Here is a 60,948-nt window from a genome sequence, read left to right on the forward strand (position 1 = left end):
TTAATTTGTCAATTTTTGTTTTTGTTGCAATTGTTTTTGGAATCTTCACCATTAAATCTTTGCCGGGGCCTGTATCCACAATGGTATTTCCTAGGTTTTCTTCTAAGGTTTTTATAGTTTTAGATTTTACATCTAAGTCTTTAATCCAAAAGTGTCTTTCACCTTTTTTGTATATGGTGAAATGAAAGGGTCCAGTTTAAATCTTTTGCATATGGCTAGCCAGTTATCCCAGCAGCGTTTATTGAATATGGAGTCCTTTCTCCATTGCTTGTTATCGTTGACTTTGTCAAAGATCAGATGGTTGTAGGTATGTAGTTTTATTTCTGGGTTCTTTAACCTGTTCCATTGGTCAGTATGTCTGTTTTTTTATCAGTACCATGCTGTTTTGGTTAATGTGGCCATGTAGTGTAGTTTGAAGTTGGGTAACGTAATGCCTCTGGCTTTGTTCTTTTTGCTTAGTATTGCTTTGGTTGTTTGCGCTCTCTTTTGGTTCCATATGAATTTTAGAATAGTTTTTTCCAATTCCGTGAAAAATGTTATTGATAGTTTGGTAGGAATAGCTTTGAATCTGTAAATTGCTTTGGGGAGTATGGCCATTTTAACAATACTGAGTCTTCTTATCCATGAACATTGACTGTTTTTCCCTTAGTTTGTGTCATTTCTGATTTCTTTGAGCAGTGCTCTGCAATTCTCATTGTAGAAATCTTTCACCTCCCTGGTTAACTTTATTCCTAGGTATTTTATTCTTTTGGTGCTATTGCAAATGAGATTGTGTTCTTAATTTGGTTCTCAGCTTGGATATTATTGATGTATAGAAATGCTACTGATTTTTGTACATTCCAAGTCCCTTTCTGGCTTTTTTTGTTAGCTCCAGTTGTCATTCTATTTCTCTCCAGCTCTGCCTATAGTTTGGTAGAGTGGACAGAGAGGAAAGAGTTCTAGCCAAATAAATCAGCTCTGCCACTTTGATTAATGTCCGAGCAAATTACTTAATTTCTTGCTATGCTAGTATTCTCATTTCTACAGATCACAAAAATACTGCTAGTAAATCTTCAACTTTATTCGTTAATTTCATTGTTCATAGTAATATTGGCATTGCTATTTTGAAACCATGTTATGAATATTATAAAATATGGCAAGTCAGTTATTAGAAATCAAGATATTCTAGATACAAGAAAACAGTTATAAAACCAAATAAGTTCAGGAAAAACTCTAGATTGTCAAATGAGAATTGAAAATATTATTAATTTATACTACTAAAAAATACATTTCCTACATCTGTCCACTGAGAAAAACTAGAACAATGACATCACAGTAGTAATAAGCATTCCCGGTTCCTTGATTTTGGTTTCTAAATACTATTTCCTACTAAAAGGACTCAGAGCTCCTTTAAGAAATATGTGATTTGGCTTGGCGTGGTGGCTCATGCCTGTAATCCCAGCACTTTGGGAGGCCAAGGTGGGTGGATCACTTGAGGTAAGGGGTTTGAGACCAGTCTGGACAACATGGTGAAACCCCATCTCTACTAAAAATACAAAAATTAGCTGGGCGTGGTGGCACACACTTGTAATCCCAGCTATTTGGGAGGCCGAGGCAGGAGAATTGCTTGAACCCAGGAGGCGGAGGCTGCAGTGAGCTGATATCATGCCATTGCACTCCAGCTTGGGGGACAGAATGAGACCATCTCAAAAAAAAGGTGGGGGGAATAATATGTGAATATGTGATTTTGGTCTGAGGCAGCAGTTGTACAAAGTGAGCTGGGACATTTTCGAGGTCAGAAAGCTAACAAGTATTTAAAGATTAATGTGATAATGATAAAAGAAGACAGACTTAAGGGTCTCCCACAGGCCAAATTTGGGACAACCTGAACATCAAAAAAGAATAATTACTATAACCAAGTGAAGCACAGTGAATATGTAAAACTTTATGAGTCTATGTGAGATTCAAAAAGAGAAAAAAAAGAGTAATGAATTTCATTTGACACCCTTGGGATGACTATTATACCACTCCTTAATTTGAAAATTGGTTATTAAAGAGAGAGAATTAACCATTTATCCTGCTCTTGATGAGAGTAATTGCTTCTTTACACACACACACACAGACACACACGCCAGCTGATAAATGTAGAAAGAATGATAGCATTAGACAAAATATCATTTTTGAAACCCTAATAAAATAATTGGTTTACATAAGAGTCATCAATTATTACAAAACTATTAGCTAAAAGGTTTATAGAAAAGTGGATATTTGCTAGCCAGTTGCAAAGGGAGGACCATATCTTTCCGATGGAGAGATTTGGCTGTTACTACCTTAATCCACTGATCAAACACAGCATCACTGAAAACGGGACAACTAGATGTTATGTGCTTCCTGGTGGGATATAACATAGAGTAACTTTCAGGAAATCTTTCCAGGATGTTCAATCTGACTCCAATCAAGCCTTTAGATCCAAATTCTAATATACAGAGAATACAAGAGTTGCAGGAAAATGTTTAACAACTTTACATGGGAACAATTCTACAAGAGAGCTGGCCTGAATTCTTTAAAGAGCTAATGTCATAAGGAAAAAAATTGAAGGAAGTATTCTGATATTATAAGAGATATAAGACATACAATAATTAAATAAATGTATAATTCCTGGTTAGATCTTGGTTTGATAAATTTTGGGGTCTTTTAGGGAAATTTAAATATGGAATGGATATTAGGGAATTACATTTAAGTGTGATAATAGTATTGTGGTTTTGTGGGGGTATATCTTTAATTTTTAAAAATGGATGCTAAGTTATTTATGAATGATGTGTCATGATGTCAATAACTTATTTTAAATAGCTCAACAAAAAGCTATCTAGATAGATAAAATAAATATGGCCAATTGTTAAAAATTGCAACTATGGGTTTTCATTTTACTATTTCTTCTACTTCTCCGTACATTTGAGATTTTTAATAATGTAAAAATTTTGAGTTTAAAAATATTTTTAAATTTATATTCTATATGTGACATATATTTTAATCTGTATGTGCCCAAAACATCTATCACAAATAGTAGGGGTTTAAAAATGTTAGTTCCCTTCCTTACACTGAAATAAGAAGAAAAAAACAAACCTTATCTTTGGCTCAGCTTAAATTCTTTTTTTAGAATGAAGTGAAGTTTAAACAAACATACACATAAGTAAACAAGCAAACAAACTTCTCACCCCATTCTCCCTTCCACCCCATTCCTCTAATTGATTTACTTGGCATGCCTTTGTTGTACCAACAGAGAGAGCCTTCAGCTTTTAATTCACTCTGGATAGTGCCAAAGACATTTTGCACTTATTCAAATCATAAGGTCTAAGAGAGAGAAAGTGGGAGAGAAAGCATACAATGAGAAGACAGATGGAGTGGGGAAGAGATATGAGACAGATGGGCCTCTCTCAGAACAAGCAATATTGCCATAATAATAAAACTAAAAACAATTCAAGGAGAATGGTTTAAATACTAAGAGCTGGACTGCCCCAACTTGCTAGAAATATGGCCAGAGGGGACCTAAACTCACCCTAACCTTCCTGAAGTCAGAATTCAGATTCTTTCATTCTAGTGAAAGATCACCTTGGCTTATTTGCATATAGGCAGGCCAAGGTTATCCAAGTTTCAATTCACGTCTAAAACAAGGAATACATAAGTAGTCACTCTTTCAACAGATATTTATCAAGCTTCTACTATATGCCAGGCACTTTTCACGGAGCTTGAGATATATTAGAGAACAAAACACACTAAAATTCCTGCCCTTATGGACAGATAATAAAGAAAGAAATAAATAAGCTAAATGGAGCATGGTTTGCAATTTAAAATAGGACGGTCAAGACGGACTTCGCTGAGACAGCCATTTAAGCAAACACTTAAAGAGAGCAATGGAGTCAGCTGTGCTACTGGTTGCAGGAAGAGCTTTACAGGCAGAAAGAATGGAAAGTGCAGAGACCCTATGGCAGCTATGTGCCTGCTAAGTCCCAGGAATGGAGCACAGGCTGGGAGGACTAAGAGTGAGATTGAGGAAAATGGTAAGACATAAGGTCAGGAGTAATGATGACCAGGTCATGAAGGGCCTTGAATACACTGAAGAATTTGGATTTTACCCTAAAATTAAATAGGATCCAAGGAGCATGAGTAGAGAGGAATGACATGCTCTGGCTTATATTTTTAAAAGAGGGCTCTGACAACTGTGTTGTGAATAGACTGAAGGGGAGCAAGGTAGACGCAGGGAGACTAGTTAAGTAGCTACTGCAGTAATCAGGTGAATGGTGATGGTTGCTTGGATCAAGGTGAAAATGGTGGAATATAAAAATAAATGTAACTGGATCAGATGCTTGCAGTGAGAAGAAGCAAACAAAAAATTTTAGCTCCTTATTTCTCAATGTCATATATGAAGATGTTTACTTTTTCATCTAAAGGTAAGCTTTATCCAACATGTACATGACCTTGTGAATTACTATGGAGTGAATTATCTTGTATGGCTTTCTGTGGAGTTCAGGAAACAAGATAATGGGAAGTATCTTTAGGGCTGATGGGAGCGTGAGTGGAATGAGTACTTACAACAAGGACCCAAGAGTGCAGAAGAAATTCCAGGGCCTGGCTATATTGCCTGGCTATATTGCATATCAATACAAATTTTGTTGAAAACCATTTAGACCGTCTGGCCTTGCTGGCATGCCAGAATTTTTTTTTTTTTTTTTTTTTACCAGAACCAGGTCCACTTTCAGGGCTCCATGGGGGCTCTTCAATGATAGTTACTTTAAAAATGCTAGACATCCTTCTTGTTAAAGGCAAAGACATAAAGTGAAATTGTAATTCTAAAGTTACTTTCAAGTGATAAAGTCAAAGGTTTGACTCAAGAATAGAACTTAGCGAATAGGGGGAAGCAATGACTCATGTCCAGGCTGTGTGGTCATCCCACCTCTGAATGATCTTGGCAGCATCCTAGAACTACAAGAAAAGCAATTAGAAGAAACTGGGATTGCAGGTTAGGACAGTAGAGCCTACAACTCTCCTCCATACTGGTTGTACTAATTTACATTCCTGCCAACAGTGTACAAAGGTTCCTTTTTCTCCACATCCTCTCCAGCATTTGTTATTGTCTGACTTTTGGATAGAAGCCATTGTAACTGGGGTGAGATAATATCTCATTGTAGTTTTGACTTGCATTTCTCTGAAGATCAATGATGTGGAGCACTTTTTCATATGCCTCTTTGCCATATGTATGTCTTCTTTTGAGAAATGTTCAAATCTTTTGCCCATTTCTTGATCAGATTACTAGATTTTTACCTATAGTTATGAATCCACTGTCAGATAGATAGCTTGCAAATATTTTTTCTCATTCTGTGGGTTGTCCCTTCACTTCATTGACAGTATCCTTTGTTGTGCAGAAGCTTTTTAACTTGATGTGATCCCATATGTCCATTTTTGCTTTGGTTGCCTGTGCCTGTGGGGTATTACTCAAGAAATTTTTTGCTCAAACCAATGTCCTGGAGAGTTTCCCCAATGTTTTCTTGTGGTAGTTTCATAGTTTGAGGTCTTAGATTTAAGTCTTTAATCCATTTTGATTTTACTTTTGTATATGGTGAGACATAGGGGTCTATTTTTATTCTTCTGCATATGGATATCCAGTTTTCCTAGCTCCATTTATTGAAGATACTGTCCTTTCCCCAATATAAGTTCTTGGTAACTTTGTTGAAAATGAGTTCACTGTAGGTGTGTGAATTTATTCCTGTGTTCTCTATACTGTTCCATCAATCTGTGTGTCCACTTTTATGGCAAAAACCATGCTGTTTTGGTTACCACAGCTCTGTAGTTATTATCTGTGGTATTATCTGAAGTCAGGTAATGTGATTTCTCAAGTTTTGTTCTTTTGGCTTAGGATAACTTTGACTATTCTGGGTCTTTTTTGATTCCATATAAATTTTATGATTAGTTGTCCTGTTTCCATGAAGAATGCCATTGGTATGTTGATAGGGATTGCATTAAATCTGTAGGTTGCTTTGGGTAGTATGGGCATTTTAAAAATATTGATTCTTCTAATCCATGAACATAGAATATGTTTTCATTTTTTTTGGTGTCCTCCTCAATTTATTTCATTAGGTTTTTAAAGTTTTCATTGCAGACATCTTTCATTTCTTTGGTTAAGTTTATTCCTAGGTATCTTAATTTTAGCTACTGTACATGGGATTACTTTCTTGATTTCTTTTTCTGATTCCTTTCTTTTTTTGCTGTTGGCATATAGACATGCTACTGATTTCTGTGTGTTGATTTTACATCCTGCAACTTTCCTGAATTTTCTTATCAGTTCTAATAATTTTTAGATGGAATCTTCAGGTTTTTCCAAATATAAGAGCATATCATCTGCAAACCAGGATAATGTGACTTCTTCCTTTCCAGTTTCGATGCACTTTCTTTCTTTCCCTTGTCTAATTTCTTTAGTTAGGACTTTCAGTACTACGTTGAATAACAGTGATGAAAGTGAACATCCTTGTCTTTTTTTAGATCTTAGAGGAAAGGCTGTCGGTTTTTCCCATTCAGTGCAATACTAGCTGTGGGTCTGTTGTATATGGCTTTTATTATGTTCAAGTATGTTCCCTCTCTACCCAGGTTTTTGAGGAAGGGATGTTGAACTTTATGAAATGCTTTTTTAGCATCAATTAAAATGATCATATGTTTTTTGTTCCTCATTCTGTTGATATGATATATCAATCTGATGATTGATTTGCATATCTTGAACCATCCTGCCATCCCTGGGATAAATACCACTTTGTCATGATGAATTTGGTTTGCTAGTATTTTTTTGAGGATTTTTACATCAATATTCATCAGTGATATTAGCCCGTAGTTTTCTTTTTTTAATGTATCTTTGTCTGGTTTTGGTATCAGGGTAGTACTGGCCTCATATAATGAGTTTGGAAGTATTCTCTCTTCCTTTATTTTTTGAAATAGTTTTAGTAGGACTGTATTAGTTCTTTAAATGTTTGGCAGAATTCAGCCATGAAGCTGTCAGATCATGGACTTGACTTTACTGGGAGACTTTTTATTAGGGATTCAATCTTGTTATTTGTTATTGATGTGTTCAGGTTTTGTATTTCTTCATGGTTCAGTCTTGGTAGGTTTTATGTGCCTAGGAATTTATCCATTTCTTCTAGATTTTCCAATTCATATAGTGGCTCTTAGTAGCCTCTAATGAGCCTTTGAATTTCTGCAGTATCAGTTGTAATGTCTCCTTTTTCATCTCTGGTTTTATTTATTTGAGCTTTCTCTCTTTTTTTTCTTAGTTAATCTGGCTAAAGCTTTGTCAAATTTGTTCATCTTTTCAAAAAAAAAAAACCACTTTTTGTTTCCATTAATATTTTTTATTTTTTCTTTTCAAATTCATTTATTTCTGCTCTGATCTTTATAATTTTTTTCTTCTACTAATTTGGGGTTCAGTTTTCTCTTGCTTTTCTAGTTCTTTAAGATGCATCATTATGCTATTTATTTAAAGTTTTTCTTCTTTTTGAAGTAGGCACATAGGTATAAATTTCCCTCTTAGTACTGCTTTCACTGTGCCCATAGATTTTAGTATGTTGTGTTTCCATTATCTTTTATTTCAAGAAAGGTTTCAATTTCCTTCTTAATTTCTTCCTCGAGCCACTGGTAATTCAGGAGCACATTGTTTAATTTCCATGTGTTTGTATGGTTTCCAAAATTCCTTTCATTGTTGACATACTAGTTTTATTCCATTCTGGTCAGGGAACATGCTTGGTGTTATTTCAATTTTTTCGAATCTTTTAAGACTTGTTCTGTGACCTAACATATGGTCTATCCTAGAGAATAATCCATGTGCTGAAGAGAAAAATGTATATTCTGTAGCTATTGGGTGAAATGTTCTGTAAATATCTATTAGATCCTGTAAATATCTATTTGTTCTATAGTGCAGATTATGTCCAATATTTGTTGATTTTCTGTCTGGGAGATCTGTCCAGTGCTGAAAGCGAGATGTTGAAGTCTCCAGCTATTATTGTATTGAGGTCTATTTCTCTTTTTAGCTCTAATAATATTTGTTTTATATATCTGAATCTTCCAGTGTTGGGTGTATCTATATTTACAATCATTATATCCTCTTGCTGAATTGACCCCTGTATCATTACATAATGACCTTCTTTGTCTGTTCTTACCATTTTTGTCTTGAACTCTACTTTGTCTGATATAAGTATAGCTATTCCTGCTCTTTTTTGGGTTTTCCATTGGCATGGAATATCTTTTGCCATCCTTTTATTTTTAGTCTACATGTACCTTTAAAGATGAAGTGTGTTTCTTGTAGGAAACAGATGATTGGATCTTGTTTTTTCAACCATTCAGCCACTCTGTGTCTTTTGATTGGAGAGTTTGGTCAATTTACAATCACTGTTGTTGATAAGTAGGGACTCACTCCTGCCGTTTGGTTACTTGTTTTCTGGTTGCTTTGTAGTCTTGTTATCCTTCTTTCCTTCTTTCCTGTATTCTTTTAATGAAGGTAATTTTCTCTGGTGGTATGCTTTAACTTCTTGCTGTTTATTTTTTGTGTATCTGTTTTATGTTTTTTGATTTGACGTTACCGTGAGACTTGCAAGTAGTACTTTATAACTCATTATTTTAAACTGATGACAACTTAACACTGACTGCATAAATAAACAAACATGCAAAAATAAAACTGATTAAAAACTGCACTTTCACTTCATCCCCCTGCTTTTTAACTTTTTGCTGTTTCTCCTTATGCCTTATTGTACTATGTCTTGAAAATTTGTTGTAGTTATTTTTTATTGGTTCATAATTTAGTCTTTCTACTTAAGTCGAGATGTTTATACATTGCAATTACAGTGTTATAGTAATCTGTGCTTTTCTGTGTGCTGTTACCAGTGAGGTTTGTACCTTTAGATGATTTCTTCTTGCTCATTAACATCCTTTTCTTTCAGATTGAAGAACTCCCTTTAGCATTTCTGTAGGACAGGTTTGGTGGTGATGAAATCTCTCAGCTTTTGTTTATCTGGGAAGGTCTTTATTTCTCTTTCATGCTGAAAGGATATTTTTGCCAGATATACTATTTTAGACTAAAAGATATTTCCCCTTCAGCACTCTAAATATGTCATACCACTCTCTCCTGGCCTGTAATGTTTCCCCTGAAAAGTCTGCCAGATGTATTGGAGCTCCATTTTATGTTATTTGTTATTTTTTCTCTTGCTGCTTTTAGGATCCTTTTATTTATCCTTGACCTTTGGGAGTTTGAAGATTGAATGCTTTGAGGTAGTCTTATTTGGGTTAAATCTGCTTGGTGTTCTATTTCCTTCTTGTACTTCAGTGTTGATATTTTTCTCTAGGTTTGGGAATTCTCTGATATTATCCCTTTAAATAAATGTTTTACCCCTGTATCTATCTCTATCTCTATCTTTATCTCTGTCTCTATTATCTACCTTTATCTCCTCTTTAAGGTCAAAAACTCTTAGATTTGTGCTTTCGAGGCTGTCATCTAGATCCGTAGGCATGCTTCATTGTTTTTTATTCTTTTTTCTTTTGTCTCCTCTGACTGCATATTTTTAAACATCCTGTCTTCAAGCTCACTAATTCCGATTAATTCTACTATGAAGATAATCTGATGCATTATTCAGCATGTCAATTGCATTTTTCAACTCTAGAATTTCTGCTTGATTCTTTTTAATTATTTCAATCTCTTTGTTAAATTTATCTGATAGAATTCTGAATTCCTTCTCTGTGTTATCCTGAATTTCTTTGAGTTTCTTCTTTGAGTTTCTCAAAACAGCTATTTTGAATTCTGTGTCTGAAAGGTCATATATCTCTGTTTCTCCATGATTGGTCCCTGGTGCCTTACTAAGTTCATTTGGTGAGGTCATGTTTTTCTGGATGGTGTTAATGCTTATAGATATTCTTTGGTGTCTGGGCATTGAAGAGTTTGGCATTGATTTTAATCTTCACAGTCTGGGCATGTTTGTGTCTGTTCTTGGGAAGGCTTTCCAGGTATTCAAAGGGACTTGGGCCCCAAGCCCAATAATAGTGTGGTTTTTGCAGACTCATGGAAGTACCACCTTGGTGGTCTTGGATGAGATCCTGAAAAATTCTCTGAATTACTAGGCAAAGACTCTTGTTCTTTTTCCTTACTTACTCCCAAATATACAGAGTCTCTATCGCTCAGGGCTGAACCACCTGGAACTGGGGGTGTGGTGATGCAAGCACTTCTCTTGCCACCACCACTGGGACCGTGCTGGGTCAGACCTGAAGCCGGCCTAGTACTAGGTCTTGCCGAAGGCCCTTCCTTTCAGTGTGGTGAGTTCCCCCAGGCCCCAGGTGTGTCCAGAGATGCAGCCTGGGAACAAGGGATTGGAGTCAAAAACCTTTGCAATTTACCTGATGTTCTATTCTACTGTGGCTAAGCTGACACTCAGACCACCATACGAAGTCATTTTCACTCTTCTTTCCTCTTACCACAGACAGAGAAGCCTTTCCCTGTGGCCACCACCAGCAGTAATCTAAGGTGAGTTCTGCCAGGCCACCACTGATGTTTGCTTAAAGCCCAAGGACTCTTATGTCAGCTTTTGGTGAATGCTGCCAGGCCTGGGACTCACCCTTCAGGGCAGTGGGCTCCCCTCTGGCCCAGGGCAGGTCCAGAAATGCTGTTCAAGAGCCTAGGCCTGGACTTGGGGACCTCAAGATCCTTCTTACTGCTCTATCTTACTGTGGCCAAGCTGGTACATAGGGTGCAAGACAAAGTCTTCTTTACTTTTACCTCTGCTTTTCTCAAACAGGAGTCTTTCACTATAGCCACTGTAGCTAGGAATGTGCTGGGTCTCCCCTGAAGCCAGCATGTTTCAGAGCCCAAGGTCCAAGGTGTACTTCATGGTTATTACTGGTGGTTATTCAGGGCCCAAGGCTCTTTAGTCAGCAAATGATGAATTCTGCCAATACTTGGTCCTTCCCTTCAAGGCAGCGGGTTCCCTTTTGGCCCAAGGTGTGTCTAGAAATATCATCCAGGAGCTAAGGCCTGAAATGGGAGCCTTGTGACTCTGCCCGGTGTCCTGTCTTACTGTGGCTGAGCTGGTATCCAAGATAAAAGACAAAGTCCTCTTTATTCTTCATGCTCCTCTCCTTAAGCAGAAGGAAGACATTCCGTCTTCCTTCTGTGACGTCTTCCTTCTACGACTATGACTTTCTCCCTTGCTATGAGCTGCGCTGCCTGGGGTTGGGGGAGGGATGGCTTAGCCATCAGCTGGTATCTCCCTAGGTCATGTACCACCCTAGTTCACTGGCTCTAAGCCCAGCCTACCACTAGGAGTTGCCCAGGAATTGTAGTCCTTGTGTCCTAGACTACCTTTAAAGTTTACCTAGGACCCCAGAGCACTTTGGCTTGCAGTGGTGAGGCTTGCCAAGAAACTCAAGTTTTGCTTGAAAGGATGGGTGACCCACATCTGGCTAGGGCTGGTCCAAATGCTCCCTCTATGTGCTGGAGCTGGCTGAGCCCAGCACGGCTTTATTTTCCACTGTGACAGAACAGCACTGTGTTCCATGTAAAGTCCCCCAGTCACTGCACTCTTCCACCCCAAAGTGCACAGATTCTCTCTCCTTGCAGCATGGTCACTGCCAGGGGATGGGGAAGGGATGGTGTTGGTGACTCAAGACTGCCTCTCCTGCCCTCCTCAGTGCCCCTTTCCACAATATGAAGTTAAAACCAGGTGCTGTGATTGCTCACCTGATTGTTTGTTCTTGAGATGGTGCTTTGCTGTGTGCAGAGAGTTGCTAAAATTTGGTGTTCCAGTTGGGGAGCTAAGGGGGTGTACAATGTAGGCTTCTATTCTACCATCTTGCTCTGCCTGCTCAAGAATTGCATTTAATTTACAAAACAATTTGTAGAGGATTGATATCTTAATATTAAATTTAACCAATAAATAATTATTTAGGTCTTTAATATCTTTTAGCAATGTTTTATAGTTTCAGTGTACAGAACTTGCCCATTACTTTTTAGATTTATCTCCAAGTATTTTGTATTTGTTGATGCTTTTACAAATTGTTTTGTTTCTAAATTTCCATTTCTGATTACCTATTGCTAACATATAATCAATTATATTTTTCAGATACCTACAACTGTGTTAAATTCAGTAGTTCTAGTAATTTTTTTTGTAGAATCCTTATAATTTTATGGACTGTCATTTCCTCTGTGAATAAAGACAGTTTTACTGCTTTCTTTTTTATTATTTTATTTTTTAAGTTCTGGGGCACATGTGCAGGATGTGCAGGTTTGTTATATAGGTAAATGTATGCTATGGTGGTTTGCTGCACCTGTCAACCCATCACCTAGGTACTAAGCCCAGCACGCATTAGCTTTTTTTCCTAATGTTCTCTCTACCACCCTCCCCTGACAGTCCCCTGTGTGTTTTACTCGCCTCCCTGTGTCCATGTGTTCTCATTGTTCAGTTCCCACTTATAAGTGAGAGTTTTACTTCTTTATTACCACTCTAGATGCCTTGTATTTATTTTCATTGCCTGATTGCTTTGATTAGAACCTCCAGTACATTGTTGAAAAAAAAGGTGAGAGAAGATATCTATGTCATGGTCCTAAAAGTTAGAGGGAAAGTGAGCAGGCTTTCCCATTAAGTATGGTGTTAGTAGGTTTTTCATAGATGCTCTTTAACTGGTTGAGAACGTTCACTTCTGTTTCAATTTTGCTGGGAGTTTTCTTTTTCTAATCAGGATTGAATGTTCAATTCATGTTCAGGAATGTTCAAGAATACTTTTCTATGTTTATTGAGATGATTATATAGTTTTTCGTTTTTAGTTTGCTAATATAGTGAGTCACATTTCTTGATTTTAAAATGTTAAACCATTTGAAATTCTACATTCATAAGCTAAATCTCATTTGGTCATGATATATTGTTCCTTTTATACATTATTGAATTTTAGTTGGTAAACTATTGAATTTTTGCATCTATATTCATGATAAATATTAATCTGTAGTTTTCTTCTTTTATAATGTCTTACTTTGATTTTGGTATCAAGGTAATGCTGAACTCATAAAATGAGTTGTGAATTGTTCCCTGTCATGTTATCTTCTGGGTATTTGTGTAGAATTGGTATTATTTCTTCCTTAAATTTTTGATAGAATTTACTTAACCCATCTAGAGTTTTTTCTGTGAGAAGATCTTTAACTATGAATTCAATTTTTTATAATAAACACAGGGCAATTCTGATTACCTACTTTTCTTGAATGAGCTTTGGTAGTGTGTCTTTTAAAAAATGTGTCCATTTTACCCATGTTGTCAAATTTCTTAGCATAAAGTTGTTCATCATATTCCCTTCTTACTTTCTAGGTATCTTTCAATAATTTTAATATGAGTTTAGTAGCTTAGTAGTAATGTACCCTGTTTTATTCTTAGTAATAGTAATTTGTGTCCCTGACTTAATCTTGTCATTCTCTCTCTGCTTGTCTCTCTCTCTCTGTTTGTCTCTCTCTCGTCAACCTGACAAGGTTTATTGATTTTATAGATCTTTTCAAATAATTAGTGTTTTTTTATGGATTTTCTTCATTACTTTTCTGCTTTCTATTTCATTGATTACCATATTGGTACTTATTATTTTCTTTTTTCTAATTTATTTGGGTTTAATTTGTTCTGCTTTTTCTAGGCTTAAGGGAGAAGATTTGAGACCCTTCTTCTTTCCTATTATAGGTGTGAAATTCTATAATATTTATTCTAACTTCTGATTTAGTGGCAGTTGTGTATTTTGTAAGGCTGCATTTTTATTTTCACTCAGTTAAAAATAGTTTCTAATTTCCCTTTGATTTCTTGTTGAGTCCTGCTTCTTATCCAATTTGATAATCTCTACATTTTATTTGCAGGGTTTAGCCCATTTACATTTGTGGAATTTTCAATATGTTTAGACTTAAGTCTATCATCTTGCTATTTGTCTTCTGTTTGTCCTGTTATTTATTCTTCTTTTTCTGGCTTCTTTTGGAGTAACTAAATATTTTTCATCATTTCATTTAATCTCCTTTGTGGCTTGTTAGCTATAACACTGATTATTTTAGTGATTGCTTTAGGGCTTACAATATATGTTTTTAACTTGTTATAGTCTATGTTCCAGTTATGTTATATCATTTACATATAAAAATCTTATAATAGGCTGGGCATGGTGGCTCATGCCAGTAATCCCAGTACTTTGGGAGGCCAAGGCAGACAGATCTCTTGAGTTCAGGAGTTCGAGTCCACTTGAGTGACATTGCAAAACGCTGTCTCTACAAAAAATACAAAAATTAGCCAGGCATGATGATGCACACTTGTAGACCCAGCTACCCAGGAGGCTGAGGCAGGAGGATCACTTGAGCCTAGGAGGCAGAAGTTGCAGTGAGCCAAGATTGTGCCACTGCACTCCACCCTGGGTGACAGAGTGAGATTCTGTTTCAAAAACAAACAAACCAACAAAAAATAAAAAAAACCCTTACAATATATTTTCATTTCTGCCTTCCAGACTTAAATTGCAGTCATATTTTATTTCTACACATTATGAACCCCACAACATATTATTATTATTTTGCTTATATAGTCAATTATCTTTTAAAAAGATTTAAATAGTAAGAAAGTATCTTGGCTATGTGTGGTGGCACACACGTATAATCCCAGCACTTTGGGAGACCAAGGCAAGTGGATCACTTGAGCCTAGGTGTTCAAGATGAGCCTGGGAAACATGGCAAAACCTCGTCTCTACAAAAAATTAAAAAAATTGCCTGGGCATGGTGGCACAAGCCTGTAGTCCCAGCTACGTGGGAGGCTGAGGTGGGAGAATGATATGAGCCCTGAAAGTCTAGGCTGTGTGAGCTGTGATCATGCCATTGCTCTCCAGCCTGGGCGACAGAGTGAGACCCTGTCTCAGAAAAAAAAAAAAAAAAGAAAGAAAGAAAAGAAAAGAAAGTATTTTTGATAATTACCTATATTGTTTCCATATCTGGTGTTCTTTATTCATTTGTGTGGTCTAAACTCCAATTATACATTTATTCGGCCACTTGAAAATGTCTTACAAATTACTTATGCTATATTCATTTAAAAAAATTTTTTTTTCTTTGTGTTTAATGTGAACAGTTTCTATTGATAGGGTAGGTTTTCTTATCTCGTCTTTTGTAAAGTCTAATTTGCTCTTAATTCTATTCAGTATAGTTTTCATCTGACATATTTATAGTTTTCATCTCTAGAAGTTCAATTTGGGTCTTTTTATATCTCCTATGTAGTAAAATTTTAGAACATCTAGTATACAGTTATAATAACTGTTCTTCTCTTTTAATTCTAATATTTATGTCAGTTTTAAATAGGTTTTGATTGGTTAATTTTTCCCTATTACAGGTCATATTTTCTTGCTTCTTTGCATGCTTCATATTTTCTGATTCTATGCCAGATGTAATTTCTACCTTATTGGATACTGGATATTTTTGACCTGTATTACAGTCAAGTTACTTGGAAACAGTTTGATCTTCTGGAAACTTGCTTTTTAAGATGTGTTAGTGAGACCAAAGTAGTATTTAGTTCAGGGACCATTGTTCTCCACTACTGAAGCAAGACCTTCTGGGCATTCTGCCCAATGCCTCATTAGTTGTCAGGCTTGTGAGAATAGTCACTATTCCTGATCCTGTAACAGTACCAGCCTTGTGCCCTCCAACTCTTGTTTTGTTTTTTGAGGCAAGGTCTCAGTCTGTCACCCAGGCTGAAGTGCAGTGACATAATCGTAGTTCACTGCAGCCTTGAATTCTTAGGATCAAGAGATTCTTCCACTTCAGCCTGCCAAGTAGCTGGAGCTACAGGTGTATGCCACCATGCATAGCTCAATCCTCTTATTTGGTTCTTTTCCAAGTATTGGGTAGTTTCCTTATGAACAGCATGCACCAATCAGTACTCCACTGAATTCACTGAATTCTCCAGAGGTACTTCCAGAGGTACTTTTTTTTTTTTTTTTTTTTTTAAGACTGAGTCTTGCTCTGCTGCCCAGGCTGGAGTGCAATGGCGCGATCTCGGCTCACTGCAAACTCTGCCCCCGCGGGTTCAAGCATTTCTCCTGCGTCAGCCTCCCAAGTAGCTGGGATTACAGGCGCCCACCACCACTCCCGACTAATACTTTGTATTTTTAGTAGAGATGGGGTTTCACCTTGTTGGCCAGGCTGGTCTCAAACTCCTGACCTCAGGTGATCCACCTGCCTTGGCCTCCCAAAGTGCTGGGATTACAGGCGGAGCCACTGTGCCCCGCCTCCAGAGGGACTTTTTACAGATTTCCAGAGAACTTTTTTGTGCAGCTCTCTCCTCTATGGTCCTCTGTTCTGAAACCTCTAGCCACTAAGGTCTCCCCCGATCCTTAGCTCTGTCTTCTCAACTTAAAGAGGAAGTTTCCTGGGCTCCAACTGGATTTTTGCTTCTTGCACTGTGGCCTTGAAATTCTCTCAAGGCAATCAGTAAGTTCAGCAATCATAGGTCTCACCTTTGTTTCCCTTCTCTCAAGAATCACTGTCTTTCGTTGCGTGAGCCTAGTGTCTTATTATTTTATATATTTTGTCTTTTTGTTTGTTTGAATGTTTCAGTTGGAAAATAACTGTCCGGATTACTTCATTTTGGCCAGAAGCAGCAATCACTGGTGAAGTTTTAAAGTGGAAGAATTCTGTGTTGCCGGCTGAAAGGAGATTCAAAGCTTACAGATTCTATGCTACTGGTAGCAGAGCTGAAATTTTGTTTAGAAATCACAGAGCTTGCTTTGAACATTTTTGCCTTTGGCCTGGAAGGTGCTTGAAGTAACACCAGTGGCTAGGGGTACCTTATAGTTTCTTTATTTGATATTACAACTATAAATTATAGCAGTTAAACTCAGCTGGTACAAGTCACTTATTTATTTATTTATCTATTTATTTATTTATTTGAGATGGAGTCTCATTCTGTCACCCAGGCTTGAGTGCACTGGCGTGATCTCGGATCCCTGCAACCACCGCCTCCCGGGTTCAAGCGATTCTCCTGCCTCAGCCTCCCAAGTAGCAGGCGCCAGCCACCATGCTTGGCTACTTTTTTTGTATTTTTAGAAGAGATGGGGTTTCACCATGTTGGCCATGCTGGACTCGAACTCCTGACCTCAAGTGATCCACCTGCCCTGGCCTCCCAAAATGCAGGGATTACAGGCATAAGCCACCACTCCTGGCCCAAGTCACCTCTTTTAAAATGCAAAATCCCTTGGGAATTACTGACTAGTAACCTTCTAACAAGTTAAGAGCTACTGATTATTGGAAATTTCCTGGTATATGTCAGCCACTTTAGTGAACATTTTATATCCATTCATTCATTGAATCTTCACATTAATCCACTCAGGTACCTTTGTAGCTTAAATAGACTGGAAGAAGTTGAGGAACTTGTCCAAGGTCTGAGAGCTCTTGAGTGCATTAGAACCTAGACTTAGAAGATGCCAACCTCTCGCTTTTCAAAGTGTAGTCCACAGACCAGCAACAATAGCACAACCTCAGGCTCTATTCTAGACCTATTGAATCCAGACTTGCAGTTTAATAAGGATTCCGCTTGATTTACCTGAACAGTCAAATTTCAGAAGTCCTGCTCTGATCCGTGCTCAACCTGTTCTCCATGTCAACTGGTTGAGAGAAAAACATTAAAGGAAGTTGAGCTTTAAGACAAGGTAGGCAGGATAATGTGAAGGCTTGGAGTACCCTTCTCATGGTTCAGGCAGGCAAGGTTGGGGTGCCATGGTGTATGTATTGCATAATCAGAGGTCATAATGAAAAACATCTTACACACTGAGTACTTCCTAAATGCCAGATACTGTTCTAAAGAGCTTTGCAATATTAACTGACTTAACCTTCACAACAAATCTATAAAGGTTTGTGCTCATTTTATAGATGAAGAAACTGGAATTCAGAAAGCTTAAGTACCTTGCTCAACCCAATTTATTAGTGGCAGAGCTACAGTGTGACCTCAAGGCAGTGTAGTTCTAGAGTCTAAGCTTCTAGATCACATACATCATACATCATCAGAAAGCATGGAGAACTTGGGCAGAAAGTGGAAAACGCAGAAGACATGGAAGAAGAGGAGAGGTACAAAAGATGACTTCTATCTTGCTTGCTCTTTTTTTTTTTTTTTTTTTGCCAAAAATAAAGCTATGCATAGTAATATAACATGAAAGTGTGCTAGGAACTTTAAAATATCTACAAAAGTCTATTTCTTTGCATATCTGAAATCCAATGTGTCATGGCTCTGCAGGTGAGCATAATTAAATAGCAATGAAGATTTCTCATCTACTGAAAGAAAAGATGAAGAGATAGAGAGTAATAGTTTTGGCTATACAATTTTCTGCTAATCCTGAGCAGAGAGAAAACAACATACTCAGAGGGTATTTCTGTGTACTGTAAAGCAAAGAGAGATAAAAATATGGGAGCCGCTGGCCCTCATTAAAAGGATAAAGGGTTGCGGATTGGTATTTCCTTTTAGGCTTTATAGAATTTTTGTTTGTTTGTTTGTTTGTTTTTTTGAGACAGAGTCTTGCTCTATCGCCCAGGCTGGAGTGCAGTGGTGCGATCTCGGTTCACTGTAAGCTCCACCTCCCGGGTTCTTGTCATTCTCCTGCCTCAGCCTCCCAAGTAGCTGAGACTACAGGTGCACGCCACCACGCCCGGCTAATTTTTTGTATTTTTAGTAGAGACGGCGTTTCACCGTGTTAGCCAGGTTGGTCTCAATCTCCTGACCTCGTGATCTGCCCGCCTCAGCCTCCCAAAGTGCTGGGATTACAGGCGTGAGCCACTGCGCCCAGCCTGAAGTTGTAAATTTAAGAGGACACTGCTGCTTGCTGACGTTGGTGAGGATTTTTGCTTTATGTAGAGTGGATTAATTGTGCTCATGCTTATTTGTAGCTTTACTGAGATATTTTAGATATAATCTGTAGTTCCTCCTCCTAGAAGGAAGCAATACAAAAGCACGAGTCAGCTGGCTTCTGGGGCACAATTCAGAGCCTCTGTGTTTTTTTGTGCATTGCCTCAGTTAATTAGCTTTCTAATTATGATTTTATTCTAAATTGTTATTTTAAATCAATGCCCAGAGATTGTGTTGAGGTAACATATTACTTGAGAAATAATAGGGATTTGGTTCTCTGCCTTTAGCTCTGAAAGTTACACTGTTAAGAAAAACATTGTTTATGTGCTTTCTTTTCCCGCACCAACCCTGCCTTCTTTTGACGTTTCAAGCCACCAACAAGACTTGTGCATTAATCAGGAAAGGTGTTCATTCAGCTCTGTTCTCAGAAATCACCCATCTCACTTTACTTTCCACCTTATTTTATTCTGCTCCATTTTCACCTAGTCTTTTACTTGGTTTTTGCCTCTCTTGTTTTTATCTGAATTTCTACTCTTTGGACTTGCACTTCTTTAGCATTTTTTGTCCAAGGACCTTTGGAGTCCTGTAGCAATTCAGTATTGACCCAGTGGCTCCTCCTGATCTTGCCATGGATTGCATAACTTGATCACTCGATTTCAGCCCCTTGAGAGCCAAACCTTGGAACTAACCTGCTGGGCAAGTGCCTTGGCTGGGTATATTTGGAACCCCTCGATATCTATCCCTTGATCCTACCAAGCCTGGAAAAACATGCAATTGGAACAGGGTTGACTTCTACTATCATCTCCTTTTGGGTTTATCCTTTCTTTGCCCCTTACCTTCCCACATGTATCCAGAAATTTTGTTGATGTTGTCCACCTTTATTTCTTTCAGAAAAGCTCTGATCTATATCCCATTCTCACAGTAGCTTACTTTTTACTGGATGTCAGGTGTCTGATCTGTTAAACCTGAGCATGGATTTCTTTAAAAGATGGTAGTAGATTATACTTCTCCCACTCGAGGTAACATGTGCATCTTAATAAGCCACTTGACTGAGATCTTCTGACCCATATACTGAAGGTGCCTTAATACCTTGCTGGAACAAGGTGTGATGTGAGTAAATATAATACAAAGCAAATCAAAAAATAACAACAGCAATAACTCTTCTCACATTAGGAAAATCTGATATTGTGGTATATGCTACGACTATTTGTTGGTTGTCTTCTAGAGACTTTTTTCCTGGGCACAAAGTTGCCAAGACGATATTTCTCAGCCTTCCTTGCAGTTACATGTGGTCATATGATTAAGTTTGGAACAGTAGACTATTAGAGTATATGATGTGCTCAAATACCGTGTCACTTGCAAATTCAGATAAGATTCTGGCTTTGGACTTTGCCTCTATCCCTCACATCCCATGGTCAGCATTTTGGTACGACAACACCCTAGTTTTGGCTACGCAGGTGAAGACACCACTCAGGAGAAGGCAGAAGCCCAACATGAAAAAAACCTGGGTCCCTGAATGATTTTTGTAGAGCAGAGTTGTTCCCACCAGCCTATATTGGCTAAACTGTTACTTGAGTGAGAAATAAATTTCTCTCATTCAAGTGACTATCTTTTGGGTTCTTTTTGTCACAGCAGCTTAGCATTTGCCCAAACCTATTGGGGGAAAATGTCTGAATCATTGCCTTGGGGAATTAGGGTTTGGAGACCTGGGTTCTATATGTCTGACATTGGAAAAGTTCTATCTCAGTCTTCCCTAGGAAGATAAATTGATTTGTGGTTGGGGCCCTTTCTATCTTTAAAACTTTGTTGGTTGCAGAGTTTTCATCTGTATCACAATCATCCTGAGGGCTTTTTAAAACACAGATTTTTGGGCAACACTCTCTGGGTTTCTGATTCAGGAATTCTGGGGAGGGCCTGAGAATATGCATTTCTAACAAACTCCCAAGTGGTGCTGATGCTGCTGCTCCAGGGATCACTCTTTGAAATCCCCTGACTTTCCTCTAACAACACATTAGAGAAATATTTTGCCAACATTGATTTGAAGGGCCACTGTAGGAGATGTTGAGGCTCTACCCCATAACTTTTGGATCACCTGTGAGTTCTCTTGTAGCTCCAGTGGACAGTTTCTACACATGCTGACAGATTCCCAACCAAGTCCATGGGTTTCTCTATTTCTCTGCCTGAGGGCTTTCTCTAGCACCAGCGCATCTTGCTCAGCCTGCCTGTACGGCAGCCTGGAAGGGCTAGGGATTGGTGGCTTCCAAGGAAAACCCTCCACTAACAAGGGATGGCTGTTGGTGGGTAAATACCCAAGCCTCCCTAGCCCTGAGTAGAACAGTTCTGGCTGTTTTCTTTGTTCAGATAATCAAGTTGCAATTGCCCACAACAAACTTAATACTCCTTTTATTGCTTTTTCTCCCTTCTTGTCTCACTTTCCCCTCTCCCTCACTCCTGCTTTGCAAGATCACCTCCAAATAAACTACCTACACCAAAGTCCTCCAACCAGGATCTCCTTTGGGAAAGAGGGGTGGATTTAAATAAAGCCACCTTTCTACTTATTCCATTGCCTAGGCACCCACATATCTTGGTACAACTCTAAGTAGGACAGAGTCTCAAGGGGAATTGGCTATCACTGAAAGTGGGGCATTTATTATTATTAGAGTCATTTAAATAGCAACTGGACCACATTTCAGCAAGAACAAATGAGAGGCAGTAAGGAGCAACCTTTATGGGAGCAAGCTCTGGAGCCGTAGTGCCTGATTCAAACCTCAGGTTTGCTGCTTACTGGATGAGATGCTGGGCAAATTATTATGTCTTTGCGCCTCAGTTTCCTTATCTGTAAAATGGGGGTAGTAATACTTGCCACCATATAGGGTTTGGGGAGGATTAAATGAGTTAACATATGAAAAGTTCTTAGAACAGTGCATACACGTAGCAAGCTCAATAAGTGTTAGCATTTTATTGAATTTCTGGGGCAGGGACTCCAGAATAATGGGGGAGGAGGCTTCTAAGTCCTTTCCAACCCTAATGTACCTTCTCTTCATGTCAGGAACAGAACTGCCATCTCTCCACCACTTGCTGGAGCAGACAGCTGGCAGAGAGCTCTGTGTTCTCAAATTGTTTGAAAAGTGGAATGACTCTCTTGTCCTTCTGTTAGCCTGTGTTCCTTGTTGATTTTGGTAAACTACCAGTTAAAATTTAAAAAAAATGGAGACAATAAAGGATTGTCGTAATCTTTCAAAGTCATTAGCAATGGAAGCTTCCTGATGTCTTTCTCCTAGACACATCCACAGCAAGTGATTAAGGAGCATAAACATATTATGTACTTTAAAAATACTTGTAATACCAACAGTACATCCTCTCTGTAAACAATTTAGAAAAAAAATGATCAGCCATAATAATCCTACTTCTTACTAAGATATTGGTGTATTGCCTTACATAGCTTTCTCTATAGATAGATGGATAGACAGATAGACAGATGATAGAGAGATAGATTTAAAAATGAGATTGTTCCATACAAGTTGCTTTAAAACATTTTTCACTGAATATAGTATGAATAGCAAACTGTGCCTTGAAATATTATTTCACATTATTTGACTCTTATTTTACTCTTAGAAGGTGACTTACTTTGATATAAAAAGGGTATCTTGCTATCTAACTAATGTCTCTGAAAATACAGATAAACAAGAGATTTAAGAAAATCTATAGATAAATGTCCATACAAAGCTTAAAGGGATTAGCTGAAAACAGCCAATAGGGAAATGCTTTGCACATAGATAATTTTTTTGAGTGGAACTGGGATCACCAAACCTTTTCCTAAAGCTGCTAAAAAATCACATTCAGAAGTATTTTTTAAATCCCTTCTCTTGGTCTCTACCCTCCCACAGGAAAAATTACTGAAGATAGGTTAAGAAAGACATTTTATCAGCATTAGCAAGGAGAGTTATCAAGTTGATTGGATAGAATATAAACTGAATTGGAATTCTGATTTCAATTGTGGGGATCAGGGAGGAAGCGAAAAGTAGGACACTGGACCAATATTTTGCTCTCTAAAGGCCATGGGTGTGAGCTGATTACACAGGGTACATTCCTCTGCGGAACTAGAGAGAGCTCTGCTTTTGTGTATGTGCCTCTTTCAGGTACATAATGTAGACGACACACAAAAATTACACTCTTCCTTCTTTCTGGGAGTCAAGGACATATTGTCCCCCTATGGTTACGTAGCACCAGACATAAGCAGCATAACCCAAAATTGACTTCTGACTTTTATAATTAGTTCCTAAATCAAGAGAATGTAATAAGTATACTAATACATTATACAACGGTTTGAATGGAAAAGAATTAGGGATAAAAATAAGGTAAAGGATTTTAAGTCTGTTTTGGGGTAGTGACTACCACTAAATGAATTCGAAAATTATTTAACTTTAAGTAGTGCTTTGAAGAACATGGAAAGAATGAGAGACCCCATTCATGTTAAATCCTTCTCATATCATTCCAATTGGCAAGAAAGCAAGAATGCATACCAGGAGAGGTCAAGGTGATTTTGAGGCAGTGATGCCCCCCTCTCCCTGTGCAGCAAAACAGTGTGGTTATGGAATTCAAAAAGAAATGAAGGCAGGCAGAGGGACTTGGAATGGTGCAAGGGGGGAAAGAAGTAATATTGAGAACTTTGAAGTGGTGAGTTTGACTTTCATGTGGAAACAATTGGTGACATCATCAATATCTTTAAAAAATGATGACACAATCCAAGTGGCAGGAAAGATGGGAAATCTTGTTTGAACATACTTTGAGTGTACAGGACATAGAAGCAGAATGTGAGCAGAGGAGATGAAAAGACTGGAAACTGCCTGTTGATAAGTAGAAAATGAGTCTGTGGGCAGAGCAAAGAGGAAAAGGGCATCTTAGTTGGATCCAAAAATAAGACCCATACTCTCTAAGGATCTAAATATGTGATACATCAACAGAAAGGTAAAAGAAAGTGGTAAGCATCTCTGTTTTGGACCTGGAAGGAGAATTATGTATTCTTTGAACTGGGGTGAGAAGAAATAGAAAAGGCTTTAAAATTATGCCAAGCAAAATAATGGGAAGTTAAGAAAAGATGCTGTTCAGTCAGAGCTGGAGATTTCAAGTTCAAGTCATTGTGATAGTAAAATTCGAACTCACCACTAAAGTGATAGACAAAATATATATTATATCCTCAGGATAAAATATATTATCCTGAGGAAAACAGAGAAATAGAGAAAAGCATTGATGCAAACCTCTTGCATTAATTTCCTTCTTTTCACAAAAAAGGAGATGATAGAAAACTGACCTACTTACTGGTAATGGTAAATCAGCATTGAAGCTCAAACATTAGATAATATGCATCCTGGGAAACGGAAGAGTCAGATTGTGAATGGGCTAGGATCACATTTCTGCCCAGGGAACTGTTGGGTAAAAGAGAGTGAACCTAGATTAGACCTGGAATGGACTTTAGTAAAAGCAAAAATCTTTACATTTTACAAGTGTTCGAATGTCTCGCTTTTCAAGTTTTGCCTCAGAGAGACAAGTTTGCCAAACCCGTTCATGCGCTAAGGTCTCAAAGCAAAGTAAACCTTAAGAAGGCAAACAAAAGCTTTGCTCAGGCAAAATAGCATGAACAGGCTTGAAAACAGACACATTAAACAGAACCTAGAGTATGAACTTGACTAATTGTTTTCTTTCCTGTTATTTGATTTGGATGTAAACAGTGATACACAACTCATCCAGTCCTGTCTCCACCCTATAAAGGTATTTCCTTTTGATATTTCTGTTTATTTTTTTTCAAGAGGAAGAGAACTATTATTGGTTTCTGCAAGGTGTAAATGGGAACTAAAGTCAAGTCTATACATCACCAGGCAAATGAGATGGGACGATACGATTGGCTAACTCACACCTATAATGGAGAAATTTAAAGCCAGTGATCAACAGGGGGCTTTTGGCTCTCTTGGCATTAAGAACTACACCAGGGAACTGGACAGAGACACCTCTTAAAAATTATGATTGTCTGCTTCTCTCTTATATAGAGGGATATGACCATAAATCATTTTACCATATTTTTACCACTAAGGTCACAGCTAGTTTTCATGGAAGGACCATTAGGTGGATGGCATTGATTATTTATTTTGACCAGCTATTGAAAAGCTCAGATTGGATCCACTAAATGTTTTGAATTGACTACCTAATTGAGATATATAACAATTTAATTAAATTCAAAATGCAGACAATTGACAAAACCATTACAAAGAAAAATTCTTAAATGGAATTGAACAAACAGATGGTTAGGCTGAATTATTAAGAATGGGTCATGTGAAATAATATAGCTACAGAGAAGAGCGCGTCATGGCTCAGAGAATGTCCAGCTTAGCTGATCTGAAGCTAGCCTTTCTCTCTGCTTTATCAAGGAGTCTTCCAGGATGAGGAGCTATGTATAGAGGGAGAGACTGCTAGGATTTGAATGTAAGGAGGAAAATGACTGAGTGGTTATGGAAGGGAGTGATGGTTCTAGGTATCCAGAACAATACGAATTTGTGTGGATGCGTTGAGCAAAAGGGTGAACTCAGTAAAGTTACTTCATTTTTTGAGACTTAGTCAAAAATCTGGGTGAATAATATGTATATTGTGGTAGTTTGTGGGGAATAAATGAAATGATTTAATGTTAGTAAATTACCTACAGTGGGGCTTACAGCAAATGTTCAACAAATGTAGCTGCTATTATTGTTGTTGTTAACGTTATTGTGATGTCAGGGTCAAGCTTGTTTCCCAGATAGAGAAGTTGATTTTTTTTGTGTATGTTTGCCTCAAGGCCAGCCATTTCACAATGCTTATTAATGAGCACAGTAATTGAGGGACATAGAAACTGTAAAGGCCAGAGACAGCAAATAAAGGGCACATGTGTCTCATGCTCACTACTTCTACACCCAAAGCAGACATAAGTAATCAATTGTAGTACTCTCCACTGACCCTGAACACAGCCTCGAAATCCTTCCCACATTCTTTTTCAGGCAGCTCCCAGCCCAGTGATTCAAAGGGAGCACTTGAGATGAAATCTACTTGGTAAAATAGAGTTAGCTCCAATGAAATTGCACTCAGGGGAGTAGTACTCATGGGGAAAATGAGCCGAAGTTTTACCATTTTTAGAGGATAAAACAGCTTTGAAGAAAAACGTGAGTTGATTAGTGCAATGAGCAAAGTTTGTTCTGATACGAGATTCAAAGATTCATAAACTGTCCTTTTTCTCAGGATATTGTTTTGTCATAGTAAAGGAAAACATTGAGCTTAGGTTGGGGAAAAAACATATGCCGAACACAGTGTTTTCAGTAACAGCCACTGAACAATCGAGGAGACATCATGTCCTGCCTCTGAGTCCTTTACCTTGCTCCTCTACATGGAAACACAAGTGCCTGGGGATATTTGAAGCATGACAAACACTGGAGGAGTGCTGATGGAAAGCCCTGTAGAGAATTTCCATGCCTAATCATATAACAGATGGCTCCCTACAAAAATCATTTTAATATTAAACAGACAATTCAGGCCTATGAAAAATTCTGCCATAAATCTGTAATTGAAAATATTAAAAAACATCCATTCAAAAAGACTGTAAATTTTTACAAGGAATTTCTTACGCATTTCAGAGCTTATATCAAAAGAGGGAATGTCCCCTCTTATTTAAAGAGGGGATTTCAAATCAATTCAAAGTTCTATAGACTTAAAAAAAATCTTAGAAAGAAAGGTGTGTGTCTCTGTATGGCTGTGTGTGTGCGTGTGTGTGTTACTTTGTCTATTTGATCTTCTCACACACCTATACTCACTGAACACCTTCCTCAGCCCATACTGACCCATAGGCCCTCCTGCTTCTCCTGTCCTTCAGCTCCTTGTGGATTCTGTAGTCCTTTAGCCCAGCATCGATCCCATGCTCAGATGTTTTTGATGACACTCTTTTTAGGACACTCTGGAATGTCTGACTTTCTTGATTTCCCACCACTCCTATTGCTACTCCGGCAAGAGCTCTGAAAGTCAAGGCTTTTGAGGACTTGGCAGTTTCCTGGGTCCTCAAGTTATTGCTGCTGAGATTTCAGTTCGATAGTATACATGATTTTGTCCAGCCTTCTTTGTTGCTGTTACTTGTTTTTCGTTGCTACCCAAAACACCTCCCAGCAATTCGTAGCCCTAAGTGAATTCTCGCCCCATCATTTCCCCATCTGCTTTATGCATGGAGAAAGGAGAGACCTGCCCAGCATCTCACTTCTAGAGCGTGGCCTTCACCTGCTGCCTGGCCCACCTGCCCCTTCACACCCTATGAAGCTTCTTGCTTCAGGCCTCCATGGAGTTGTGTTAACATCTGTAGATTCTAGCTTCTCTTAGATCAGAACCCTGGTAGTTCAAGAGATTGTAGGAGAGATGTGGACAAACTTTTAAAAAATTAAATAGTTATATATTTTAGTATGATTTTTAGAAAAAAGTTATCAAAACCATAATTTCATGGACTTTTAAATTATTATGATTAAGGGGAAGGCTAAGGAAAAACAGTCCATTTAAAGTTGGCTTTGAAGACTCAAGGCAAGGTGAAGAGAGGATGCAAAACAAGGACACCAGATGCTAATCTGAGGAAGACTGTGGAATGAAAGGATGTTTGATGGTCCAAGTTAGAAAACATAAAGACAATCATCTGCACTGGACGTGTGTGTGTAATTGGCAAATGGAAAGATATTCTCTGTCCCCCTCTCTTTCAGGTCATAGACTCTTGTCTTCCCTATCCAGACATTACAAGACAGCGTTTCCAATTTCCACACTGTTGAGCTAGGTGATATGGCTCTTTAGCACTTCTTCTGCACCATAATAGCAATAAAATCTCTTAAGAGTTTAGGAGTCAACTGATTTTGCTTCCAGACAATTCTCCAGTCCTTTAAGGAGCCATAGCAACTAAAAGGATATACTGATGTTTGGTAGTTGTTGTTATTGGCTTTCTTTTTGTTTATTTTGATTTATTTACTTTATATTTCACAAAAGCAGGAAACATCAGTGAAGAGCGAGGGTGGTCAGCCCCAGGTGTCCTTTGCTTCCTGAATAGGAAGTCTTTTGTTAGCATCCATTAACACCTTAGGGGACTTTCAAATCAACATGCCCTTCCTGACCCAGATAGGGCTGTGGTCGTAAATGGTTCCCTTAGGGGGAAGGTTAATAGTTCCATGGTCCTTACTTAACAGGGGAGGAGGTTTAAGTTTAAGTTGTCACATAATAAAGGCTTCAGAATTTTTACTTTAACAGCTGCTTACATAGAGCTATGGGAAGACTTACTCCAGGCACTTCACTAATATTAACGGATTTATTTTAATCTCCTTAATAGCTCCATGACTAAGTGTACCTTATGTCCCCATTTTCGAGTTGAAAAGATGAGGCACAGAAAAAATACAGAATGGGCTCACAACCCTACAAAGAGTGAGAGCAAATTTGAACTAGGATTCACATGTTTTCCACCACTATCCGAGGCTGAAAAGTACTAAAAAGGGGTCAGGCCCTCATATGCAGATTTATCTAGACTCTAAAAATGAGGTGGAAGAATAAAAGACAATGGTATCTTTATGCAGTCCTCCAAGAAGAATCACACATGTCCTCGACAACACACACATACACACTTACATATGCATATATAGGGCTGACTTCACAGGTGTGTGATCTGTGCAGTCTCACAGGGCCCTGCATTTAGAAGGACCCCCACACGTAGTTTAAAGCTCTACCGTAGCCGTCTTGAAATTCTTTATGATTTTTGAATAAGGAATCCTGCATTTTCTTTTTTTTTTTAATTTTATTATTATTACACTTTAAGTTTTAGGGTACATGTGCACAATGTGCAGGTTTGTTACATATGTCTACATGTGCCATGTTGGTGTGCTGCACCCATTAACTCGTCATTTAACATTAGGTATATCTCCTAATGCTATCCCTCCCCCCTCCCCCCACCCCACAACAGTCCCCGGAGTGTGATGTTCCCCTTCCTGTGTCCATGTGATCTCATTGTTCAATTCCCACCTATGAGTGAGAACATGCGGTGTTTGGTTTTTTGTCCTTGGGATAGTTTGCTGAGAATGATGGTTTCCAGCTTCATCCATGTCCCTACAAAGGACATGAACTCATCCTTTTTTATGGCTGCATAGTATTCCATGGTGTATATGTGCCACATTTTCTTAATCCAGTCTATCGTTGTTGGACATTTGGGTTGGTTCCAAGTCTTTGCTATTGTGAATAGTGCCGCAATAAACAGACATGTGCATGTGTCTTTATAGCAGCATGATTTATAATCCTTTGGGTATATACCCAGTAATGGGATGGCTGGGTCAAATGGTATTTCTAGTTCTAGATCCCTGAGGAATCGCCACACTGACTTCCACAATGGTTGAACTAGTTTACAGTCCCACCAACAGTGTAAAAGTGTTCCTATTTCTCCACATCCTCTCCAGCCCCTGTTGTTTCCTGACTTTTTAATGATAGCCATTCTAACTGGTGTGAGATGGTATCTCATTGTGGTTTTGATTTGCATTTCTCTGATGGCCAGTGATGATGAGCATTTTTTCATGTGTTTTTTGGCTGCATAAATGTCTTCTTTTGAGAAGTGTCTGTTCATATCCTTCACCCACTTTTTGATGGGGTTGTTTGTTTTTTTCTTGTAAATTTGTTGGAGTTCATTTTAGATTCTGGATATTAGCCCTTTGTCAGATGAGTAGGTTGCGAAAATTTTCTTCCATTTTGTAGGTTGCCTGTTCACTCTGATGGTAGTTTCTTTTGCTGTGCAGAAGCTCTTTAGTTTAATTAGATCCCATTTGTCAATTTTGGCTTTTGTTTCCATTACTTTTGGTGTTTTAGTCATGAAGCCCTTGCCCATGCCTATGTCCTGAATGGTATTGCCTAGGTTTTCTTCTAGGGTTTTTATGGTTTTAGGTCTAACATTTAAGTCTTTAATCCATCTTGAATTAATTTTTGTATAAGGTGCAAGGAAGGGATCCAGTTTTAGCTTTCTATATATGGCCAGCCAGTTTTCCCAGCACCATTTATTAAATAGGGAGTCCTTTCCCCATTGCTTGTTTTTGTCAGGTTTGTCAAAGATCAGATGGTTGTAGATAAGCGGCATTATTTCTGAGGGCTCTGTTCTGTTCCACTGATCTGTATCTCTGTTTTGGTACCGGTAACATGCTGTTTTGGTTAGGCCCTGAGAATGATGCAGCCAGTCCTACACATATGTGCACACATGCACGTGCATGCACACACACAAACACACAGAGACACTGAACACAGGTGTGTTCGGAGTAGGAGGAGTCCCTATACTATTTGCTACTTGAAGGCAAAACTGTACCTGTTTACTGGTGTATCCCAGATAATTCACCAGATAGTTAGAGTGAATGAATGGAGAGATGGTACTGAATCTATGTATGAGGAACAATGTAACAAATCTGTCAGTGAGTTACCAGTACCTACACTGGGGGCAAATCTGCTTATTTGATACCCTCACGGCATCAGCAGCATACCTTGCAAAATATGTTTATTTCGAGAGGCTGACAGCAGAAATACTCTGTGGTAAGGTCACAAAATTTAATGAACGCCACTGCTGAAAATAGCTAGTTCTTTTAATTTGCCTATACTTATGTAGTTACAGTTCACACTTTTCCTGAAGATCATTATAAATTTGCTGGTTAGTAGGAAGATAAATTAACTAAATAATTTGATCTAGATTAAATTTAGTTCAACCCCAAAATTTAAATTGTCCCTTGAAGCAAAGCTTAGTTTCTCTAGGGGAAAAATGTTTATGCCCTTAAATAATCTATTGTTTCTCCTGCTCCTTTCTTTAAAATGTCATGTGGGCCAGGCGCAGTGGCTCACGCCTGTAATCCCAGCACTTTGGGAGGCCAGGCGGGCGAATCACTTGAGGTCAGGAGTTCGAGACCAGCCTGGCCAACATGGTAAACCCCATCTCTACTAAAAATACAAAACTTAGCCAGGCATGGTGGCATGTGCCTGTAATCCCAGCTACTTGGGAGGCCAAGACAGGAGAATTGCTTGAACCCGGGAGGCAGAGGTTGCGGTGAGCCGAGATCGCACCATTGCACTCCAGCCTGGGTAACAAGAGCAAAACTCCATCTCAAAAAAAAAAAAAAAAAAACCCTCATGTGTTTAGGGGCAAGGAATGGGAGGTTGGGTAGGGAGAGACACATGCTACTCCTCGGGTGTGTGTTGGCTAGATATTGGTCTCCTGGTCTCTGGGATATTCTTTGCCCACTGGTGTCATCCTTGCCCTGCTGCCTTTGGATGCCATCTTCTAAGGCTGATTTAACTTAGGATTCATCCTTTTTTTAGTTGTTTTTTAAAGACAGGGTCTCGCTCTGTCACCCAGGATGGAGTGCAGTGGTTCAATGCAGCCTCGAATTCCTTTGGCTCATGTGATTCTCCCACCTCAGCGTCCCGAGAAGCCAGGACTATAGATGCACACCACCACACCTGGCTTTTTTTTTTTTTTTTGTATTTTTTGTAGAGGCAAGGTTTTTCCATGTTGCCCAAGTTGGTGTCAAAGCCCTTGGCTCAAGTGATCTGCCTGCCTCAGCCTCCCAAAGTGCTGGGATTACAGGTGTGCGCCACTATGCCCGGCCAAGGTTCCATTTTTGTGACTCAGTTTCTCTAGCTGGGCCACCTGTCTAGTCCTTTTATGTAGCAGTTCACCCCCAGCAGCTCCCCTAGCAGACCCTGTGGAATGCCCATTGGCTTCAACTCAAAATCTGCACCACCTAAGAAGGAAGAATAGCACGGGCATACCAAACTGCAGGAGCTCCTCTCTCTAAGCTTGTTTGTTTCTGTGGCTATGCCCCAGGGTAGTGGTAACAATGCCTCTTCTTTACCTTGAGGAGTATCATCACTGATTTAATAACACATCTCCCTCTGTCTTGTAGTCTAAACCCAGAGAGGGCAAAGCCAAGACATTTATGTCTGGTTGCAACACTTCCTTTCGCTATCTCCTTTCCTTCTCTCTCTTCCTACTGTTTTCAAGGACAAGATATGTAGGTTTTTCTATTAATTCTATATGATATCTTTTTTCTTTCTGACTGAAGATTAGCTTTAAGGACAGACTTGGCCTTGATATGCTAAATGGAGCATGAAGAAATTTGGAAAAATTCTTTCTCAAGAAAATAATCTGGTTTGCGAGATATTCTTATTGCACAAACCAACCTCATGTCAAGAGCTGAATATTACCTCCTCTTTCTCTTTGCATACCTTCTGCTTTAATTACTAAGCTTCCCTCAGACAAATAGATACTGAGGACAGATTTAGAGTAAAAGTCTTATACTCAGAGAGGTAAAAAAGAAAACATTAATGTTTAAAATTATTTCTCCTATAAAAACTGTACCTTCATGACCACTCTGCTTTAGGGATACACAACAATACGACAACAGTGATATCTTTTTCTTTTTCTTTTCCTTTTTTTTGAGACTGGTTCTCACTCTGTTGTCCGGACTGGAGTGCAGTGGCACAGTCATGGCTCACTGCAGCCTCAAACTCCTAGGTTCAAGCAATCCTCCCGCTTCAGCCTTCCAAGTAACTAGAACCAGAGGCAGGTGCCATCACACCCATCTAATATATTTTATTTTTTGTAGAGCTAGGTTCTCACTATGTTGTCCAGGCTGATGTGCTGTCTTCTTAGAATGTGTGTCTTTTCCTTGGACAAAGGAAGGCTATGTGTTGGTTGTGTACCCTTCTTTGTGGTTTCACTTGTTGGTCTTGTACAAGTGTATCTCATTTTATTGCACTTTGCTTTGTTGTATTTTGTAGATATTGTTTTTTACCAGTTGTAGGTTTGTGGCAACCTGCATCCACCAAGTCTATGGGTGCCATTTTTCCAACACCATGTGCTCATTTCGAGCCTCTATGTCACATTTGGATAATTCTCACAATTATGTTTTATTTTTTCCTACATAATGAAGGTACACTCCCGGCCCACCCTGTAGTGAGACATATGAATAATTCTGACCAATGGGCTATATGAAGAAATAAAGTGCTTAACTTTTGGGCTGAAGCATAGGAGAGTAGTCATGACAACTGGCAGCCCATGTATTCCAGATAGTACAGCTACAGGATGTTGAAGCAGCTGCATCCTGGGTCCCTAAGTCATATGTGGATCAGAGCTGCCCCAGCAACCTGCAATGGAAGTGAAGTGAGAAACTTTTGTTGTGTTAAGTCGCTGACATTTGGGAATTAAATTTTCACTGCAGCATTAGCATTAGCTAATTAGCATTAGCCTAATATGACCGACAGAAATGGAATGGGAAAAGAACAAAAAGCACATGTCTGTTTCCTCCTGCCCATTTTTAAGGAGATTTTAAGGAAGTCTCACTCAACATCAATAATTTATTTTATTAGGCAGAGATGTGTTATAAGGCCACCCCTATCTGCATGGAAGGCTAAGAAATATCATTTTTTAACATGACATATACTTCATCCACTATTATTAGTCAAGAAAAATAGAAGGATAACTATCGGGCAGGCAACTAGCATGGTTTGCCACAATCTACCCCCTTGGTTACCTGTCATTCAGATGTACCCTTATTTCTAGTGATATGGAAATAAGGCTTGTACCAGCTCACAAATGCCAGCTGTTAAAATTTCAGACATTTTGTGAGTTGATTGTTAGAGATAGCCATTATTAAGAATTAATATATAAGGTAGGCATGATGGTGCACACCTGTAATTCCAGCTACTCAAGAGGCTGAGGCAAGAAGATCATTTGAGCCCAGAATTTCGAGGCTGCATGAGCCATGATCACACCACTGCATTCCAGCCTGGGCAACAGAGCAAGGCCTTCTCTCTGAAAAAGTATAAATAAACAAAATTATATACATTTACAGTTAAATAAATGGCATCTAAAACAAAGGTGATATATACTCAAAATTCATGACTTCTTAATTATTTTACCACATTTTTCTATTATCTGTGATCTTGAAGTTGCATGTGTCATATCTGTATAATGGAGATACTTCAAAGTGATGTGATAAAATGCATTTGATCCAATTCCACCTTCATTGACATCATGTTGGTATCTTGAAATCAGCCATGGTGGGAGTATTTACACCACAGGATTCAGCAAATACTCTAAATCAGGGCTTGATCTTTCTGTTTATTAATTGTCTAGCCTTAATCATAAAGAAAATATTACTAATGTAAATTAAACTAAAAGTATATTATGACAATAGCCTCTATATGGTAAGTAGCACCAAAAATCGAGGAAACATTATTTCAGTATTTGACAACTAGGATCTGAAAAAAGTTGCTTTCATCATTGAATAAATAAATTCTGACATACTCTTCATTACATCTTCATTGCTTCATTTTCATCTTACTCATAAAAACAAACATATCAACCATCATTCATGTGGGAATTACACTTATTTGCAATTTTTTTGTCAAAAAACACATTCTGTAAGAATCAATTGGTCATAAGGAGTTTACAATAAAGAGTACTGTATATATTACTATTATTATTTGTAAGTTATGAGATACACATCGTTTATATCAGCAACATTTATAATAAATATATAGCGTGTGTGTGTGTGTGTGTGTGTTCTACACAATCCTATCTCAGCTGGTTGTTAAGCATTTATCAGAGCCCAAGTTTCTTTCCAAAGAACATTCCAAGTAAGATAACCTCAAAGGCTCTTGCATTTCTTGCATCCAGCTTAAAATGTAGGTACTGTGGGAGATATGCAGTCTTTCCATCAGATACAAATGGAAAGTTGTTTGTTTGTTTGTTTGGTTTGTTATGGGTCTGCTAGCCTATAAACCAAAGGAAAATCGGTCTGCCCTCCATGTACAATAGTGGAGAAGAAGCAGGACTACCATAATAAGCGCCCATTTGGAAAAGAGGCTGGAAAGTGCACAGTCATCAGTTATTAAAGCACACAGTCATCATAGAAATTAGGCCATTCTGCTTGACAAGAGTAGCAAAGGCTTCCTATCTTGCCATGGGTAAGTTCCCTGGTTGGCCTATCTGGCTGAATTTGTTTATTCTCTCTGGAAGGATCTACCAGAGTCCCTCTTCCCCTCCCCTTCTGGCTCTCCCCTCCGATGTTGCTTGGTAAAGATGCTCTTCCTAGGGCTACACAGCATTCAAAACCAACTTGCTATTGGTGTGCTTTTAGTAACCAGGGACTATTTTAGGGGTTTACTAATCATAGAGAATCTGGGGACAGTCTTAGGGAGAAGAAACTTCCTTGGAAATATAGTTCCCTTTAAACTTAGAACAGTTTTGCTTTATTTGCTCCTGGTAAAGTCCGCATTTAAAAATAACAGTCAGCTGGGCGCAGTGGCTCATGCCTGTAATCCCAGCACTTTGGCAGGCCAAGGCAGGTGGATCATTTGAGGTCAGGAGTTCAAGATCACCCTTGTCAACATGGTGAAACCCCGCCTCTACTAAAAATACCAAAATTAGCCAGGCATGGTGGCGGGCGTCTGTAATAATCCCAGCTACTTGGGAGGCTGAGGCAGGAGAATCACTTGAACCCAGGAGGCGGAGGTTGCAATTAGCAGAGACCGCGCCATTGCACTCCAGCCTGGGCAACAAAAGTGAAACTCCATCTCAAAAAAAAAAAAAAAAAAAAAAAAAAAGTAAACAATAATAATAATAATAGTCAAAGATGTTATCCAGATATGGATTTCAAGCCTGAGGAACCTCCTCTTTCATGTTCACGACGCCATGCTCTGCCCTTCTTTCTTGCCCTGGATTCGATGGCTGTTGTCCAGAAGCAGTTAGAAACAATCAGTTCCCAGGGGGAAGCAACATCCCGGATCCCATCACTACTGGCAGGCTTTGTGCCTTCTTCCAGTGGAGCACCAGTATGTAGGCTACCATTTGTCAATCCTCATTCATAATTGCTTCAAGTTTGAAGGACAGAACCAATTGCCTTCAGGACTCTTTTCACCATAACTTGTAGACAAAAGTTAGGGAAAGATTCTTCAGAAAATAAAGGTGTTTCGGCTGGGCATGGTGGCTCACGCCTGTAATCCCAGCACTTTGGGAGGCCGAGGTGGGTGGATCACTTGAGGTCGGGAGTTCGAGACTAGCCTGGACAACATGAGGAACCCTGTCTCTACTAAAAATACAAAAATTAGGCCAGGCATGGTGGCAGGTGCCTGTAATCCCAGCTACTTGGGAGGCTGAAGCAAGAGAATTGCTGGAACCTGGGAGGCAGAGGTTGCAGTGAGCCGAGATCATGCCACTGCACTCCAGTCTGGGAGACAGAGTGAGGCTCCATCTCAAAAATAAATAAATAAATAAAAATAAAGATGGGGCATTTCTTCCCTTCTCTGCTTGTAGCTCAAGTAGTTCTAGTCTGGTGTCATCTCTTCAGTCAGATTTGGCTGAAGGTAGTAGAGCTAGTACATACCCATATATAAAATCTTTGCCATCATTTCTCCTTATCGTATAACCTCATTTAGCCGATTACCTGCATTACCAGTAAAGCAGGCAGCATTTAAATCAAATGTTCTGCCACTACTTAACAAATATCACCAGCTTTCTGACTTAAAGTCTCTAGGTGCTTATTACCCAAAGCCCCATTTCTATTTCTCCCACAATTTCAGTTTCACATTTTAGGATTACTGAAAGCATCCCCCTTCGAGATACCAAATTTTGTTATCAGTTTGATATTATATTTAGCTCTGAAAGGTAGAAAATGGAACAATAGTAGTTTGAACACATTAATGATTTTGTTTTTTCCACAAAATCAGAAGCCTAGATTCAGATCATCCAAGCTGGTGCAGCACTTCACCGCTGCGTCAAGTTCTTGCTCCACCTCCAGCATTATGTCTGTCATCAGAAGGTGAAAGGCAGAATACGAGGGGTATACAGAGAACTGATCTAGTCCCTGTAGAGCATTACTGAAACCCCCTCATTCAAAATAATAGTGATAATAATGAATAACAAAAATTGTAATTTCTGGTAAAATGTATCAAGATATCACCATAAGAGGAAATCTGATAAAGCTACACTCAGATACATTAAATTCAGATTTTTCTGTAACTAAGTGTTAATTATCTTTTTACTATAACTGGAATAATTTCCAGAGAAATCTCTGCATTCAGTTGCCAAGGGCAACACTAATGTCAAATTTTTGACTTTGGTAACCACAGTAGAACTTTTATAAGGTGGGTTATAAAAACCAAAATTATCTATTGATGATTGGATAAGAGACCTGATTCAACTTCATGGTCTTATAGCAATTTCTGCATTTTATAAATTCAAAAAGAACTGCCCAGCTGGGATGCAGTAATTTCATTTTCTCTAAAATATCAGTGTAATCACATAAAAGGGAAAATGGCCCCAGGAGAAGTTCTCTTGCTATTAGCAGTAACATATATAAAACTCTTCTCAGAAAAGGGCTGTTAATCATGTCTTGCAAAGGGCCCTAAAAAGTCATTTATGCCATCTTGGGTGGATAAATGAGTATTCTAACCTTAAAAATATATCCAAGGAAGAAGTTTCAAACTCTTCTTCTGTTGGCTTAATTATTACGGGCACTGCCTTGGAGCGATGTTAAAAAACATTGATGATGCAATTCTTTCAACAGGTATTTATTGAGCATCTACTGTGTTTATAACATAGTAAGAGAAACAGTGAAATATGAGATATGGTCTTTCACGGCAAAGAGATTATAATGTAGTTGAAGAAATAAAACATGAAGAAGGAAGAATTTGCCACAGAGAAAGGTATGAAATGACCTAAAAAGAAATCCTGAAGAAAGGTGACTCTGTTGGGCTTTCATAATCAGAATTTGGAGCATGAATCTCAGGAGAGAGAACATTCCCATGCATCCAGTTTTTATCAAGTTCTCCCCAACTCTCACCCCTGGCACTCAGGAGAGAGAACATTCCCATGCATCCAGTTTTTATCAAGTTCTCCCCAACTCTCACCCCTGGCACTCAGGAGAGAGAACATTCCCATGCATCCAGTTTTTATCAAGTTCTCCCCAACTCTCACCCCTGGCACTCAGGAGAGAGAACATTCCCATGCATCCAGTTTTTATCAAGTTCTCCCCAACTCTCACCCCTGGCACTCAGGAGAGAGAACATTCCCATGCATCCAGTTTTTATCAAGTTCTCCCCAACTCTCACCCCTGGCACTCAGGAGAGAGAACATTCCCATGCATCCAGTTTTTATCAAGTTCTCCCTAACTCTCACCCCTGGCACCTGTCTTACCCCTACTTACTTTTTGTCTCATTTCTTGCCTTGGTTCAAGCCTCTGTGGTTTTCCACCTAAACTATTATGATAGATACTGAATTTCCCTCAATTTCTCGGTTTTTAACCACCAAAGTCTTTAGCAACCCGTACTCATCACTACAAGACAGTGATCTTTAAAATATTGATATGATGGCTTTTTCCAGGCCTGGGATTAGGGGAAGACAAAGGAAGCACTTGCCTTGAGTATAAAATTTAGGTGGCCTTAGAAAACTCAGTAACTAAGATGACTAACTTTTTAATGAAACATTTTTTAAAAATCAGAATTAATGCAAAAGATCCGTGATGAACAAAATGTCAAAATTTTAAATAAAAATAAGATCTGACAGTGCTGTGCCAAGCCATATTGGAGCCTGAGACAAAAGTAAAAATGTATGTTCCTAGAGCCATGTTTTTATGTGTTTTTAAAATGGTTGTTTTCCAGAATATTAAAGTAACTGAAAAAATATTGAAAAGTTGAAAAATAAGTATATTAGAACTCAACATTATTTTATCCAAATATTTTATTTTTAATAAAAAACATTATAATTTTAATGCTTTGGTTTTAATAAAAACAAAGTCATCAATTCAACAATTTTTTTTTTTTTTGAGACAGAGTCTCCCTCTGTCACCCAGGCTGGAGTGCAGTGGTGCGATCTCGGCTCACTGCAACCTCTGCCTCCCGGGTTCAAGCAATTATCCTGCCTCAGCCTCCTGAGTAGCTGGGATTACAGGTGGGCGCCACCACGCCAGACTAATTTTTGTATTTTTAGTAGAGATGGGGTTTCACCATGTTGGTCAGGTTGGTCTCAAAATCCTGACCTCATGATCTGCCTGCCTTGGCCTCCCAAAATGCAGGGATTACAGGCGTGAGCCACTGTGCCCAGCCAACAATATTTTTAAAATGTCTTTCTTGCCTTGATGCCTTTGCTCATAGTACTACTTCTGCCTGGAGTGCCCTTGCCCAAATGTATATCAGGCAGATGATTATACATTTTCCAGAAATAAGCTTTTCCTGAACCACCCTCCCCTCCCCTTTATTCCCCAAATCAGGCAGAATAGACCATTTTTCCTTTGTGGTTTTCACTGTAGTCTGTACTTACCTCTATCAAAGAACCAGTGGCATTTCAGACATATATTTTATTATTTGCCCTTTCTAAAATAGGACTACCTTATATACACCATGGAATACTATGCAGCCATAAAAAGGAACGAGATCATGTCCTTTGCAGGGACATGGATGGAGCTGGAAGCCATTATCCTCAGCAAACTGACAAAGGAACAGAAAACCAAACACTGCATGTTCTCACTTATAAGTGGGAGCTAAACAATGAGAACACATGGACACAGGGAGGGGAACAGCACACACTGCAGCCTGTCACAGGGGTTGGCGATGGCAGAGGGAGGGCATCAGGATAAAGAGCTAATGCATGTGGGGCTTAATACCTAGGTGATAGGTTGATAGGTGCAGCAAATCACCATGGCACACGTTTACCTCTGTAACAAACCTACACGTCCTGCACATGTATCCTGGAACTTAATAAGATAAAATAAAATTTAAAATAAATAAATAAAAAAGGCAGGTATTGCTCTTATTCATCATGGAATCCTTGGTGACTAGTGTGATGTCTGAGACTCTGTAGGTACTTAATAATATTTGTTGAATGCCTGGATTAATGGACAAACAAGGGTGAAAAAGTGATAAATATAGTCAAAGAAAAGTAAGTAGAAAAGATTTCTTGGAAACGTAGAAGCTATTTTAGATAAAGCCAAACATTTATGTTTAAACTGCAAAAATTCATAGTGAATTACTACCAAATAGACAAGTCAATTTAATTAGTTGGTTAATTAAATACACTTAATTATTTAGCAAGGCTAATCAGTTCACCCTCTATTGAAGGACAAAAGAACTTCAGGCATGGAGACAAAATAAAAGTCTATTGTAATAGTTTGTGTCTGACATGATAAGGGTCTATAAAAAGGTTGCGGAAGAAGAAAGGAAAAGCAAAATCTGGATGAAAAGTTATGAAGAATTATTTCATTGGATTTGGTAAAGAGAAGGTGGAATGCCATGAGAAATATTTACATTGCAGTGCAATTTGTTCTTAAATTTGACATAGCTAAAGCTTCAGGCATTGTTCAAGGCCGAGGTCCTCGTCAACATCTAGGGCCATTTTATCTTTTAAGTCCTAAGGCACCATGCCATACGTAGTTCCATAAGTTTTTCATGCACCCAAAGAAGTGTGTAAGACATTACAAACAAAAAAAAATCATTGACTCCAAAAAAACAGGAAAAGAAAATTGCAGTGTTGAAATGAACAAGTGTTTGATTCAACCTCCACAGAAATGTTTGAAAGATTAAAAATATTTTATTGGCCGCACAATATTTCAAGGAAGACAGCAACATTGAAATTACAAGTGTTTAATTAAATGTCTCTGGATTGTGACATTAGGTCAACTAGTTGAGGGCAATTCCATTCAACTCATGTATATATTACATTTAATGTGGAATGAGAGCATTTTAATATGTGTAATAAAAGATAAGAGTCTCCAAAAGTAAGAGTTCATAGAGCCTATGAACTATCAAAATAACCTTGTCTATACTCCGTGATGGTTCTTATCACAATGATCATTATCTCTGTACCTCACAGGTGGATTCTGAATGGTGGGTCAATGTCCATAGGAAATGGCTCCAATTGTCTATACTGTTTTCTAAGCATCTGGACCTGAACCCTAAATGAGAATGTAAAATGAAATACCATATTCCTCATTCTATTTCTTCAAAGTTTATATTGTGTTAATTTTAAAAAAGCAAAGTTTAAAGTATGTTTCAGGCTGGGCACAGTGGCTCATGCCTGTAATCCCAGCACTTTAAGAGGCTGAGGTGGGTAGAACACTTGAGGTCAGGAGTTCAAGACCAGCCTGGCCAACATGGCGAAACCCTGTCTCTACTGAAAATACAAAAATGAGCCGGGAGTGGTGGCACGTGCTTGTAGTCCCAGCTACTCGAGAGGCTGCGGCAGGAGAATTGATTGAACCTGGGAAGTGGAGGTTGCAGTGAGCCGAGCTCACGCCACTGCACTCCAGCCTGGTCGACAGAGGGTGACTCTGTCTCAAAAAAAAAAAAAAAAAAAAAAAAAAAAGTATATGTTTCAATGAAAACAAGAAAACAAATGCTATTGATGGTAAATAATCACATAGTAAATGTTTCTCAGTAACTGGCATTTTCAACACAAGAGGATGAGCTGAATTTACCTGTAAGTGCTTATGCAATGCATCCTTTGCTTTTACCCTGTCAAGAATGGGGAAGCTGGATTTGGATACAATGGATGGGAGGTACACCTAGTTTGAGCTTAGTCATTATCAGAATGGTCCTTTAGATCAATAACTAAGAACATTAACCAGTTCTTTAAACTGTCTTGTAGTGTAGCTTCCACAAATTGCTGCTCCTGTGCCATTTTAAAAAGCCTGTTCCTAGGGACTTTGTCTTCAACAATGTAAACAATCAATTTACAGAGCACTGATCTTCTTCAAGTCCAGGTGAATTCTCACTGTGACAGTGGCATGTAGAGGTGGCATGAAGTACCAGGAGCAGCAGTGTCTCACTGGCGAAGGCCTGGGTCCTACCTACGGAACCTCAGCAGGTGTGACTGTTACACTGGAGAACACCAAAGGTGAGCTGCACTGTAATTCCACTGCAGTGAGCCCTTGTCTGTAGTAACTAAAGTCACCTCTGGTAATAGCTATTTATACACCATTTTTCAGATGAGTAAATTTTCTTTAAGCAACTGTACTGGCTGACTAGGGAAATGGAAGTTTAATTCAAAAAGAGAGAAAAAATAGGCTTTGCTTTCAAGGGGATTTGACTCTGTAAAAAATGCAATTTGTGTTTTGAACCATTTAATTCTGGTTTTCTTTTCTAAGTTATCTGAACTAAGTTAATCTTAGGCATCAAATTGTTGGAAATACTCACTTGCTTGGTTTGTTTTATGCTGTCCCCACAAAAAGCTTACATTTTCCTAAAATTCCTACTAATAGTTTGTCAGAAAGTCCATATATCCACAAACACCTGCCTTTGCTTGATATTCACTCTTTTTCTCCCTCTTACAGATCAAACAATTAAGACACAGTGATTTCCCCAAGGTCACACAGTTCTTGGGTGCTAAAGCTTTTACTAGACGTTCTATTTTGTGGCTCCGGTCAAAGGATTTTTCCCACCTGGGTCTCAATGTACCCTTAGCTGTTTCTTTTATTTCTTAATTCCAGTTCTGAAAAGGCCAAATAGAACTGTTCATGTTAACATTCAACAAAAACATCTGTTACAGGCAGTTACTGACTGACTAGTAATATTCATCTTCTCTGCCAGATCTAAATTGGACCTGGGAGAATTTCCACATTTGCTGGTAAACTATTAAAGGCTCCATGTTGGGGCATTTTCCTGAGAGAAGAAATAGCTCACATATCTCTTCTTAACGCCTATGAAGAAAATTGCCCCCAGATGGGTAGACTGTGACTTCTTATGGGAAGGAAAGGAGGATTTCACAAAAAGTGGAATCTCTCTTGCTTTGGCTAAAGCGTCAACTCATTTCCCACTGCCAAATTTAGCAACGATGTACACCTGTGTCCACATAGTCTGCCTCCCCTCGTTAAAATGGACAGGCTGAATCCACTCACATCTAATGTCAGCCGTTCCACTTGTGTGCAGAATCCCTTTCTTATTCCCCAGCTCTCCTTCTGTAGCTATTCCTTTTCCCCTGCACTATTAAATTTTTCATCTCTCCTGGATCCTTCATATTAGCATACATAGAGGTTATCTCTCCCATTTAAAAACAAACTTTTATTTCATATCCTCTCTAGCCATGTCCTATTTTTCTGCTCCCTTCATCGTGAAATTCCTTCCAAAAGGTCATCTGTGCTTTCCGTTTTTCTTCACCTTTTATTCTCTTCTCAGCCCACACAAATTAGATTGCCATCACGACAGCTCTGCTGAAACCAGTCTTAACAGGGTCGCCAAAGCCTAGGGTGACCATATGTTCTTGTTTGCCCAGGACAGTCCCAGCTTACACCTATTGTCTTGGCAAAATTATTAATAACTTTTCTGTCACTCTTAAAAAACCATGGGTTGGAGTATAAATTACATGGATAAAAAATCATCCAACCAATGACCTCCATCTTGCAAATCTGACTGTCACTTCTCTGGACTTCTCTTTCTTAATCTCCCTGAAGTGCTTCTTGTGGACCTTTAAATGTTGACATACTGCCAGGCTTCCAACTCAGCTCTCTTCTCTCCTCTCCTGTCCTCTCTTGACTACCCACACTCTCCCTGTAAGTTATCGCACCCAGTCCTATGGCTTTGGGCACCATCTGTATTCTAAGAACTCATCATGAATTTGTGCCTTCTCTATGACCTCTTCTCTAAACTCCAGACGTAGCTTTTCCGCCTACTGGAGACTTCCACTTGTATGTCTAACAGGGATCTAAACTTTAACATGTCCCAAACAGAACTTTTATTTTCCCTCCATCCTTTACTTTTTCTTCCCTAGTGCCCCCATTCTCAGCCGCCAGGTCAAATACTGTGTCATCCTGTTAGTTCTCACTTTTCTTCACAACCCATATCCAATCTTAAGTCAATTAATCTTTAATTGACTGCTTCAAAACCTATCATCCACCTGAGTATTCTCCATCTCTCCTCGCATCCCCACAGTCCCGGTCACTCTCCATCCTTACTAGGACTACCAACAGTCTTCCTGTGTCTATTCCTGCTCCTCCACAGAGCAGCCAGAGTAATACTTTCCAATTGTGTATCAGATTATGTTGCTCTTCAGATCATGCCCTCCAGAGACATCCCATAGAGCAATGAGAATAAAATCTAGACTTCCTCCCATTACTTAGAAGGCCCTGGTTTCCTCTGTGTCTTTGATCTCATTTTTAATCATTCTCTCCTTGCTCTCTCTGCTCTGTCCATGCAAATGGCCTTTGTGCTGCAACTCAAACACACCAAGCTTCTTCCTGTCTCGGAACCTCTGACATTGAGGTCCCCTCCACCTGAAAAACTCTTCTCTGGGCCCCCTAATGGCTTTGCTCTCTCACTTCCTTCAGTTCTGACTCCCCAGCTATTATAGCACCCCCATCACTCTCAACTCACTCACAAGGCTTCATTTTTCCTTCTAGCACTGATGATTCCTCCAAATTGTACTACCTTTTTATATGCCTATTTTCTATCCTCCCCATCATAATGTAAGAACAAGGAATAGAACAAGGGGTCCTATCTGTGTTATTAATCCCAATATTCAGAGTATCTAATTTACTATGACTATATATTAGATGCTTAACCAACATTTTCTGAAGGAATGAGTCACCCAGTTTTCAACTGAGTGAATTTTGAACAGTCCTCACTTCATCAAGTATCTGCTCCCTTCGGAATTTGTGGACTATTTTGTTTCATTGTCTTCATTTTTTAGATCTGTCTAGTTGAATGATACTCCCACAGCCTGTAAACTCCCAGAAGGCAATGATTGAGGGAGCCAATTAATCTAATTTAGCCTCCAAAGAGCTGCACATCAGGGTGCCTGACTTTCTTGTGTCCGTTTTAGACAGGCAAACATATCCATGTGACTGTAAAGACAATAGTGAAGGTCTCATATCTCAACAGCTCTAGACTCTCTTCCCTGCTAGTTTCTTGTTCAATCTCCATATAAATCTGAATTGGGTTTCACATCTGATTCTAAATCTACCTTTAGGTGAGGGTTGGAGTTGGAGATAGAGTGAAAAATACACGTCTACTCCCCCAACTCCCAAGAGAGATGAAAACATACTGAAACTGTCATAAGAAGAATAGTCAAGAGTATATATTAAATCATTTATGTATGTCACATGTGGAAAAATAAAAATAACTATCTTAAACCAATAGAAATAGCTATCATAACTACATCTAAGCAATCAATATCTCCTTCTCATCTTCAATTTTTGATATGGGAACCTGTTTCCCTGAGGGCTAGATGCTCAGTTCTCCCAAATGAACACTTAATTCTCCCGTGTGCCTTGCTCTAGACCACCTCTCTTAGTGGTTTACAGGAGTGCGCTCTCTTCCTGAAAGCCCAAGGCCAAGCAGTGACCCTTTTGCTGTCACTGAAGGTGGGACAAATGAAGGTCTTTGCGGATTGTGCAGAGTCATCTGGGCACATCCAGAGCTTTGAAGTGCTTCATAATATGGTAAATATTGCAAGTCAACAGCTATCTAGATTGCAATATAAATAAGGTTGATGATGACAAAATATTTTAGTATAAAGACATCAGTTTAACTGAAGAAGTCATAGCTATCAGGCCTCACCATGACTAGGATGAAAGATCCTTCAAGACTGCCTGCCACCTCCGCCCTGATTCTACATTCCCCTCAGGAACCTTCTGGCTATTAATTTGGCTTCCCAATTATTCTGAAACCAGAAAGGAAGTGTCTTTGTGTGACTGTCCCCCAAAGTAAGTTAATAATTGGTCATGTGATCTTTGCTTTTAAAATATTTATTCCTTTTAACACAGTAATTTTATTTCCTATGACACTAATAAGCAATATGGTAAAAAAAAAAACACTTTGCATAAAAATGTTTATAACAGTATCATTTATAATGGCAAAATTTTTGGAATAACGTTATATATCTAAGAGTGGTTTAGTAAAACACTTGACTCATTCTTATATATGCTGTCATTAAAAACATATTTTAATGTCTACATAATGACATAGAAAAATGCTCACAATATAACGTTGAGAAAAAAAGAATATAAAACTGTTTAGTATGATTCAAAATTTATAAATGTTGTATGTGTGTGGAGGGTGTAAAATACTAGAAAGATACCAAAATATTAATAACGCTTGGATCAAATGATAATTTTAAAAACTATTCTTATTCTACTATATTTTTTGTTCTATCTTATATTTTTTGTAATTTCTAAATTTTGCATGAGTATATAATACTTTTTAAATCAGAAAACTATGCATAAATTTACATCTACTTAAGTAATATTTTAGCCAAAAATGATTTCCTTTCAGAGACATACCACATTTTTTCTATACGTTTTCCCCCATCAGAAAAGTACATTTATTTTGCAGAGGTCACTAAACTCTAAGTTAGTTATAAAAATCATTAAGAATGGAGTCCCTGAAAATATGCAGTTTTAAAATGTTATTTAAGTGAAGGCATAAATACCATAGTTCAGGAAACTGTAAGAATTTTCATTGTTAAGTATGATCACAGCGATGAAATAATAAAATTAAAATTCTTATTCAAAATCTAATGCCCAGATGCCTATAACTCATCAGGTGCTTGATGAGTTAATTTCCAGAAAAATGAGTAAGTAGCATGAATTGTGACATATCTATTCTCCTACCCCTCCCCCCATCTCTGAAAATATCCAGAATTTGCTTTAAAAGCTATGCAAAAATGGCAACCCCCCATACAGATAAAAAAGATCAAGGGAGGGAATGAAAGATGAAGCAGCAGATGAGATAATAGACAAGATAATTACAGAGCTTTAAAGGCCTTGGATTTATTTTTAAGATGTAAGAGCTCTATTTAGAAAAGCCCATAGCTAACTTTATGTGAATCTTGAATGAATTGTTCTGAAACATGTGAATAGTAATAAAATGAAGGAAAGAAGAGTTCACTTTGTTTTCTGTGCAATGACTATCCTGACTGTCCCCATGGCTAAGGTGGCCTGGTGACGTTCTGTCCTTTACATGAAAGGTTAATGCCACTGACTTCCCCATGGGCAGATCAGGGCTTGGGGTTTTGTAGGACAAGCTATTTGCCTCTCTCTGACTTTTCACCATGGCCCACAAAATAAAATTGCTGTGGTTTTAAAAGAATTAAGAAGCATCTTTCTGTCTCTCTCTCTTGCTTCCCAATAAAGGAATACTAACATCTCAGTTGTGAGGTCAAGAACAAACGAAACCTTTTCTGTGCTTTTGTTTTTAAGCCGGTCTGTTCTCAGATGGTACTCGCCCTTTTCTCTGGAATTTGCCCATTGGCCACATATAGCATTCTCTCCATGCATAAACCATTCTCTGCCATGCTCTGGCCTAGAGCTCTAGGCCAGAGGTCTTCTGTTTGCACTACTTTGGGTTGGATGGGCAAATAGTTACCCATGGCCTAGATGCAAGGTCTAGTGAATATGTAAAAGCTGATCTTTTGGCCTCTATCTGACTCAGTTGTCTGTTTTTAGATGGTTCCTAATTAGGAGAGAGAAAAGAGTTTGGCTACTACTTACTTCAGAGAACCCAAAAAGGCTGCATTTCCTTGAGTGGTCTTCAACTTATACTGACATGTCCACATTAGTTCAGAATGGATCTCTCACTTAGGCGACAAGATAAGGCTATATATTGCCAGTATTGCCAATCAAATGAAAGGTTGAGGTTTAGGCCACAAAATGTATTCTAATTGGTACAATTTATAGGTATAATTTATCTGAGTGCAGGGTTCTAGAAAACAAAATCTCAGCATTATTGGGAAGGACGGATTGTCTACTGATGACTTTAGGATTAGAGGAAGCACTGTGGCTTCTTGGAGAAGAGAATGAATTAGGAATTTATTTTGAAAAAAATCATTTATAAGGAATTTTAATCTGTCACAATCTAGAGTCCAAATCCGAGTGGCAATGTTAGGCATTTTCAGCAGGAGACTAATTTAGAGCCACATTCTTTGAGTGTGTGGAGATGTACTTCCTTAAGTGTAGGTAAACAATTTACCTTTAAAACTAAACAGAGTGTATTATGTCAGTCTTGGTCCTTCAGGACATAGCTGCTAGGACAGAGGTAAACAAGCAACGGTTTTATTGGCAGAACCGTCTGTGTGAGAGAAAATGGGAGACCGTATGCAAGTCTGGCACTGAGTATAGGGGAAAGAAAAAGGACAGGTTGAGTAGAAGCATCTGAGGCAGCAAGGCTCCCAGGGAGTCCTGTGTCTCCCAGGAATGAGCCTGCCTCAGTATCCCTGCCCCATGAAGCCAATGGCTGGAATCACCCTGGGAAGCATGGCCAGGCACAACTCACAGGTGTGGGGTTGAATTTTAGAAGGTCCCAGCTGGGGCCCTTGGTCAAATTGCTCCCCGTCATTGGGGCCTGCAAAGCACATTACCAAGGCCACCTGACCCAGGATTTAGTAACCAAGAGAAACAAAACTAGACTGTTTTCGAAGCTGTATTTCCACTGTAATTTGCTAACAGTACTCCACCAGTGGAATGTTTACTTACCTAGAAAGCAACTGATTGAGAAAATCACTATTTTTGATATGTCATGTACATAACTGAGAAACAGTCAAAGGAAAACAATTTGCTAATGAACAAGACAAGCTCAAGGGGTATTCAGAATTTGCCAAGAATCATTCCATACTGTTTTTTTCATCAGGGACAGTGTTTGCTCTGAATACTAGGTCTATTACCTGCTAAATTTCTGAATTCCCAATATGTGGTGAGTGTGTATGCGTGTGTGTGTGTGTGTGTGAGAGACAGAGTGCATGTGTGTATGTGTGAGAGAGTGCGTGTGTGTGAGAGAGAAAGAGAGAGAGAGATGCGTGGTGTAAGAGAACTGAGGAGAGAAGCAGAGAGAGATTTGAGATCCCTAGAGCTCAAACACATGTCAGTGTTCAGTCAATAGCTAGCTGGCACATGTGGAGCTAAATTTAAACATATGTTTTTGGTTTAAAAAACCTTGTCCTGACTGCCAGAGGAAGAGAGGGGTCTTAAAGTTTGCTTTTAACCATCCTGAATTTATAATAGGGTGTTCATATGAAGCCAAACATAATAAAATACATTTATCAGAAACACATTTATGTTTGTACCAGAAGAATAGGGTCATAATAATCTATCTAAAAGTTTTATGGGGGATTATTCTAGGCACTTATTTTTCAAAGCTTTTGCATATTTCACATAAGCCTGTGTAATGTAATTTTTATAATGGTTCCTCAGATATATCATTTTTACTATCACCAAGATCTTTTTTCATCTGAGTGAATGAGGATGAGGTGATGTTTCTTTGTCGTAAAGTTGAGGATCTGAAATGGTTATAGGGTACAGCCTCATCAAATCTCTTGATTTTGCCATGCAATGGGATGGGGCACAAGTGTTCTCTAAAACAGGTATGCTAGCTACATAGTCCTGTCCACATAGAGTCACTTTCTGATCACCAAGGTAATCCAAGAGCAGAATATTTGGTCTTCAGAACTTTTCACCCTCATTTAATAGCTGTTTCTCAGTTGTGTGCCAGCATTATGCCCTTCACTTCACTTGATGAAAAACATTTAAAAGTGGCTATGTGAAACATACTGTTTCATATTGCAGGGATATTGTTGAGGCCATTGTCTATTATATTAAAATATCCTCTCCTTGGAGAAATTTCTTCCATCTCAATTCTTGGAAATATTGTTTTTTTCCAGCGTACCTGACAAATGCTTCCTTCTAGGCACTTTGAGTCTTGATTCTGATCATGCTTTTCTCTTCACTTTGGCCAATGGGAATCTCAAAGGCAAATTCACAACTAAACTTTAATCATTGTGCAGACATCTTAGTGCACATGTCTGTGTCTAAAATTTACCCATTTTCTACTCTAGAAGAGTTATTTGTTATTTTAACTTAACATGTTTGTCTGCAGTCCATAGCGATTAACTTTTGGAAAAAATATATGGTGTAAGTACAACAAATGTAAATTTTCTGGAGTTTTACAGTAACTGTAAAATCAAATCTAATTCATTTCAGATCCCCAAGAGCCTTTCTTCTTTTTCTTATGATCTCTAGGACTGAAAATGACACTGTAGCTCATCTCCTAGAAGAAGGCAGTTAATCAGCAACACAGCATCTTGTGAGGGATCACATTTCTGTTTTACTGAAATGAGACTGTGAGCTGATTTTGACAATAGATATACTGACGCATTCCATGAGTGCATGCTCGTGTGTGTATGTGAATAACAGAAGATTTTGAGATCCACCAGAAGATAAACAAAGAAAATGGTGACATTTCACCTGGTTTCCCTCTCCTGCCTCTCCCTCCATAATTTTTTGGTCTTCCAGAGCTGAGTCACATTGACAAGTTCAATTCTCTCTAAAAGCACATCTCTTGCCCTTGCATTGCCGCTGACTCACGTACCTGAAATCTTTCCTTTGTGTGGAACGTACTTTTACTTTTGAACTCTAACCTGTTCCTTCATTGCCCTTCCCAGCTTGGTTTTCTTCCTAGTTTTCTTCTGTTCTTCACCGCCTTCAACAGTGAGCAAAGTAACATCTGATGCTCTTGTTACACAGCTTTCTTTTTTAGAGGCCATTACAAACTTACAGAGATAAAAATAACAATATGAAGGATGTATTGTGCAAATCTTTTTAAAAGCCTGCAAAACAGCAGAAAGAAATCAATTAGAATTGCCATGGCAACTACCAACAATTTTATATGCAAGAACGAAATAAAATAAGAAAAGTAACAAAATAGAAAATGCATAAACCGATTCAAATACCATGAAGTGTTTATGAAGTAAACACTGTAGAGTGAAGCTACATGAAAATAGATTTCATTAAGGTAAATGAAACATAGTTTAACTCTTCATTACAAATGAGCGAGGTATAGATCATGAAATAAACTATTATTGATAAACTCTTAATGATATAGTTTTTTAGTTAAAACAATTTTTGGAAAACAAGTTTAGACAGATCAGAAGAGTACATTAAAATGTATAAAGTGCAATTAAGAATAACATTTTTTCTAAGCATATATTTCTTCTAATAATACTTAAAGCTCATATATTAAATTTGATAGCTAGAGGTAAATTAAAGAAGTGGGACAGGATATGTAACTAAAATACCTGATGGAAATTAGAAAAGAACAGAATTCTAGGACATGAGTGCTCTGGATTTCTGTCCTCACCTTCTAGAGTTAAGGTATCGACTTCCTCATCCTAAATCAGTGATTCTCAATCCTGCCTGCACATAAAAATCACCTGGGTTATCCAGATCTATGTATCCCGATATTACAATGTCTGGAACCCATACCAAATCTATTACATTAGAATGTCTGAGGGTGTAATCTGGTCATTTGCATTTTTAAGGCTTTCACAGGATTATATATGCAGCTAGTGTTGGGAACCAGGGCTGAATCTATACCTTAGCCTGCCTGCACTCTTACCTACTACCTACGGTATTACCAGGAAATTCAGTATCTCTCTGTTTGGATTCCTTTGTGTGGTAGGCAGAATAGAGGCCCTCCCAGTAGATGTGTTTCCTATACCCTGGAACCTGTGAATATTAGATTTCATGGCAAAGGAGAATTAAGATTGCACATGACATTAAGATTGGCAACCAGCTGACCTAAAAATGGGAGAAATATCCAAGTGAGCTCAATATAATCAAAAGGGTTCTTATGAGTGGAAGAGAGAGGCAGAAGAAAAAGAACCAAAGGCAGCAGTGTAAGAAGGACTCAGCCTCACTGCTGAAGGAAGGGGTCACCAGCCAAAATATGTGGGCAGTCCTCAATTGCTGCAAAGGGAAACAAACAGATTCGCCTCTAGAGTCTCCAGAGGGATGTGGCCCTGACTACACCTCTATTTTAGCCCTGTGAGACCCAGTTCAATCTTCAAACCTACAGAACTGTAAGATAATAAATTTGTATCGTTTTAAGCCACTAAGTTTGTGGTAACTGGTTATAGCAGCAACAGAAAACAGATACATCTTGTCTCCATAAATTATCCCCAAAATCCTGGGTCTTACGTAGTCCAAAAATGTCAGTACAACTTAAACATCGTGTTGGTACTGCGAATCTGCCCTTTGCGGGCCCATGGAAGATTCTTGGTCACTCTAAAATACTGCCTCACTATGCAGATTCCCATTCAGGCCTCTGCAGTCCTTTCAGAGATGTAGCTCCCTCCATATTAATCACAGCCAAAAGTTCCCTATAGTTTTTCTTCTTCAGCTTTTCCAATGGCCTCTCTTCCTTTCAGGAATCTATAGTCAGGATTTATATAACTTTCACTTTTCCAACCTAAAGCGTAAGTTGCCTGATGATACCTTCTTTTCAGGGTGAAAGACAACTTGTTTCAAGAGGCAGCTTCTATGTTGCCTGTCCCCCGTAATTGCTGGGTACACTGGCCTTCTTACCATTACCGCAGGGCCACGTGTCCTGCACCTACCTCGGGAAGTAGAGTTCACTTCAGTGGTGCCAGGACTTCCTCTTAACCCTTCCTCCCAAATGTGAGTTCCAAAGTTGATTATCTGGCATGTCCCTTCTCATATGGAGTCAAAAACACAAATCAATTCATCTCCAGGAGAGCATTCTATCATATGGGATCTCCCACTCTAACTTGAGAATCACATAGGCTCACAATTAATGTGAGGAAACCACAGTTAAACTGTTCCTATTTTTCACAGGATCTTTTGGATCCTAAACAATGCTTATATGTCTGCCAGCCTGGGATGAGCTAGAGAAGTAGTGGAAGGACTATCAAAACTAAAGAAAGACATCACCACCATTGAAGACATTACTCAGAAAATAACACTGATGATTCCAATGTGCCATTGTGGCATCCTGTGTATGATGGTAATCTCAACTTTCGCCTAGTCACTACACTGGCGTTCATCTCCATCCATACTACCATTCAAAACTCTGTGAAGAAACACTTGATATTCACTGTTAATGGCGATGTGCAAGACTATACCTCAAATTTCATTGTTCTTACCACTTTGCTTTCCTCTAGAGAGAAAGCACCAGGTGTACCTCTAATTCTGTCCTAACACAGGGATAGCTGTGTGTTCAAGTATAATGATGCTATTTTATAGTTGCCCCTACCCTGAAATAAAACATAATCAGTAAGGAATTCTTGAAAGCCTGTAAGTGGAAATAGCAGAGTGGACGTGTCGATATAGTATATGAGGAGCACCTGGTAGAAGGGCAGTGGGGTGGGAGGGGGGAATGGGAAAGAGGGAGACAGCAAAATTATAAGCGAGACTGATTGAGTGCAAGCTAGTGAAAGCATGAAATTTATGTTTATTATTCCTTTCATTTTAAGTTCCAGAATCAGGGATTTTGTTGTGGGTAGAAACTGTACTTGGTTGTGGTATGTAAATTACATTTCAATAGAGCAGTTAATTTTTCAAATGGCACTGGGTACCTGTTTCAGCTTTAGATCCAGTGTTTCCTGTAGGTTGAGAGGTGTCCTGGAATCCCAATCCAATTTCAGGAGAAAGAGGCAGCTTAATGAGACTGGAGGAGTGGATGCATTCTGTTCTTTATTCCTGTCACTTCAGCCAAGTGATATGCACTACTGTTTAATTTAATCCACTGTCTCCTAGAACAGGCAAAGCTTATTTAATGTCATGCAAAGTGTTTACCAATGCAGGAATCAGCTTCAAAAGTGAATATTTTAAAGTCCCTAATGGGCCCTGCTTAGAACTAAAGGTTATGAAGGAAAGCATTTTATTTTGATTTTCTCTTCAATATTGAGGGGGCTAATAAAGGTAAATGTTGTGATGCAGATAAATTAGAATCCTGAGTGTCTTTGTAAAGCCAACAGAAAACATGGAGTCCTTGTGGGGAAAATTACGCAAGTAGGTTATGAGCTCTGGACTACTCTAAATGAATAAATAGTGTGCTGGGGAGACTGTATACACATAATACATGTTGGGAAGTTCAACATATGTTCTGTATAATGATTGGTAAATATATAAGACTATAACAACAACAACAGCAACAACAATTCAAAGAGAAACATATACACATGCTTTCCTACAGTTAGCAGATTAAAAACATAAGTCTAATTGTTCTTTTTTTTTTTTTCTTTTTTGTGGTTTTTATGTTGACATCACGAAAATACATTGCAGTGATTTTGGTCCTAGTCAGGCCTCAGTTTGGGGGCCAGCTCTACCACAAACCAGCTTTTTGAACTTTTTGACCCTGGGTAAGTTATTTTCTCTCTCTAAATCCCTGTTTTCTTATAAGCTTAAAAGTCTGAAATAAAAAATACCATAAGTAGTTATTGGGAATAAATAATATATGTAATAAAAGTATGAATAAAAAAATACCATGAGTAGTTATTGGGAAGAAATAATGTATGCAAGGTACCTTGTAGATAATTGGTGCTTATTAAATGTTAGTCTCCGCTCTTCCCTTTAATAAGCCTGTTATGCCTAATAACAACTGGAAGTCAGTCTTTGGTAAAAATATGAAAGGAACAGAGAGGAATGAAAGAATTTGAATGGGCCAGGAATGTAAGAGATGGTAAAGTTTCCTTAAATTGTGGGGCAATCATATATTGATTTTTCTCAATATCCTTCCATTGTAGCTAATAAACTCCTTTTCATATTTGTATTTAGAGATATGGAATATCCCAGAAAAGAAAACAGGACTAAATTAAGTGCATTTAAAACGATCTTGTCTCAAGATGGTTGCCATTCAGAAAAGCAAAATAAGTAAAACCCTAAGCAGTGATGTTTGAAGTGTGGAACATAAAATCAATATAATGGTCTCAAACAGCATTTTAAAAAGTTAAATAGAGTAGAATAGAACATTTCAGAGTACACCAAATTGAATAAGGGTAAGCTTTATTCCATGAAGCTATTATTTCAGATACACACATACACCATGCATGTGTGTGTATCAGGTCACAATGTAAAAGGTATTTCTTACTGTGGGTTGTGGTAAGGAAAAAAAATATTTAAAAGCCACTGTCCAAAAGGGAAAGAAATAGCTATGTTCCTTTTCAATAAATTAGATTCTGTCTTGGCCTTGTTCAAAGAAATGGTGTCATTGCTTTTAGGGGATGTAGACTTCTATCTCAAGATTCTTGTCCTTGAGTCATCTCCAAACGATTCACATTATTTCAGATCATGATGTAGTTTTATCAATATTTCCATACATTTCATCAGGAAAATAGATAAGAAACATTGTCAAGTTGAAGTAAGAAAAAATGTAAAAGGATATTTTTATTTTCTTCAGATTCCTGATAGCTCCTCCGAAAGATAGTAACAAAAAAATATGAGACAGAAAATACCAGATAAACTCAATCTGCTTTTTTCTAAAGAATGTTTTCCGCTGGGCACGGTGGCTCAACCTGTAATTCCAGCATTTGGTGAGGGTGAGCCAGGTGGATCACGAGGTCAGGAGTTCAAGACCAGCCTGGCAAAGATGGTGAAACCCCATCTGTACTAAAAATACATAAATTAGCCGGGCATGGTCCACCTGTAATCCCAGCTACTCTGGAGGCTGAGGCAGAGAATTGCTTGAACCCGGGAGGCAGAGGTTGCAGTGAGCCGAGATTGCGCCACTGCATTCCAGCATGGGCGACAGAGCAAGACTCTGTCTCAAAAATAAAAATAAAAATAAGAATGTTTTCCTAAGTCATCCAATAGCCATACATCAATGAAAGCATTTAAGTGCATAGATAGATGTAAGATATTGCAAAGGAATTGACTCAGAAAGAGACTGGTCTTGGTTAAAAAAGAAAACAAAACAATTGGGCTACATAGGAGCTAATGCTTAATTAACTCCTACTCTGGGCCTAACATTCCATCAAGTGCTGTAACATAATTATTTTATTTAGTCCTTAAGCAAAGGCAGGTAGTATATATTCCCACTTTACAGGTGAGAAAAATGAGCCTCTGATTGGTTACTACCCCAAGACACCCCACAATCCTGAACCACATCTGTCTGCCTAATTCCAAGCCGAGATGTATCTGCTCCACTTTTTCTCGAAGCACCTGTCCTTCAAGTCCTGCTCCTTGTTTTCCTGCCTTTTTGCCCCGTGGAAACCATCCCTTCACTCCTGTTAGTGCTTCATGCTTTCTCCCCATCAGAACTTATTTTCCATATTAAGTTATTTATATCAAAATGCAGGTAATGACATTGCTTTGCCTTGCATTTGTAATAGGAATCAAACCTTCGGCTAAAGAGACTCCTCCAAGGTGGAATTTCAAACATCAGAGAAAAGGTCGAGGAAATTTTAGGGATGGGAGGTGGGGGAAGAAGAAAGGGAAAGGAGTATTTTATGATGCTTTTATATCTTACCAATGCAGTGTTGTTCATTGCATAAAAAGTTGTCCAACTTCTAATCCCCGTTCAGGATCCCCATGACTCTCCTGTGTGCTTTGCATTCCATATCTGTTCAAGTCCAGTCTGCTTTGCTTACATGCTGAGGTTTTTCTTGTTTAAAACTAAAACAAATTACAGTTAAGTAGGCCACTAAAATGTTTTTTAAACTATCAATTTGGCAGAGACCTCATTTTTTTCTGCCTCTGTAATTCCATTCTGTACACCCTCAATGAATGCACACACAAAAAGTGACTGGCAGATAGAATTTAGAATCCATGAAAAGAAGTAACCATTGTCTCCCTTCTATCAGAGTTCAGGTTCTTTATTGTAAAGTTGGTGTTTGGTCCTTAGATTTTCAGGCCACAGAAGCCCAGTTCTACCCACAAATAAAGGTACTAGGGCCCTCCTCCTTCACCTCACCAGACGTCAGGATTCTCTTTTGGTCTTAGTGGTTCTAGTTGCTCCTTAAAGGGTAGCCACATGGTGATGACTTATTAAAGATGGTTGGATGAGACAGGCATTGAGTGCAGACTGGGCAAATTCCCACACTATTAAAGTCATGTCAGTATCAGCACAGGCATCTGGGTGTAGGTTTATAACATTTCCAGTAATGCAAAGTCATGAGGACAATCTCCTATATTATCATCTGGAAACGATGTTGTCTTGCCTTTCACATTTAGGTCTATAATTCGTCTGTAATAATTAACTTACTTATGTTGTGAGGAAGAGGTAAAATTTCGTTCTTTTTTTCCATTGAATATCTCTTTGATCCAGTTCCTTCTATTGAAAAGACTATCTTTTCCCTTCCTTCCTACATTGCCTCTTTTATCCAAATTCAAGTGTCCAAATATATGTGTGTCTGTTCATTCACTCCCTCTGTCCTGCCCTGTCTGTTTGTCTAGCCTTATGCCAATGCCATACTCATTGGATATCATATAGAATAAATCCCCTGACTTTTTTATGCATCTTTAAGAAAATCTTGGCTATTTTTAGCCTTTTATATTTAAAAATAAAATTTTAGAATCAGCTTATCTAGTTCCATTAACCAATCTGTTGAGATTTTCATTGAGATTCCGTTGAATCTATATATAAATTTTGAAAGAATTATAATTTGAATAATTACATTTTCAGTTTCCAATATATATGTTCATAGGATACTTCTCCAGTTACCCAATATGTAGTTTTTTAAATCCTTCACCCCTCTCCCAACCTTCCCCTCCAAGGCCTCAAAGTCCATTGCATCATTCTTACGTCTTTGTGTTCTCTTAACTTAGCTCCCATTTATAAGTGAGAACATGTGATCTTTGTTACTGAGTTACTTCACTTAGAATAATAGCCTCCAACTCTACCCAAGTTGCTGCAAAAGACATTTCATTTCTTTTTATTGCTGAATAGTATTCCATGGTGTATATATACCACATTTTCTTTACCCACTCGTTAGTTGATGGGCACTTATCCAATCCTTTATTTTCTTTCTTGCTTTGCTACACCAGCAAGTTATGTTAAAAAGCATAATGTTGAAAAGAGAGTATATTTGCCCTCTTACTGATCATAGAGGAAACACTTTCAACTGTTTATTCTAAGAATGTTATAAGGATTTCTTTTCTTTCTGCATCATTTTTTAACAAATTTTTATTATGAATCAATGTTAAATTTGATGATATTGTATCTTACATTCCCGGGAAGATATAACCTGGTCATAATGCTTTCTTATATTTTATTTAAAACTTTTGCATCTATATTCATGAATGAAAATGGCTGGTAGCTTTTCCTTCTGTTATTGCATTTGTTAGCATTTCTTATCAAGATTATGCTAGCATTACAAAGTGATTTTAGGACTGCACCCATTTTTTAAAGTTTTTAAACCTGTAATAATTTCTTCCTTAAAGTTGATAGAACTTACCATTAAAACCATCTGGGTGGGTTTAGAGTTCTATTTGTGGAGAGGATTTTAATCACTGAGTCAGTTTTATGGGCCTATTAACAGTCTCCATTTCTTAAATAAGTTAATTTGCCTAAGAATTTCTCCATTTCATCTAAATGTTTAAATTTGTTGACATAAACTTGCTCATAGCATCCTCTTTTCATCTTCTTAATATCTGTAGAATCTGTAGCAATATCCTTTTTTTCATTCTTCTTATTGATTAATGGGCCTTCTTTCTCCTTTTCTGGATCAATACTGCCAAGGCTTTATTTGTTCTATCAACTTTTCCAAGGAACTAACTTTTGGCTTTGCTGATCCTCTCTATTGTATGTTTATTTTATTTTTTTAACGTCTGCCCAAATCATTATTCATTTTTATTTCTAATTTATCTGGGGTTGGTTTGCTGTTCTTTAATAATATCTTTACAAGGATGCTTAGATCATTGATTTTTTTGCCTTTCTTCTTCTCTAACATAATTAAGTACAGTACTGCATTAGCTGCTGTCCACAAGCTTTGATTTGCTGTATTTTTATCACTATTTAGTTCAAATTATTTCTAATCTCCATTGTGATTTCTTCTTTTACCCATTAGTTATTTAGAAGTAGATTTCTTCATTTCCAAATTAATTTTTATTAATATCTAGTATAACTTCATTGGATTAGAAAACATATTCTACTGAGAATTTTGTGACTGTGCATGCTTGAAAAGAATAAGTTTTCTGCAGCTGTGTCTATTAGGTCAATTTTGTTAATCATGTTATTTAAATCTTGTATGTTCCTTCTTTTTTGTTTTATTTTTCTGTAAGTTACTGAGTCATAATAAAAATGTCTCACTATGATTGTGGATTTATTTTTCATTTAATTATGTCAATGTTTCCCTCACATATTTTGAGGCCTTATTATTAGTTGTGTGCAAATTTTAAATCCTCATGGTAAATAGGACATTTTATCATTATGTAGAGATGTATTTATCTATAGAGTTTATTATACTGTATTTATTATATAAAAAGGGTATATTAGTATAGCTATAGCTGATTTCTTTGGGTTGGTGTCTAAAGGATTCTTTTTTCTTTTTACTCTCAAATTTTCTATATCCTTATATTTTAGATAAGTTTTTATAAACAGTACATAATTGCATTTTCTTTTGTTTTCAATCGAATTTGCACATTTTGCTTTCAAATTGAGTTTTTGATCCTTTTATATTCAATGTAATTACTGATATATTTGAGTTAAATTTATCATCTTATTTTGTGCTACTTATCCCAACTGTTCCATTTGGATTTTTTAATCATTCCAATTTTTGTCTGTACTATCTTCACAGTTGTAATTTTTCAATTTTTTAAAGTAATTTAACTACAAGTAACAACATGTTTTTTTGTTTTTGTTTTTGTTTTTTGCCTTATCAAACTTCAGTGTTAATTGAAAACCCTTCCATTGCTCGCTGGCTTCCTTTGTTACTATTGAGAAGTCAGTTCTCAGTCTAACTGTTCTTCCTTTGAAAGTAACTGCTTCTTTTCTGATGCTTTAAGATTTTTGTCTCTGTCTATTGTTGTCTGAAGTTTTGCTGCAATGTCTGGGTGTGAGTTTCTTATAATTTATTTTGCTTAGGATATATGGAGATTCTTAAAGTTGTAGATTGATATCGTTTTTACTTTTGAAAAATTCAGAGCTGTTATTTCTTCCAATTTTATATCTGTCCCATTCCCTTCACACCTTCTGGGCTACAACTTGTCACTGACCACTTATGCCTCTTATCCACTCTTTTCCAATTCTTCCCTTTTATTTCTGTGTGCTGCATTCTGGAGGATGTTTTCTTCTCGTCTTCCATTTAAAAATGTTAGCTACATTTCATTTGCTCTTAAGCCCATCTTAATTTTGAGTATTATATTTTTGGATTTTTTTCTTAATATGTCACATTAAATTTTAGAGTTTCCTTTTCACGGATGTTTTTAAGCCTGGAATTTATTTCATAAATGTAAAAAGCATCGTTATTTTGTGAACCATATCTGATCATTTCAATAATTCATGTTTTGGAGGCTTTTTTTGTTGCTTCTCTGTCTTCTGTTACTCATTCAGTGATCTTGTTGCCTTGTAAACCCTTATTTTTCATTGTATGATGGAAATTATATTTTATAAGTCATATGGAGGAAGTGTTGAGGCCTGTTATGATGATGTCTTTCTCTTGAGAGGATATTCATTTGCTGCTGCAAATAGCAGTGTGTGTTATCATTCCAGAAATATCTTAATATAATGTCAGAGTTGAAGTTTACTTGTACTGTTAAATGATGCAAAACTGACTACAATTCTGTGCCAGGGCTGGTTTCCTAGCAGCTACTCCTCATATTGAGAGTGTGGCCTTTCAGATTCTCAGCTCGAAGGGGGCTTGAGTTATTAAATCCCTATTCCTGAATCCCTATTCCTGGCAGGTTTTAGTTTCTGACTTCTGTTTGTCCGGCTCTGAGGAATCATCAAAAAATATAGTTTAGCTTTGCAGCTGCTTCCCCAGACTTGGCAGAAGCCCGCAGGGGGTAGAAAAAGTGATTTTACGGCTGGGTTTATTTCTCTAGTTTCTTGTCTTTTCCTAGATCTTGACTTTAAACTTCCTCACTATCTTGGACGTCTTTGATGCTTTCAAGTAAGTGCTTTTTATACTTCATCCAATCTTTTTGGTTGTCCTCAGCAAGGGGATTGCTCCAAAATACCATGTTAGCCTTATAGAAGGTAGAAAGCAATAAGATATTACGTCAAGATACATAATTTAAATAGGCTATTTAGAGTCTCTACGATATTATTTAAAATAATATATGTATTATTATATAAATAGGTGACCATCAAAATA

The 60,948-nt window shown here is 38.1% G+C and overlaps 1 long non-coding RNA gene across 1 annotated transcript; it reads right to left on the reverse strand.

Moving 5' to 3' along the window:
• Positions 1–32,809: 32,809 nt before the first annotated feature.
• LOC134807755 (uncharacterized) lies at positions 32,810–57,735 on the reverse strand. The gene is made up of 5 exons (XR_010148988.1): positions 56,163–57,735; positions 53,272–53,448; positions 50,268–50,505; positions 33,610–33,732; positions 32,810–33,065 (listed from the first exon to the last, which is right to left on the reverse strand). It is a non-coding gene; the product is annotated as an uncharacterized LOC134807755 (long non-coding RNA).
• Positions 57,736–60,948: the final 3,213 nt, after the last annotated feature.

Source organism: Pan troglodytes, chromosome 11 (genome assembly GCF_028858775.2).
Source record: "Pan troglodytes isolate AG18354 chromosome 11, NHGRI_mPanTro3-v2.0_pri, whole genome shotgun sequence".
Taxonomy (NCBI): domain Eukaryota; kingdom Metazoa; phylum Chordata; class Mammalia; order Primates; family Hominidae; genus Pan; species Pan troglodytes.